The 72,089-nt window shown below is 39.0% G+C and overlaps 1 long non-coding RNA gene across 1 annotated transcript; it reads left to right on the forward strand.

Moving 5' to 3' along the window:
• Positions 1–3,715: 3,715 nt before the first annotated feature.
• On the forward strand, positions 3,716–30,233 carry LOC117244592. The gene is made up of 3 exons (XR_004497986.1): positions 3,716–3,739; positions 28,684–28,758; positions 29,798–30,233. It is a non-coding gene; the product is annotated as an uncharacterized LOC117244592 (long non-coding RNA).
• Positions 30,234–72,089: the final 41,856 nt, after the last annotated feature.

A 72,089-nucleotide genomic window follows, 5' to 3' on the forward strand; every position in this document is an offset into this window, starting at 1 on the left:
TTTTCAATACCTTTAACTACTACTTTTAAATTTCTTACCAAACTTTTTAACACAATCATTTGTATCTTTCTCCTTTCATTAATCTGTTGCTCTTTCTGCCTTAATTTTTTCTTTTAATGACTCTTATCCCAACTTCTTAACAGTATTTCATCCATAGATTTGATGGCTTCTCATGTCAGCTTAATATTTTGTAGTCCCTCAGGGCCACCAGTCATTGGCTTGCCATTTTTGACATTGCTAATTGTTATACCTCATTTTATTGCTCTGTCCTTCTATTATCCTTTCCCGATACTTTGCTCAAAGTGCTATATAAATGACTAAAGTACAGTGTTACGGGCCAACTGTAAAGTAAATTAATGGACAATCTTGCTGTGAGGCCAAATCCTGGGATCCTAAAGAACTATGCTGCAGAAAGCCAGCTGAAATTTGAGCTGTGGTGTCTCTCAGCACCACCACTATCAGAATTTCTCACTGTTAATCCCCAGTATTTTAATTTTTTTAAATTTTTTTTTTTTTTTGCATATGAGCATGTTTATTTCCCTAAAAACACAGGAGGTGGCACGAATTTTGCATCTTTATAGGAGCTGTGGGTATTCTAATGACATTTTCCCAGTGTTTGAAGGCTGTTAGAGCAGAGGTTGCAAAGTGAGGAGAGGATGCAGCTTGAATGGACACAGGGCAGGCAGTAGATGGTGCACATCTCTGGCAGATTGGGCTTCTACCCAAGCCTAAAACAGTTCTCTGATTTTTGCAAAACCCATGTAATCAGTAAAGTGAGAATTTTTCACATGGCTGAAACTTTGGACAGCTTTTAGGAGAAGCAAAATGTACCTTGTTAGTTTGATGTAGGAATGTGTGAGCCTTTAATTAGAGACTCTCTAATAGGAGCAGCAGCAGACTTCCCCTCGTGCAAATGCTGTGGAGGAAACTCATTCTCCTGAGTTTGATGAGTGTGCTTTTTTTTTTTTTTCTTATTACATTTTGCCTTTAAAGAGGGAATAAGTGTGTTTATTAAGGTGGTTGTATTTACCCTCAATGCAATGCATCAAACATATATTTATTTGTAAGAAGTCTGCTTTAGCAGAGAGTGTGCTTGTAGGAGAGCAGACGTATTGATTAGACAGGGTCTGAGGCACTTTACTGTCATTACAGTCGGAGCAGATTTGATGTGGTGGACTCTGTGTCTATAAGCACTGTGCTATGCATGCATATCTTGCCCACTGCATGTTTAATGGTTGCTGTTGGAAGTGATTTTTTGCTTTTGCATGGCATTGGTATTGGTTGGGTGGTGGTGTTTCCTCTTCCTCTTCATTTGTTCTGTCAATGGTAATAATTAACCAGCTCTGATTTCACTTTTATTTATGTAGTGATCTCTCAAGTATCATAAATGGGGTCTCAGTATCTGTACTTTTGCATGGAGTGATGCTCCTGGAAACTCTGAAATTTATTGCAAACAGCTTTTAAAAACAAAAAAGAAAAAAGAAAAAGGAATCTTTCAGTAAAGGTATTCCAAAAACATTTAGGAAATAAGGGTTCAGAAGTCTGGACATCAGCACATGACTTGAGGGATTTTAGTAATTATTTTGTCTGTGATGTTGCACATATATAAAGACCTGTCTACAATCTGTGTATGTTGCAGCTTTCACAGATTATAGTGAGAGTAGCATTCAGCACACTCATCTTGTTTTTTTAACTTTTGTTTATATTTTTGAGAAATGCGAAAGAAACTTCTTTTCCATGAAAAATGAAATATTTTCTGTATGGCAAGCACAGATCTGCTGGTTCCTAACAAACTTGATGTTTCTGCTGCACAGTGTGAGGGCTTTCTTTGTTTTGTCTGTTTGTTTTTATTTCTTCCTTTGCGTGTTTTTTGTGTTTGTTTGTGTTCATTTGGGTTTCTTTGTTTTTCGTTTTGTTTTCATTTGGGTTTTCATTGTTTGTTTTCAGAGTTTGTTTTTTTTTTGACAATAAAGTTTACATTCTTCTCTTTGGAAACCAGGAGCTCTTGAGTTCATTTTTGGGAGACTTCTGCTTCCTTTCCCTTCTTGCCCTGAACACAGCATGAGCAGCAATGTCAAAAACTGTTACTCATGAGCATGAGAAGAAATGAGTTGGAGAGGTGGGGAAATCAGAAATATAACACTGATTTCCACAGGTAGGAAACTTATTTCTCCTTCCTTACTGATCTTCAGAAATGGAGGCTATGTCTCTTGTCTTCAAGAACCCTCACCTCATTTTTGAGAGAAATCTGGGTGATTTTGAGCTGTGTGGTGTCCTATCACAGTGCAGTTAAATTCTTGTCAGCAGTCTTAGGGGAAAGTTTGTAGACAGCAACAGCAAAAAGGCTCTACAAAGCCTGAAAAGAAGAGTTTTGGACAGCTTTCTCTAAATCAGAAAATGAAGAGGAGGCTTGAAATTTAAATTGTTTCCTTTTCAGTCCTTTATTTGCAAGATGTGTGTGGATTTCCGTCCCAAGAAGGTACCTGTGTCACTTTCTTCCCTTGGCATGCCTGGAAAATTGGGTGCAAAGGTTCTGTGCTATCTTTCCAGCCAGGTAAGTGCCAATACTTGAACAGCTGCAACTTTGCAACTTCTGTAGCAGAACGGAGGCTTCCTGCATAATCAAGGCTGATCATAGAATCAGGGTTGCTCTTCTGGAAAAGTTTCTGCTGTAGAAAGATAAACACATTTGTTTTGTTCTTCAGGGAGTGGAAAATAAGTGTTTTTGAAGTCAAGAACATTTTAATTAACAGAAAAAGTAGACTTACACTAGACATATTAATATGAGTGGATGTTTTTTCTCTACCCCAATTATTTCCTGCAAGCATTTAGCTGAGGAACCTAAATTCTTTGGTATAAATTTCAGATTGTAATGGTGGGTGCAGCCTCCTCACTGCCTAGTTTTCAAACACTTCAATGAAAGAAATGTGAAAGAGGCATTGGAAAATAAAGCAATGATAAAAACAAGAGTCTGGGGAAAAGTAAACCCTGCCTTGTCATTTTAATAACCAGTGCCACATATTGAAGCAGTGGAAGTGGATGCAACTGCCCAGTAAGCACAAGGACAGACTCAAGACTTGCTTTTTCCCTTCTGAAATTAATTCTTTAACCATGTAAAATTGCCTGCCTTGGACTGAATGTTACTCTAAACCAAACTCTGACTATTTCAGTGTGTCTGGGGAATGTAGTAATTGGAAGCAGATTGTAATGATTGCAAATAGCTATTCCCAGCATTTGTATCCTTGTTGTATTCTGGATCTTCACAATACTAAAAAAGCTAGTTAATCAAGAAATGGCATGCAAGAGACTGGACAACAGAAAGTGGTCTTAGCCTTGATACATCTTTTTGGTAAATACATTGCTTATTCTTTTCTTCTTTCTCCTGCTGTGGAAATTGTATTTATTCAAAGCGATAATACTCCTGCTTTGTTGATCTGGAGCACCAGGGTAATGCCAGGCAATTGTGCCACTCCCATGGTGAAGAGAGCAGGCACAGCTGCTTCCTTCAAGCAGGTGTGGCCATTTCCTTGGAAGATACAGGGAATTGGGGAATTCTGTCTGCCAGCTTTCTCACCAGAACCCTTCACCATTCCTTAAATGATTTTATAGCCGCATTCCTCAATTTAGCCAACCTGCCGTGGGCAGAGGGACCAGAACAAATGGAAAAGGCTGTTCCATATACTACAATCTTTCCTAAACTGAAATATCCTTAAGGACTTTGTCCTTGCTTCACAGGCAGGTCAGTACCCATGACTGTGGGGGATTTTTGGTAGCAAAATTCCAAGTTGTGGATGTGTCTGAGCACAAGGGGGTGTGTGGAAACCCAGTCCTGGGAGGTACCTCAGCTCAGACTGTTACTGTGCTTACACACATAGTTAACCTAGTAAAATTGAGACTGCTTACACATGGATTTACTCCAGTAACATGCCTTCAAATCCAATTTGCTTGTTTGCTCTTTCTGTGCCTGGCAGGACTGGGAGCCCTCCTGCAGCTGCTGTTTTTCTCCCCACTTTCTCCCCCACAGGCTGGTGGTGATTTGCCCAGGATGGAGTTGCTGTTGAAACCTTTGACTAGTCTCTTTACTGCTAGTTTCTCCCACTTTACCTCACCAAATGTACCACCAGGACTGCTATTTTCCCCTTTGGGTGGAAAACCTTGTTTTTGGGGCCTGGCAGGTGCTTCTCAGGCTGCCTGAGGGGTCTGCCATGCTCTGGAAGGTTCTGTGGAGACACACAAGCTTGGGGAGGGCACCTTGGGCACAGCATGTGGCTGACAGCACTTCTTCAAAAGGCTGGAAGTGTTGGGAACAGCCTGGGTTTGGAGGGAAAGGCGTGATCTGAGGAAGCAAGGATTAGGTTTTGAGGCCCCCGTGCCATTGTGGGAGCAGGGTCTGATGGCAGTGGGGCTGCCTGTTAGCAGGGATGGAGTGAGGGCACAGGCTGGGCACTGAGCAGTGCCAGAAGGGAAAGAGATCTGTCTGGCAACAAAAATCTCTGCTCCCTGGCTATGGGATGCTGGTGATGGGGTGTGCTTGGTGATCCCAGGAAAGGGGAGAAATCCCCTGAGCACAGTCCCACAGCAGTGCTGCGATTTCAACTCCAGCTCACTCAATCAGGCTAATACTTTGTCACTAGATGGCCTATCCTTGCCATTTCTTATATTAAGTTTTTCCTTGTGGATTTTTCTAAAATGTTAAGCTTCTTGCCTTTTCCTTTTCTCTTTTACTATAGTGTTTTTTGAACTGCAGCCATGGAACTGCTTCTCTGCCTTGGGCCTCGGGTAAATGGCAGCAAGTGCCGCACTGTAGGTCAGGGAGCAGGCAAGGGAAAGGCTTTCTCCTGGCAGAATTGTATTTTATTCCATGGGGAGACAACATTTCTTTGCAAAACACTCCTCTGACTTTAAAATAATACATAATAACTATAAAATTACCAAATGTCAGGTAAACAAAAAGTTATTAAGAATGACCTTATTAGTTCTATCTGCAATTCGCAGAGCGAGGTAATTGTCAAGCCTCACTGTTATTAGGTTGAAATAATAGTTTGGGGACCATCAACATTAAAATTTCATTATGATGGGACAAAAAGGCTCATGTATAATCAATAGTAAGAATCCATTATTATTGACTTGGAATGAATGAAGCATGAACACATTTGTGCAGATATGAACAGTTTGCAATCTTTTGAATAATAAAGAATTAACACTACACAGATAATGCCATTCTGGGAATTGGACTCAAACTCAAATTGGTACGTGTCTCTTTGTTATAAAGTCAGATCCACCTCCCTGGGTAACTTCCATTAGGCTTTTTCTCAAAATGCTTTCTACAGTTTTGTATTCCTCATCTCTGGTTCATGAGGGAGGTGGGCACACAGGCCAGGCTTGCTTTGGAGCACGCTCTGCTTGCTGTGTTTGGTGATCCTGCTGGGAATAGCTCTGCTTTGGGACACGATGCAGAGGACACAGGTGCCTGGGAGCAGGTTGGAAAGGTGCAGTTGCTTTCTGCCATCATGAGCCTGGCAGGACCATTTCAGTGAGGCAGTGTTGCTGCTTGCCTTGCAAGAACCAGGCTGAAATAGGTGAGGGATGGTGAATGCAGAACAGAGAAGTACAGAGCCGGTGGCGTGTGCTGGGGATGTGGCCAAAGCTGTGGTTGGGATGTATGACATTACCTTGTCTGTGTGCTGAGACAAGATGTTCCCAGCATGTTCTGTTCTGTCTCTGTGGGATATATCACGCTGGCAGTATTGCTGGGCTCTTTTTTTGCACTGATGAGGTGAACCCAAAACGCTCTTCATTATGTGCTAAATCTGCTGCATTTAAATCTTTTTCAAACTGACTTTGAATTTCTATGTACTAAGTGCCTTTGAAAGGTGTTATTTAAGGGTATTGTAACCCTCTTCCATACTAACATCTGCCTCTCAGCGTTGTCTTCTGGCTGTGGTTTACCTGCTCCCTCATGCTGGCTCCCAGCTGCTCTGACATCCAAGGTGCTCCCAATCTCCATTGACTTAGACTGCATTTTTACAGGGAAGAAGGTTTGGATTTCTCCAAACCTGCCTCTGCTATTACAGTGAAGAAGGTCAAATATGTAGTGTTACTTGTGGGTTATGGAGTGTTCTCCAGTGCTCTTACTCCCACATCTTTCGAATTCCCAGTCATGGAGCACTACAAGGAAGATTCTGACCATCTGCTCCAAGTATACAGATGTGCAATCTTAGAAGCACTCCCTACAATTGCTGGTCCAGTCAAAGAGCACTAGGAGCAGAGTCTTCTGGAAACCTGCCTGGTTTTTTCCCTGTGGCTCCATTCTGTAGCATGCCCTATTTCTAATGGAATTGGAAAAGTCACCTGATGCCTTAAAAAGAAGTAAAGGGATCTTGTGGCTGTGGCACTTGACAGGCTCAAGGAGACTTTCTGGGGAATCTGGGAAATATTTCTTTTTTACCTGTGAAATGGAACCAATTATTTTTTTAGTCAGTGGAAAGGGAATTATTATTTATTACTTGCATTGCAATAGCACTAAGGGCTGGTTAGGCTAAATGCCCAGAAATAGAGAAAGTCACTTAATGAATTAAGTGTATTTTTTTTTTCAAAAGCACTCATAATACTTTGGATGGAAGTGGGAATGAGTGGTGTATGGCAGTGGCACCTGCTTTAAGCCATTAAAGTGAGTACAATCATGAGAGAACATGAGTGTTATTTCCTTTCAAATTTACTAACAGTGCATTTCTTCTTGCCAATACTTAACTTTCAGATGCCTTTCAGGGATAAGAAAGGAAAACAACTGGGAGACAAAGGACAGTACAGTGAGGCAGAGGGGAAAATCTGACCTAATCCTGGGAGAGAGTGAGGATTATGCTGGCTCATTTCCAGTGTCCCCTTTTCCAAGGGGGCTAGAAGAGGGGGAAACCCTTGGCCTTTCCAGCAAGGAAGATCCAAAAGTTTTAGAGCATATGGATATATATTCAATTTGGCCTTAATTCCTTAAACCTGTCTGAAATTATGGGCATACCACATGTTTTGTAATTTCTCCCTGTGAGAGCAGAGGTTATGGACAACCTGAGATGTTTCCAGTGAGAAAGATGGAGGGGAAACCTGAAGAATGGAGACACACTGAAGATTTTTTTCCTGCTGGAAGGCATGAGCCTCTTCTTGTTCTTTATTTTTTTCTTTTTGCTTGTTTTTCTGTTGATACATCATGAAAGCCATTGATATTTCCTTTATTTCCCTAAGGAAGAAGAACAAGGGATAAATAGATATGTATTTATATACATATGTATATAAATTTATCAAAAAAAGAGGGAATTTATATTATTTTTTTTGGTGCTGAGTTTAATTTCTGAAAATGTTCTCGAATTTTTACTATTTTTTTTAAAAGTGAGAGATACGTGCAGGGCACATAGAAACATTAAAAAGATTTTACAGAGCACATACCATAAATCAATGAGTAAGTTGTTCAGAACAGCACAACAATGAATATAACGGAGCATATATAAATCTAGGGATAAGGAAACCTTTTTTCTAATCTTGTCAAGTCTCCTGCTGATTTATAAAATAGGTGAGTAGCCAGCAAAATCATCAAAGTGTGCCCAGAAATTATACAGTGGTCTAAAAATACAATACTATTATATTCACAACACAGAGTATTCATCACTGATATGGTTCCATAATTATAATTGTTAAACATGAGTCCTCCATACCAGATCTGATACTTTATTAGAGTGATTGATCACTGCAAAATTTGTCTACAGAGAAAAATCCTATTTTTCTCCAGTGAATTGCATCAACCTATTTTCCTTTTAGTGCTAAAACTAGTTTCAAGTACTCAGTTTCAAGGCTGACTTCTTAGCATAACTAAGTTTTCATTTAAGTTAAAAATTTAAAGACCAAGTCTTTCAAAACTTTTTCAGACCTAAAACTATGAAGTACTATTGGCTATAAACTTATGGATCTTGTCTTCTGCTTCTTTTGGATCTGCTTCCCTGCTATGCTGCTTGGATCCCTTTTGGCTTCTATGTGTTTGTTTTCCATTTGTATGTAAAAGTTTTTCTGATACCATACATTTAATATCTGGGAAGGACTCAACATATTTGAATTCTCTTCTTGGGAAAACCATTTAAGTTCTGCCTTTCTTGCAATCTGTTCCTGAAACTTTGAGGCAACTGGTAAAGATGCAGTGCTTTCCATAATGAGTAATATTTCAAATCAAAGCATTTTCTTACGATCATAATTGTTTTTAAGTAATATTTATAAGGGGAAAATGCAGTGCAATTTACAGTAGTTTAAACCAACCATGAGAATGCTTCATGTTCATAAACTGCATTTCACTTTAAACTGCTATGGATACCCAAGAGGCCATGAATTTGCATACATGCATTTTAAACTGCATTTTCTTTCCTTTTTTTATTTTGTGTGTGTGTGCATGGTGACTTTTTCCTTGCTGAATTGCTGCCTCTTGTCTCTTTTTTATTGCTGCAGGATACCTGCCACAAAATAATTGCAGGTATGGGTAATGTCCAGTTTTATTCCTCCACCACCTTACCAGTTGGAGAACACATAATACTGCTGGAAGAGACATAAACAGAAATGTTGGTTCTGTTAAGGCATGAGCATGTGTAAACTCAATAGAAGCCATTTTTGTGTGACCTCCCCACTAATGCAGCCCTTTGGATTAGAGAGGATTTCTTCTCCTTAGCAATAAAATAACCTACTCAGAGAACTGTTGGTACTGCTATTTCTGCTTCTGGATAGAAGTCAGAATAATGACAGAAAGTGTAAGTTGTTACTTTTAGGTGGTTTGCTTTGAATGGGGTGAGAGAAATAACTTTACCAATTTCATGCAGCCCAGCAGCCTTCATATTCAAAACAAATAATGACCTTCTCTTTCTCCCAGGCTGTGTCCAAACCCAGACAAAACCAATTGGCTTGTACAGCTGGCACTTTTAAGGATAGTTCACATCAACTGACTCTTGTCATTAAAAGGAGATGGGGCAATGAAATCTATTCAGTCTTAGTCTGTGGAAATGGTTCTAAAGGTTTTGTAGTCACTCCAGTGAAGTTGGCACATTTGATGTCTATCAAAAGAAGAGGTGTGAGCCATTGAGAAATGAGTCTCGTCTTTGAAACAAATCTGTTAATTTTTTTTTTTTTAATTTAAGTGCAAAAAGCATCTTAAAAGATTTAACTTCAGTTTCTTTGTCACTTTTATAGCTCCAAAATGCTAGACAAGTGTTCCTGAACTTCAGTAAAACTCTGTGAATGTTACTGAATTTTGAGTGGTGGAAGGAAGATTCTGATGAGACATACTTCTGCTCACATCAGCTTCCAAAAGTTTTGGTCCTCATTTAAACCTGCTCCAGTCTTTGATCTGGCAGATGGACTGGAAGTCTCTTGGCATCTGATATTAAAGTTTTTTTTGATTTCTGCCACTGTAAAAATTTTCTGAGACTATCTTACTTGGCTGCTTTTCCTTCTGCTTTTGGAGAGAGCAGGTTATTGAGAGACCTTGACTTTAGTTAGGACCTGGACTTGAAAACCATGTGGGATGGAGGGAGTGGAAATTTTAAAGCTGAGCTTTCCAGAGCATTTTGATTGCTGAGAATATTGTTGGCCAAATCTTTTTTGTTGTTGTTGTTTTTTTTTACAGGCTTTTCTTACCTAAAATGTATATAATTCTGTAGTAAATCCTTAGAATAGTGCAGTCTCACAAACATTTCAATTTTTACATCTTTTAGTTACAATTCAATGAAAAATGATTTTGTCTGTCACAGGTAACTACTTTCCCTGTGATGTTTGAACTTCCATTATGACACTCATTAAATCATGTAATGTGGAGAGTTCTTTGTAATTACATTTTGACAAATACACATTTCATGTTCATGACATTATACAAAATAACTTGCCTTTAACTCTTCAGTTTCTGCCTTGTTTTCATTTCACTGCAGTAGGGTTTTACTGTTCCTGAACAGCTTTCTTTTCATAGAATGTGTGTAAAAAAAGAGTGCAGTTTTATAACTTACATGTTCATATTTGTCATATATACAGATCAGTCTTTGTGGTTTCATTAAAACAGTCAGGAAAAGCATGAATAGGTGCAATTTTGCCATATAATAGTTTTAGTTTGTGTCCAATTTTAATTTTTTTTATAGAATTGTAATGGGGGATTGATTAGACTTGATAGTCTCAGAGGTATTTTGCAGCCTAAAGATTCTATGATCAGAACCTCCTCTTTGCATATCAATTCCATTCAAGCAAACCAGTGTGAGTGGAGTTTGTGTGTTCCAAGCAGGAAAGATTGCCACTGACTGAGATAGGTGACACATGGAATCAGCTGAAGCTTACCTGGTGTTTGCCCATCTCTGGAGAGTGCTTGTGTTCTGTATTTAATCCTTGGAGAATTAAAAGGAGTTCATTCACCAGATGAGCACAAAGCTAGATAAAACCCCGTATGAGCAGAATCCCTTAAATCCTTAAAAAAGGAGAAGTGAAATAGTGTAAGTTGCCTCTAGTATTCAGTGTTGTTTCCAAGCATTTTCTGCTCACCCAGATCTATTGAACTGTTCTCTAACTGGTGGGGATTCACATAATGTTTCTCCCCCATTCATTTAGCAGGTAAATATTGTTGTTGCTTCTCAGCTTCTAGGTTTTTAAGGCTGTCCCTTGGCTTGTGCTGATTGCCTTCCACTCTGCAGATCACTCACAAATGATGCCTGATACCTCTGTGCTGACAATGTATGAGAAATTCTTGTGTTCAATACTCTGTGTTTGAAACCTTTGTTCCCAGAGAACCAAGTGTTTCCCTCAGCTCTGTCCATTAACAGTAGACCACATTGTATCATATTTATTTCAAAGACCACGGGAATATTGTTATCCAAACTAGCAAAATTGGAATACGTTCCATCCAAAGAGATTTTCCTCTCTGCATTCAAGGCATCAAAATTTTTCTTCCATCAAAACATAACAATTGTAATGAATGATATCATAATACTGAGAACTGCTTAAGAGCTTCCACTTTAAAACTGTAATGGGCCATGCCGACAGAAGAGGAAAAAAAGGCTAAAAGCATAAATTGAAGATAATCAATGTGAATAGACCTTACCCATTGTGCAGTTTGAATAGGATAAGCACATATTATCTGGCATAATTGGTTCATGTGATTTTCTAATTGAAGAGAAGAAGTAATTAGAGCCTAATTGAAGCAAAGTAACACAATGTCTGTCAGCGTTTCGCCTTCTACCACACATTATATTATTACCTGTCATCTTTTACTTTAGTGGGAGTGAAAAAACGAGGAAAAAAACACCAATATGAAGCCTTTGGAGTTTACCTATCCAAAGCAAAAGTAGACACTAGAGAGAAAGCAAAATAAGGCTGACATTAACTGGGTGTTTCTAAACTAGGAGTGTTCAGTTTGCCCAATTAAGAAATTAATTGCATTTGATAAAATGATATTATAAATCCAGTCCTATTAAATATTAGAAAAAGACTATTTAGAACTGGTTTCATTTGATTCAGGGCTCTGTACTTCTGCTTTACATTTCTAAGTGAAGAACTTTGCAGTGACAAATAAAATGGTTGCTATTTTTAGCAAAATGGTGGAAAACATCATTGCAGCCCTTTCTGCTTTTTTTTTTTTTTTTTTTTATGGACTACATTATTTCAAAACTGTCTAGCATGAGAAGACCAATTGCTCTCAGTGCAGAAAACAGAATGTACTCAAGAAGATGTTTGGGAGATGCTTTGAATAAAAGAGAGAAGAATTTGCAAGTTTTCTCTGTCTTGGGAACAAAAATATGCTTTAAATATTTTCAATTCCCTGAAGAGAGAAAAGAGCCTGGATGATGAATCAGTTTTTATCACTCTACACCCATGAATTCAGGTGTAACTTGAAAACAAGTTTCTTGAGACAATATGCAGTAATTCTTATTAATGAAAGGTGATATCTTAATGGAATAAGAGGTTACAATACGTAAAGAAGGAATAATATTTTTGATAAAGAAGTCGTAACTAATCTCCACTCCCCTTGTTGCTATCATGTATTTAGTGTTGAGTCACTGCCAGTGGAGCAGTGTGGTGCAAATTGGAGATCAATCACCTTCATATGGCAAAGCCTCTCAGGTTTCTTGCTGGCCGCCCTGACTTTAGTTATTAACCTGTAATGTTGGTCACAGATCTGAAAACTTTTTGGTGGAAGCAGTGAGAACAGCACTGTGAGACAAACCAGCTAACCATGATTAGAACAAAGCAGCCAGTTCACAGGCAGCAAGTTCAGGAGGGCTCACCTGGGCAGCTTTATAGAGTCTAGAACAACTGCAGACCAGAAAGGCAGAGGGATTTTAAAAGGATTTTTAAAATTTTGTCTTTGAGGGGCCTAAATTGACTACATTGAGTAGAAGCGAGTTTTGCTTTTTGTCCTGATGCTGTTTGAGATTTCAAATAATACATTTCACAGTAGAAACATGTTACTTGTGAAATCCATGCTAATCCACCTGCCTTGGTGCTGGGTAGGTTTGTAATGCCCATTAGAAAATTAAATTTTATTGAGGCAAGTGGGAGATAGAGGAGGCAAATCTGAGAGGCAAAAATGGGTGAAGGTGTGCAGCCTTATGCTTAACTTGAGAATATATGGTTGAGAATGGGATGGTTTTGCCTGGAACTAGGCAGACAATTAAACCAACAGTTCATCCAAAAAAATTAAAGTTCTCAATTTTTTTTGTTGTTGTTCCTTAAAAATATTGAAAATGCCTCTGTTTTGTGATGAAACCTGAGGCAATTCCTAGTTCTGCTCATGCCCTTAAAGAAATAATTTTGATGGAAAGACTTTGTGTGGAGTATCTTTTTTATTTGTTCTCAGTGGTCACAGCTTGCTGGGCAGCTGCCTAATATATCCTGGAAAGGCTAGAAAAATGGGGCCCATAGACATTGTCCTCAGTTTGGTGCTTTCTGTAGGGGATTCTGGCATTAAAACCAAGATATTGTGGGCAATGAAGGAGAATAATAGTCTGATGATGAGTAAAACCCAGAGCTGCATAAATTGATTATACCTGAAGCTTTGCCTGCCAGATTCCTAAGGCCAAGGAAGATGTGTTCATTTGGGAAAGCTGACATAACATTCTTCCCTTGTGTTTGAATTTGGCTCACTTCCCACAAGAGGAAAGATTTAAGTTAGGCTCTCTAAATTCTTGGAGAAACTTTGAGTTTAAATTTGGAACTAAAACTTCAAGAGATTTGTGGCCCGTCATGTTCCTTTCACCACATAGCATCCAGAGCCTTCCATCATTGCCATCAGGGTTACCTTTTAGCTTTTCACACATATTCACTTTCCCATTTTCTGATGTGACACTGTGGGTAGAATCTGTTACCCTCCCATCTGCTGTTGACCACCAGTGGGGCCAGGCTCATTCCTGAATGTCATTTACTGTTCTGAAATACATGATTAACAGCGAGGCTGTAAAAATGCTTTGCTACATTATGTTGCTTTTTTTATGGAGGTGAGAAAGAATTACATTTTTTAAATAAAACAGTTCATATGAAAGTAGATATTAAAATAGTAATGTCTCCAGATGCTGGCAGTGTCAGAGATGCATCCATTCAATTTATCAGTCCTTTAACATGAGGGCATTTTTTTCTCTCCTGAGTTGAGTAAAGGTGGTGCATTTTGTCTGCATGGAATAAAAATTGAATGTAATGACATGCTTTGCACAAGCTGATGAACACAAAGGAATTAAATCTGTCACCTGGCTGGGTGGAAATTCCCAGTGTGGGAAGCTCCAGCACTGAGCCAAGCACCTGACTCTTGCATCACCTCCTGTTTGCTCTGACGGAAGGCATATGTTAGCAGGTGAGTGTAGGACATGGGCTTCCCAACCTGGCCAGCAAACACATCTTGCCAGATAATTGCTAATATCAATTAGCCTCTTCTGCCTGCCTGCCCCCTCTGTGCAGGGCACAGAACCTCCCTAGGGACTGAGGTGCTGCAGCAATCTCCCTGACAAGCAGTATGGGGAGGTGAGCAGGGATGAGCTCTGCAGGCTCACTGCTCACCCTCAGCTTGTATTAAGCCCGTGTCTTCCCTTCTGTTGATTAAATTAGTTTGATTAAGCCTAGCACATATGACTGCACGCTGCAGTCATACATCCTGGCTGATTGCAATGCCAATATGTGTATAGTTAAATTCCCTTTTGCTTTACTTAAGCAGTGTGAAACTTTGACTGAGTTCTATCTTTAATAGCTCCGCAATTTATGTTCATTGACAACGGATGCAAAGCAGAATGAAATTCAGATAGTAGTGAGCAGCCTCTCTCAATCTCTGTGCTTAATTAAATGGTTCTTCTCAGGAACACTAAATATGAAAATCTCGTTAGTACAGGAGATGAGGCTACCAATGTATTATGTAGGCTGTGCACACTGCGAGCGAGGTTCTGATCTTTGTGTACAGTCTTCTTTTTGTTTGACAATGCATGTCAATAAGTTTTTACCACCAGTGCCTTCAGTTCTCCTTGAGGTATGCTGTACTGATGTTGGAATGTGTGCTTGCTTTAAATGCATCTCTGCACTGCTGGCCTCAAGCCTGAGTGGAAAAGTGTAAAGATCAAACGGGTATCATCTGAACATTTTTCATCTAATTCTTGCAAAGCCTGAAACTCCATTGTTGAAGACATTAATGTGGAAAGAGTAATCTCCAGCAAAGTCAAAGGCCAAGCTGTTTTTATTTTTCAATACAATGAGCCTCATTCATTTGGAAATTGATGGAAAAATTAAATTAAGCATTTGCATGCACTGTAGATTGATGGAGGTCATGTTTCCAGCTTGCTTTACAATTATTTACATTGCAGACATCCTCACAAAGCAGATAAATACTGTAGGTAATAATGCTTAGGGCAGATGTGACAAGGAGAGTTATTTGAATGTATCCATGATATTTAAGATGTAGTTTTTGATTTTAAAAATGCCAAGAACCAAACCTGGGCCTTAGGAGCAGCCTTTTGCCCCTACAGATTGTCTTTTCTTGCAGCTGTTTCTTATGCCTAGGGAAGGCTGGAGGTATTTTGTGCTTACTCAATTACAAGATGTATAGTTTGACCCCATTTTTTTGTTAATAATTTAAAGAGGAGAGAGTGACAGAACCTAATAACAATGATTGGATTATAAAGATCTTCTTTATGAGTCTTTCCCATCTCTCTCTCCCAGTGCAAAAATTAAGAGGAATCAAATAAAATTACCAGGAAACAAACTGTCTGAAAAGACAAATGAAAAATAGAGTTTCTTTGCATCTCTGAAGTTGTGTGTGTTGTGTGTGGAGAAAACTTGCAAACATATGTCCTGATTTTCTCTGATTGAGTACTCACCTTGTAAGGCTTGAGAAGTACAGATTCTGATAGTAATGCATATTGTTTGTCATGATGAAATAAGTGTAATAATTCTAAATATTTGGGTTTTTTGAGGCTTGGGTTAGACCTCTAGGAGTAGAATTTCAGCCCAGCCTCTAATATGCCACCACAAATTATACTGAGGTACAGTCATATATTTAGCCATCTGTATGTGATAGACTTGTGCTAGTAAACAACTGCACATGCAAAAAAAAAATGAAAACCAATATTTGAAAATCAGGCTCTATCTTATTCTGCAGTAAGGTTCCATTTGCATTTTATATTGTGGTACAGTAGCAAGTTAAAATATGTACAATACAACAATTGCTTGAAAAAAAAATCTGTTTTACTTAAGGTACCATTGTTGAAGAATGATAAAATAGTGAAGTGAGGGAGAAAGAGGAAAGAGACTCAGTGAGAAAACTACTCAGCGCAAAACAGAATTCAAAGTAAATGTTTTTACCTGTGTAGACATGTTTAATGTGTTAAAAACAACTGGGAGGAAAATGTTTAGGAGTGATAAACCAAAGCTGAAAACATGTGCTACAGCATTTTTTTCAGCAGTCCTGCCTGGAGAAGGAAAAGTGGGAAAAAAAAGCCTTGAAAACATCAGAGCTCTATATAGCTGCAGAACATAAGGCAAATGGATGCAGGCAGGCATTGCATGAATAGGGCAGGAGAAAGATTCAGAGATGTTTGTATGTAAGATTCAGGTTGGAACTAATCTAGAATCCTACTGTGCAGGAAAACTATTAGGAGAGATGCTTAAAATGGTGAAAAAACCCTCCCAGAATGTTATTATTAACAAATGTTCTCAAGTAAGATTAATTTCTAGTATTTGTATACCTTTGTTTAATTTTGGTTTCCTGACACAAGGACTTCTTGTGTTTTGGCTTTGAAGACTTTTCTTATCCTAATCTATTACTCATTTATGTACAGACTACAATCACAGTTTACATCTTAACCTCTTGCTCAGGTGAAGATTCAGCTGTACATTAGTGATCATGTAGTATCTTCCAAATTTTCTTTATTCTTGAGCCTCTTCTCATTTCTAATTTATTAATAGTGCTTTTGGACTGTGGATATTAAAACTAAAGCCTGTATTCCAATACTAATTACCTTCATGCCAAACTCAGGGAAATAAAAGTTTTTTATTCCTTCTTGCTGTTTGCTCCTTTCAAGCATTTTAGGACCAGATTCTTGGCAGTGGTGTTGTGTAGGATCCATACTTGGCTGGTGATGACGATGGCACTGAAGGTCTAGTCACACCTTGTGTCCCACAGTCTGCACATATACACACTGTTCCCAGATAAATTCCTTTAATGGTGACATAAGTATGCTCAGTGGAAGCAGATTGTTCGGATTCTCTGCAGCTCCAGGAGGAGTAGGGTAAAGATTTTGGGGGGTAAAGGTTTCAGAGGGTAAAGATTTCAGCTCTAAATAATACAAAGTAAGGTGATGGAGACCTTAAGCTTAAACAGCTGAGAGTTTTCTGTGCACGAAGGTGATGATACATTGCCTCTGTGTCAGTGACTGCCTAATTACCATGCATAGTTACTGTTAATGACTCTGCTTCTGCTCCATTTCAGGCCAATTTGGCCGTACAGTGGTGCCTCAGAACACCACGAGGGAACTTTCAAACACCACCCCACCAGCAAACACCTCTGAGCTGCCATTTCTGCTACAAGTGAAGGAAGCAAAGGTTGTTTAAGAAATAAATAACACAACCTTGTAGGTAATGTTACAAAAACTGATTTTGGCTCCGTGCACTTCCAAGAATTTCCTGGTTTGTCTTTCAAGACAGAAGCAGACACTTCTTGCGAATGTGTTTCCCTTCCTTGTTTTTTGTGAGGTGGAGCCTTAGCTTTAAAATGCAAAATTAGGATGGTAAACTCTGTCCCAAACTTCATACAAATGAGAGGCTTTAGTAAGAATCTTATTGGTTCTTTTGGAATGTCTCACACTGCGACTGCTGTTGTTAATGTAACTTGTCTCCTGTACACCCTGCTTTAAATCTTTAAAGAGAGAGGCTAAAGACTTTCCCAAAAGGTCAGGTGTTTTCTGCAGTGATGGACTGCAGAAATAAACTGCAGAAGACTGCAGAGTCATGAATAGGTGTGATCAAATGCATTTGGACTGCTTTGTGGCAGCTTCATCTGGTTTCCTCCCTGTGTGTGATAGTCTTCCAGCCCCACAGAGGGCCATGTGTTCAGCTGGTGGGTATAAAACACTGAGTAGCATGCACTGAAAGCAGCTGGAGGTGTGAACTCCTTGGTACTTAGCTCCCGCCTTTTGTCAGATTTGACTTTAATAGTAACTCAAATAAAGAATGCAAATCTATTGCCTTTGTTGTCTCTGGATATGAAGTCTCGTTGCAGAACTCTCCTGCAAGCAGAGTTACCTTACACCCTTCTTGCCCTGAATTATGCTGGAAGGTATAATCTTTCAAAGAAAATAGGACAGGAAATGGACAGAATCTTTTCCCAAGCTCTTTATTCTTGATATGAGGTTGCATTAACAGCACTTTGGGACTGCATTTAAAAGTGTGACAGTTTTCATGAGTAAATAGAAAGCTGGACAGAATTGTCTGTGAACTGACTTTCACTTTCTGTTATTTTATTATATAATTTAAGCTACATGATGAAAGGCAGCGTATTTTATTTACTATTTCATATTTGGCAGTGGCTCAGAACAAATGCAGCACAATTTGAAAATACATTTTAATGGGTTTGTTATTTTCAGAAAGTGACAGAACTTGCATCTCAGAAGTTCAGCCTCTGCATTAATGGATACCTTTTTAGAAACAGGGAGATCTTTGTATGATGTTTCAAAAACCCTAAAAGGGCCAGGGGGACTGATAACACATATAGAGGGTATGCTCATAAGTATATAACTATGCAGTTACAAAATGAACAAAGTCAAAGAGCACATATTTGTAATCATAAATTCTAAAAAGCCAAGGAAAAAAATTGGTTTAGATATATGTGAATGAAGAATCAAAGTTGCTGCATCTGGATTTATAGCATTTTGTTTAATTGCTCCCAACATGCTGAGAAAGCTAGAATAAAACAAGAATACTATTGCTAGTGTTCTTGGGCCTTTTCCAGACACAAGTCTAGGCAGCACTGATCTTTAGTTTCCTTTAGAGAAATATAACCCTGGAGTCAATTACTCAGGATTTAGATTTAAACTAATGCAGAAGAGAACAAAATGTGTCCCCAAATGTGAGCCAAATGATACTTAAAAATACTCTAAATTTGGTAAAACCATGGTGTCTTTTGTCTCCTGCATTATTAGCATTACAATCATAGGGTTTTTTCATATGTTATATGCTATTGGAAATTTATGGCTGGATCTGGCTTTAATTTATTGCTATTTAACTTACCTATATCTACAGGTGGCTTGAAATCTGGCCATTCTGTGTTGTGTTGTTTTTACTTCAGTAGCTGTTTTTCTTTTCTTTCTTTTTTTTTTTTTTTTTTAATGGACTGAAAGATAAAAATTCCAGTTTCCCGCTTAGCACTTTTAAGTCTCAAATTCCCTTTCTCTGTTTCTCTGGTACTGACTGGAGTTTTTCAAATCATTCTCCTCTCTGTCTTGATCACTTTGTTACCTTGAAATACAGAAGAACCAGTGATCTTTTTTCCCTTTGACTCGTATGTGAAGGCTCTGGGGACAGCAGAGGAAATTATGCTGGCAGCTTAATACAGATCCATCAGTAAGACTCGGTATTGATAGTATGCATGGAATGAGTCTATTAAAAAGTCAAAGAATAGCATTTATGAAAATACAGCATTTACAGCAATATTTTGCCTTAGCATCAACCAAGAAATATATTCATGTAGAGCGACATAATATTCAGTGGAGTGGAAAATAGTTTATGTAAAATTGTCCTGACTATGAAATTGTATCAATACGCAGGGAAAAAGGAGATTTTTCTAAAGGTAAGAAGCAAGCTGTTCTGTTGCTTCATGTAAAGGCTTTTACATGTGATAAAAATTACTTTAGACAGCTAAGCAAAAAAGCTAATTCACAGGAATTACCAAAGAAAACAAGTCATAGGCACTGTGAAGAGAGGTTGCATTAAGGTCAGGACCTCATAAATGATCATGACAGAAAATCGTATGCTCTTTTTGTCTGACCTGCATGAAATATCCATGTCTGCCCTAACTCATAAATGATATTAGGTCTGCAGTCTGACTCAGTCATAAACCAGTCTCTGATAATCCTCTGATGGATGGCAATGATTCCCAGTGATGAGAAATTGATGGTCTGGTGTTTTGGGTACTCCTCGTGCAGATGATCTCTTCCCACGGAAACAAGGGAGTGCAACAAGGCAAAACTCTTCAGCAAATGGGTTTGATTCCTGCCCAAATCTTTCAGCTGCTGGGGATGTGTGGGAGGCCAGAGATGTCTTTCAAGGCTGAGTTCTCGCTGTTCTCCCCAGTGCCATTGGAGATGTGGCTCTGAGGTTCTCGTCAGCTGCTGCCATTGGTCTTCAAGAACGTAAAAAGGAAGATATAGAGTAGTTAATGCAGCCTCGGGCTTAAGCTGTGTGGTTGTCAGCTCTATTCACTTGCTTTTTCCATTTTGACTGGGCCTAGAGCCAGATCCCCAGACTTTCATCTCTAAAGACATGGTGCTGGAAGGGCATGGATGCAAGTGTAAAGGATTATGCACTCAATTACTTGCAGCCAGATGGTTTCTGTGAACCACAAAATCCCTTCCAAAAGGAGGGAGGGAAAGGTGGGTGTGGTGGTTTTTTAAAATATCTTTTAATATCAATGATCATTGCTTTATATCTGTAATTTTTAATACAGTGGTCTCCAAAGAGAGTTTTACTTTAAAAAAACCCAGACAAGCAAAACCTAAAATCATACCTGTACCTTTCTAGTTGTTAAGATTCTGTGGTCTACTGCAAAAGCTACAACTTTCAGGAAGTTCTGAGTTCCAGAATTATGCAGTTTGCATGCCCTGTTATTACTTGGCCTTTGCCATGGATAGTTTAGAGTAGATAATTTTACTTGGAAATGCTGGTTAGCTTAGTGTGGAGCCAGCTTTCCAAAGTTTAGGACAAAACCCTGTGATTTTATACAAAATACATTGTTAATTTATTTCTGGGTTTGAAAACAAACCCAAAAAGTTCTTTGAACTTGAAACCTGTAGAAACTGCTTTTCCCTGCTGTATCAGCCATATAGACAGGAGTGTTTTCTACTGATGACTTGTCTGTGTTCTCAATCTTTCTTTGTTGCATGAACATTTACGTGTGTTATTATGTAGCTTTGTAAGGTATTCGACCCATGAATTCTTTGGGTTACACAAGCACAGAGTCCAAACTATCCCTCAGTAGAGTTAATTTTGCAATGTTCTGATTATCTCAGAAGGTTATATAAACTCCAGAAATATCTCTCATGTTGGCATTTTCTCTAATTGACCAATATGCAGGAAATCAGAGGTGCTCAGTCTGAGTTATCTGTGTATATTGAAAATCTACAGTGGCTGTCTTTCATTTCAGTGTTTTTCTCTAAACTTTGCAGTTTCTTCTGCTGGCTAAAAGAGGAGAAGTACCTGTACAAACACCAAATACCTGGGCTAAATGTGAGAAAGGCTTGAGGGATCAGCAGTGAGTCTTGCTAAAATGGTGGATGTGCTCCATGGAGATGACAAATCCTAACTTAATTTTTGGTAGAGAAATAGATTGCTCAGGGAAACTCTAAAGTTTTTTATTCTGGATTCTGCAACATTGATACAGGAATGTTACCCTCCATGAGCTGATCTCTGGGTGCATTTAATAACAGGACTTAGAGGTGGCTGTCTCATTACACTGCAGTGATTTTCTGTTCTGATAGTGGGCAGAACACCTGGACATAATCTCTGTTTGAAACTGTGCACTGCAGCTATCAGGACTGGATGGTTCAGCAGCCAGCTCATTGTTTTAATTTGAGACAATATCATTATTTAAAACAGAGCTTTATTATACTGCTTTAACTACTGCACACCAAGTATTTAGATCCTAGAAATCTTTTGTAAAAATGTAATAATTCTTTACTGGCAGCTTAAGCAAAGGGATGGGGAAGTGGACTCATTGTCTGTGCCCATATGGCACCAACTTTCATGTTATAAGAAGTACTATTGTAACTTAAAATTTGCCTCCAGTGAATGCACATTCTTTGCTCCTGGATATGTCTGTATAGTGCAAAGTAATTTTTTTTTTCTTAAACATTGAATAGGTTTTTATATATATAATTTCCTTCAGCTCACATATTTTGTGGATTTGATATTATTACATTAATGTGACCTTTGTTGTACCTAACAGTGCAGAGAAAATGCAAAATTCTCTTCCCACTTATCCTCATCAATTTGGTCAACAGAGACCAATGGCTGGGTTATATAGAAGCAACCTAGATTGTTTTTTCCTTCAAAGATCTCAAGTCAAAGGCAGTTTTAGTTAGACAGGTGTGCCAGTCAGTAGAGAAATGGATTTTTTTTTCTTCTTTTTCCTTTTTTTTTTTTTGTTTTTAGAGGTTTTTAATAGGTTAAGGGGGAAACAAAATTGCTTGGTTTGTTAGAGGGAGATGAGAGGGAACAGGTGAAAATATGGACATGGCAGTTGTTTTGTTTTTCTTGGACAATAAGAGTAAGAGGCCTGCTTACAACCTCAAAAATGAAATGATGGGACTAGGCTGAAGTATTTAGAGTGAGCTTGATACAGCCATCCTTGGGAGCAGGACAAATGATATTGCAGGAATAAAGGTGTCTCCACAAATTGATTACATAAAATTTTCTGTAGAAGGGAAGGTGGGGAATGGAATCAGATCAATAACATAGTTAAGATCTGACTCTTCAGAGTTGATCAGCACTCTGAATTTTTACCAGTCCCATGGAAACCACGTCCTTCATCTGGTAGCTGGGGCACTTCAGAACATTTTCGTGCTCTCTTTTATTTACAAACCCACAGACTACAAGGAGACTACATGACTGCAAGGAGCCTGTTTGGTGATGAGTAACCAAGGCTTTGAAAGAGTATGGAGAATTATGAAACAACCAGGAGAAAAAATTCTTCATACAGAAAAATTGGTATTTGCAGGATGTATAAAAAGTTGTCCCCAGAGAAAAGCTAAGACTGATTCACTCTCACTTTAACCTTCTGTGCTGAACACAGAAAAGCTTAAGGTACAAACAGATTGGGAATTAATTGGAGTAATTAACGTTTTGCGATTGCAATGACTTCTAATCAATACTTTATGCAAATAGCTGTATTGATGTGCTGAAAAATGGGTGCTAGTTGTATTTGGATGGGAAAAAAAAATACAACCCACTTTAAAGTTCTAATGAAATTCAAACCTTACAGCTCAGGTAAAGTCCTGACCACATCTTTTTCAAGGTAAAAGAAAGATCCTTTTGTGACCTATTTAATTAAAATTTCTCTGATACAGCTGCTGACTAAACTCCATGAAATGAGGTGGCTGGAGGATGGAGCACATCCTCCTGCTGACTGTTCCCTCTGTTAAAACACTGTTTTATCATGTTAACAAAGCAAAACAAAAACTGTCCTGATCCGTCCTGATCTGAGCTCACCACAGTGAAACCTCTTCCTGTGGTAGGTGTAGTCTGGGGGACTTGGTTCAGATGCCAAAGAAGTGAATGGGATATCAAGAAGCTTTTCAAGGCCAGGAGGAAATGGATAGAAGCCTTTTTTAAGACAAATGAATGGAATCTGATTTCTTTCTCTGTCTCTAGAAACCACCTTTGAATTGTTCCCCAATTTTTTTCCTTCTTGAAGTTGTATTTAGAATGGGTAGTTTAGTGATCACAAAGGTTAAATAGGAGCTGCCAGTGCTTCCAGACTCCAGCCTTCAACTTTGTGGTAAACAACATCTTTAACACATCTTATTTGCCAGTGGTTCCATTTCTTTCCTCTTTTGAGCATGAATTTGGGATTGGGAGGCATAAAAATGCAGTCACTGCTTAAGTCAAACACTTCCCAAATATCTATTTATATAAATGATGGAATTAAAAAGAAAAATCTTTGAGCCTTTGTGTTCAGAAGTAGCAGGAGTGCCTTTGAAATTGTGGTTTGTAAAGCTTCAGACATAAGGAGGCCCGAAATGTTGTGGAGTTAGTTCTTGACAATAAGAAATCGTCATGCTTCTATGGATGAACTTCATGATCTTAAGGGTTTTTTCAATCTAAATGATTCTAAGAAATACATTTTAGTTCTTCAGTTTGGATGTTAATTGATGTCTTCTCACAGGAGACAGGGGGCCATCAGTGACAGGCATTCCTCAATGCAGTTTGAGGACTGTGACAGGTCAGCATTGAGAGATCTTGGAAAATGCTATGTTGGGATGGCTCTATAATTGTCTTTTGTGATGAGGCTGCACTTGACCAACAGAGAAGAAAACTGTGACAAAGTAAATGAGCAAGCATTTTACATATACAGTGTTGGTCTTGTTTTTAGAGATGGAACAAAAATGTGTTTTGTTTTGGTTTTTATATTCTCAAAGGAAAAGTCACGCTACTGTTAGGAACACTCAGAGTGCTGCTGGAGTTTGTCAATAATGCTATGCTGGTTTTGTAAAACTTGCAAGCCTTTTGGCGAGTCATAAGGAAGCATTAAACTTTTCAAGAGAGCCTGATAAGCAAATTCCCTCAGTCCTCAAAGAGGAGGCAGTTCATGCCAGGTATTGGCCAAAAATAGCTGTTGGGATTTCACACAGTAAGCATGTGTCTCATCAGCATTCTGCAGCACTGCCAAAGTTTGCTACAGCATGAAGGAGAAAGAAACAAAGAAACATAAGGAGAAGGGGGGGAAAGGAAGCTAATGAGAAGAAAAATTGCTTTTTAGCTGTTCATTGCAACTATTTTGGTTTCCCAGTGAACCTGAACAGCATCTTAGGTGATAATGTGGGGAAGCTAGCAATTTTGGCACCTGAGCAGGACATATTTGCAGTTTGGGCACTCTGGAAAGAGCTACTTAAAGTATTTGCTGAACAGTGACAGAATGGAGTTTCTGTACTTTCCCAACGTGTTGCTGAACTGGAACCTTAGTGAACTGGGACTCCAGTAGTGAAAGTGCCCCAAAAATTGTGGGTTTTCACCTCCGAGTGCCGTGGGTCATGCTCCCTTATTAAATGAAGGGTTCAGACTTCAAACGTGCATGAAAATCTATTTAACTGCTCTGAGAGTATAGAACACCTTGAAGTGGATGTAAATGCCACAAGGCCTTCTTAAATGACAGTCAAACAAGAGGTAATTCTGTTTGTATTATTTGGTGGGGTTCTTTTAGCACTGGACAGCATAAAGTGTAGTTGCTTAAGGGAGATGTTCAAAGGAAATTTGAGAAGACTCCTGCTTGGGTTGGCCTTCATGTGATAATTGCTTCCACTGAGTCATTTAGAGTAGCAGACAGCTACTCCTCCTCTGAAGAGCTCCCCTCTCCTTTGCAGCTGACAGTGCTCTCCCCGGTTTGCTGGGGCTGACAGAAAGACTGCTGAAGTCAAGGTGTTAAACTCCAGTCATCAGGAAGATGCCAAGGTGTGTGTCACACCTCTTGAAGATGTAAAGCTGAGAGGTTCAGAAAGTCACTTTGCAGGACATGGGCTGCCATTCCCTTTTTCCAAAGGAAGCAATCCCTGAGAGTTGTTCTCTGTGTAGCTACAGCTTTCTCTGCACACCTGCTCTCTCACACTTCATGTTCTACCAATACATTTTGAATTAAGAGGTTGGAGGCACAGTGGTCTGAAAATATTGATAGCTATTTCAAAAACAATCATTTCCAGTGCCCTACCACACACTGAGACCAGTCTGCCATGCAGTCCTCATCACATAATGAAGAGTCTTTATGACCTCTAGGAGAAACTTGTTTGGTACATGACCTAAAAGAAAATGAAACAAATGTTTGGGAACATTATTTGACCTCAAGTTTCCAGAACTGCTTGTCTGCAGGCCGTGGAAGTATTGTGCTGCTTATTGCAGGAAGAATAAATTAATTTTCTGGCTCTCCTGTGTTGTGAAGGTCCTTTACAGCTACAGCTATGATGTTTGCTATCACACTGTGTCCTTGAGCGATGGTAATACAAGTTCTAAAGTTTTGTATGCACTTATGGTTTAAGGAGGATCTGACTGAAAGCAAGATTTACAGGCTCCAAAGCATGTATGCAAAAATTCAGTTGCTCAAGGGGCTCTTCTGCTTTGTCCTCAGCACAGCATAAATTGTCAGGAAAGATGGGATCCAACTGAAGGCTCTAATGTTTCAGCTTTGTTGAAAGGGAAAGTACAAAAAGCTAAAAAACCTTTTCTGGGGATGGCTTTGATATTGGCTAAGGAAGTGGAGACTGCTCTGTATCTACCTGAATTCTACTTCTGAAAAAGATGAAATGAAATATTTCTACCCTTTGTACCGGTAAAAGACACAAAACTAAAATCTAGGGAGTCTCTATATGCTTCAGGAATATTCTTTAGTCCATTTACCAGCTTATCCTCTTATTCGTTTTCAGACTTGCTTTGTATTTGGCTGAAAAAAAAAAAAAAAAAGTGGCTTAAAATCAAAATACTTTAAATACTCTGCCTCAGTAACTTGCTGTGTGTGTGTTGTGTGCTACTTCCCTTCCAGAGGACTATGGCCACATGAAGGCAGGCTGGAGTTTCTGCTGGGTTGTGTCATGAAATGTCTTTACTTTCTGTAACACTTTTGACCACTGGAAAGTGACTTTTTTTTCTGTCATGCCTTCTGCTTTATCTTTAACGTGAAAACATGTAGAAAGTATTCTGAAGGCTGGGAGTGGGGCTTCTAAGCGTTTTTGGTACTTTTAATGTCTCTAAAACAATGTTGCTAGGCTCCTATTTATTCATACAATGCTTATCTGTGCTGTCATGAGAGCCACTCAAGAAATAATAGCCATATTAATGGCATCAACACCTTTCCAAATCAATTAATCCCCTTCAATTCTCTTGGGAGAAGGCAAAAAGGAGGGATAGAACAACAAACTCAGAAATCGACCTTTGAAAATAATTATCTTGAGACCATAATAGGAGAGAAACCTGACAAACTGTTCAAACAAAGAGTATTTTGTAGCTTCTAGAGAGGTGCCAGGCTGGGACATGGTGCTTATGGGGCAGCAACTGGGATTATGAGTGGACATTTAGCAGACAGAGAAGAGGGTTTCTTGTGTCCTGGCACGGGGCTTACAGAAGCAAATCAAAGCAGTTGGCCAGAACAAGGAGTTTTAGAGAAATTGCATGTTTGTTTTCTGTGAACATTTGTTTCACTGGGCTGCAGAGAGGAACCACCAGGCATTGCAATGGAGACAAACATGAAGGAGAAGCAACATTTGGGAGACCTAAAAGCTGATCTCCCTTCTAGATTCCTCATAGCTTGTAACCACACAAATCCTTCCTTCTACTCTTCTGTGCTTTGACCTTAAAAGTCATGAAACCTCCACAGTTCACTTTATGCTGTAGGTTCTTTCATTTGTCTTTAGTTGGGCTCTGGGAAATAATTATGATTAAATCACTTTTACTCTACAGCAAACCTCTGTCTCCATTTATCTCTAAGAACTCGTCTTTGCACCTGTCTTCCAACAGTGCAGCTGGACTGAGTGCATTTTTCCTTTCCTCTCTTCTGATGGGTGAGGGTGAGAACAGACATTTGGCTGAGCTGGTCCAACCCTCGGTGGGAATCCTGCTGCTGCACAGGATTCCCCTCCCACTTCTACACTTTTGTTGCCTCTCTTGTGTCAGCCTGATGTTTAAAAAATCTCAGACCTTGTCCTCTCTCCTCAGCAAGAGTAGTCACTGCATCTTTTAAGAGGTTTCAGTGGCCTGAAAAAGAGATATTTAAGAAGGCTTGGGTTTTTTTGCTCCTTATGTGGTATAAAATGAGGCAGTTATGGCAAAATTTAGGACTTTATAAATATTTGGTCATGTAATGAAGATGTTACTTTGTGGACATGATTTTCTGAACCTGAGGGAATTTCAAGCTCTCAGGGGCTGATTGTTCCCAAGGGAAAGTCTTTGGGAACTTTTCTTTCTCAAGGTCTGTTGTGTAAAAACAAGGTTTTGGTTTCCCAAAACAAGACACAGATGTTCTGAGAGTGTTTTTGTCTTGTCCCACCAATGGGATGAGGGAGGTGTTGCTCTTTTTATGAGTCAGGATAACCTGCATCAGAACACCTTATAAAAAAGGTTGAAAACCCCTGAATAAAGGCTTTTGCCTCCTGAAAACCTCTAGCTGCTTGTGTTATCAGGAACCCTCGCTCCATACTTCATGTCCTCTAGCGACATCACTCTGTTCCATTAGCTAAAGGTGTGTGGGACAGTTGCCTTCATGATGCTCAACGTCCCCTAGCAAAATATGCTTTGAAACGTAGAAGTTTATTCAAAATTTCTGAGTGATTGTGGCCATTACTTGCTTTACTGCTTTAGTGGCAGTTAAAGTCTTGAAATAGCTTTAAAAACAATAACAACAAACGTGAGGTTTTTCTTTTTCCTTAAGTGTTTAGTAAATTATTGTGTGTTTTTCTTTTTGTAACAAATATGTGAACAGATCAAAGACGATTAAATACTGAGGTTTGCTTCAGAGAAAAAGAATATTAATATGGTGGACTGTTTTAGAAATGGATATCTTCTGATTGATAATGAAATCAGACAATGCAAATCAAGTGAAAAAGAATTAGAGCTGATGCCTGGCAGACTAGTTGTTTACAAGATTCTTCTCTGTGCTCTAATGTGTGGAGTATTTTTGCCAAGACTTACTAAATGATGAAATGATACTGCAATTAGGATTAAGACTGGCAGGGACATTCGTTAAAATTCTGCTATTTCTTCTCCAAAACATAATCAATTAAAAAAAAGGCCTTTGAAAATAATGAGAACAAATGAGAAGTCAGGAAGTAGCCAAGTAATCACTTGGCTGGTTCTGTTTAGAGAAACCGGAAAATTCTTCCCAGTCATAATTAAAAATTAAATTACACAAATTACGTCCTCTGTCCTGCAAGTTCATGGGGTGGATGTGTCTGAAAGAGAGAAATAGCTGTAAAACTGCCTACTTCTCTGCAGGAGAGAAGCCAATAAAGGTCAGGTTTGACCTTCTCTATAACCAAAATCAACATGTTCTGAACAAAATTATTAAAAACTGCATTTACTGCTCTAACTATTTGCTATCACCAAGTGAGACCCTTAGAGCTAGCTGACGATTCTAAAACTAATCACAGACCCAATTATATGCTTATAAATATTATTATCAAATTATTGATTTGCATAGCCTGAGCACACAAAACATCAACCTGAATTAATGTCTTGTTGTTCCAGGGATGGTATGAGTAGAATGAAAAAGGCAGACCCAAGTAAATACTACAGTCTGAAAAGGGAAATGTGATACCCCAGGTAAGTAGAGCAAAACTCTGAAAGAAACCAGGTGGCTGAAGAGAACATAGGTGAGTTGTTAGATTTGGTTTGGTGTTTGGGTTTTTTTCTGTGTGATTGAATACTGAGGCTGAGGGTCCCACTGGCACATCATTCCCTGCTTTTCCAGATCACACAGCTTCACTTAAGGACTGAGCAGCCTGGCTGTCAGTAATCAACTTTTGAGAAGTCCTCATAAGCTCTTCTGAGAAAAACAGACCCTCAGTTTTCTATAAAACCTATAAATTTTAGTAATTAGTCCAGAATTTGAAGTTAAGTTCTGGAAAGAAAACAAACAAGCGAGCCCCCACCCCTTGCCCTGCAATTCTCATCCTTGACACAAAAAATTGAAGATTCAAATAACTTTTGGAAACTTGACTTGAACCAAATTGCTTATTGTAAAAATGGGAGTTTAGAGCATTTTAAAATGAGACTTCTAAAAGCTCTTTAATTTAATGGCTACTAAACTTCTATGCAACGCTTTTGAGGCTAGGACAACTGGCAACAAGATGGATTATTCCATTGACACAGTATAATAGCAATTAAATGTATAGTGAAAGCCTTTACAAGATTCTGCCAAAATTACTGAAATGATATTGAGCCCAACTCGTGACCAGTGTAACTCCATCTGTGTCAGTGTTCCTGCTCCACCTAAGCACAGAGATGATGAGTCATAAGGAAAAGTGTATTTTCAAGGGAAGAGAGGGAAAAAGGGTAATTGTAGTACAAATACGAAGCAAGTTTCTAAAATTGTGTTTGACAAAAGACAGTGTTCTTTGATATTTTCCCAGCTGGTTAAAATTTAACTAGTTTCAGGAGAGAGCGTACAGAGTTTGGTCAGAACTAGTGTAGGGAGGGGAAGCTTTTCATAAAGAATTGCTAACAAATGGGATTCAACACTCAAGAGGCTCAGATGGCCTATTAATTCTGGTCCTGGCTTTCTTCCAAAACAACTGTGCTTCTCTTAATTCATGGCTAATTTCTATCAGAGATACCAAGAGACCATTTCTTTTTTCGACAGGAAGCATCCGCATTGCTTAAATGGATTCGTGCGAGGGGCTTTAGCGAGCAGACATTGATTGGCTTCTCTCTGGGGCCCGCTGCAGGCCCGACGGGTTCTGCTTTGACACAGGCAGCAAATGAAATACGACCTCCTGTAAACGGGCCTGAGCTTCTGGGCCTTTGTGGAATCCGGGAGCTAAGGACCTTTTCAATCCCTTTTAATTAATGAAGTGATTTGACTTGACTGAGATTACACTTGCAATAATGAATTAAAAAGTAATAAAAAGAAATCTCTTAACAAATATGCAACAGGGAATGGGGACCAAATTCAGTGAGCATCTGATCCCCACTGCATATCTCATTTCTGTGTGCATTCAGATCGATAGTTTTAAAAGGGAGGCTCTTATTTTCCAAGCACTGGCATCTGCATGCTTCATTTTTTTCAAGTGCTTTTGTACAGAAGATTAAAATTATGATGATCTCATATGCCTGGGTGATTATTTTAGTCCTTTCTTATCTCTATTGTGCTATCTCTATCTCTGTTCCTCAAGATTCTTGACACCTTATCCCAGTCACCTCTGTGCTGTACTTTTCTCCTGTGGTATGGCAAGTTTTTAGCTGCACTTTAGTCCAGACCAGGTCACTGTATATATTTTGAAATGGGAATGCAGTCACCCAATGTCACTTCTGATGGGCACATAGTGAGTGTGAATCTGTGCCCAGCCCAACTTAAATTATTCCCCTCTGTATTGTCTGAAATCACAGTTGCATTTCCCCCCAACCCTTTCATTGTACTATAAAGTGACATGCTGTAGAAATGATCCTAAATTTTCTTGGAGAACATCACATTCTGACTCTGATGGGTATGTTATAATTTTGGAGCTATAACTCACTGTCACTTGCTTTTTTTTTCCAGTCTGTTTTGAGTTCAGGTGTGATTTAAGTCAGTGCAAGTCTAGAAAAGCTCCACAGTAATAGTGTGGGGCCATCCTGATCTGAGAACTGTGGCTTAGGCTTCTCCCTGATGTCATGTTTCAAGGTGTATGAAGTGTCTTTCCTACCAGCTGAGAGGGTGTTTCGTTTAAACACCTGATTGAAACACTCAAATCAAAGCAGTTGCTGAAATGGAAGGAAAATATAGGTTGATGGAATAAATGGATCAAAGCCTCTGTATTCTTGGTTGAACTTGTAATATCTAGGGGCTTTCAAGCATGCCAAATGTATTTAAGTGCATAGATGAGGTTAGCTAATAAAAATCATGGGGAAAACTTCACTCCAAGAGTTACAATGGTATATTTGTGTTGTGTGTTTATTCATGGACACACACAAAATACTGTGAGAACAACGCAGGGACCTTGGAGCCTTCCACTCACAGGATTTCCACCGTGAGGGAATTGCAAAGCCACCATAGTAATCAATCTACTTTATTACATTATAGGATGTGCTTGAAGTTCAGTAAACTCAGTTTTTAATCACAACCAGTTTTCTTCCTCTGCTACAGCATAGATTTATTCCATTTTAATTCTTCTTCTGTATATTGTCTATGGGAACCACTCTATTTTTTTCTGCTGTAAAAAAGAAATGCCATCAATATAATGTTAAAGTAGAAAACTTAAAATTGTCAGATTTCTAAAAATTGCTTCATCATTTGAAAGACTAGAGCTAAATAGGGGTACAGATGTCAAAAAGGCCTTCTGTATCATCCACTGGGAGCTCATTAAAAAGCAGTTACACTTAGATACTATTAGATTTTTAGGATGAGAAGGATCTTGACATGTAGAAGAAGAGGATTTAGAGTGGTAAACACTGAGCAGTAATGTAGCAATTGGTTAAATAATAGAGCAAATTTCCTTTACAACTTTTCAGCATTTACAGCTTGGTTAAGGTGCCAAATTTGTAAGAAATGTCTACTTACTTGCTAATGTAGGGGGAGAATCCACAGAGAGGTGGTTATCATCTACTTTAATCTGTTATCTATTACTTAAAAATAAGTGACCTGAAATTAAACCCCCTGCTCTCTGGAGAAGTTTTCTTGCAGATTTAAGTTTGGAACTACAATAGCTTTAAATGAATGTGTAGACTTTTATATTAATTGGAAATTAGAAGTCATCAGTGAATGAACAAACAGCTGTTTTTATTAAATGTGATTGTTCTGGCCAGGGGTACCCACCTGATACTCTGAAAGAACCACTCACGGCTCATGAAGAGTTAAACCTACCAGATGCGGGGTTCTTCACCGCATTTTCCTTTGAAACTTCTTCCTGCTACTTTTAATCCCACACTACTCATTTGGCGAGTACACTTTGGGAAGATTTAGTGACTCTCTTATTTTCACCATTATTCTACAGCAGCAGCTGCAGCTCGGAACTTGAGTTACTGCGGAGAGCGTGCGGCAAACGCGGCTGCGGTGGGGCTGGCAGCAGGGCCGGGATGGATCCCGCTCCTCCGGGATGCTCCGGTCCCTCGGGCTGAGCGGGGCCGAGCCGGAACCCGCACCCAAAGTCCCGTGGATCCGCACCCGAGGGCGAGATGGTGATCCCCAGCGGGTCCGGGGCCGTGCGGGGTCCGGGGCCGAGCGGTGGTGGCGCGGCAGCAGGTGGCAGCAGCACACCGGGGATGCGGGACCGAGCCGGGGATGCGGGACCGAGCCGGGGATGCGGGATAGAGCCGGGGATGCGGGATAGAGCCGGGGATGCGGGACAGAGCCGGGAATGCGGGATAGAGCCGGGGATGCGGGACAGAGCCGGGGATGCGGGACAGCGCTGGGGATGCGGGACAGAGCCGGGGATGCGGGATAGAGCCGGGGATGCGGGACAGAGCCGGGGATGCGGGACAGAGCCGGGGATGCGGGACAGAGCCGGGGATGCGGGGCCACCCACGGAGGGAGCAGCAAACTGGGCTCAGACCCCCGAAGGGAAGTTTGATCTTGGATGCCAGGCTTCCCCTCAGAGAGATGGCCTTATGAGGGTGGTTGGAGTGGTCTTGGTGGTGTGGGAAGGGAAGGCAAAGTAATGTATTGATGTCTCAACTTAGAAATGTCCAAGTCTGATAGCTTTATTAAGCTTCTGCTTATAGCTGTATGGTGTGTGACTAAAAGATGAAAATCACCTAGGAGGTATCTCTGAGGAGGTGGCTGGAGCACAGGAGGATGGAAGTTGGCCATAGGTTACAGATATAAACATGTGCATGCACACCTTCACTTGCATGTGATGGTGGTACCTCAGTTTAGTTATCTTAACACCCCGGCACCATGAGCTCACTGTAAAGTAGATATGTGCTCATTTTCTGTAGGTAGATCTGCTGGATTTGGCTTTCAGAAATAGTTTGAATTAACTGGAAAGTATCCTCAAGAAGATCTCAGGAAGGGAGGGGAAAGAAAGAAGAGATGTATTTATTTGGCAAAATGTAAAGAGGTCACTGTGGTTGGCTGCCCACCAGAGAAAGCAGTGATAGCAGGAACTTTTCCTAAACTTTGAATAGAATCGAGTGGAAAATAGAGGAATGATACTGAGGAAGGTATGTGAGTGAGACTATATTCAAACACCTTATCAATAGCAAGACAGTCTAGATATGTGGAAACGACTGTTTAAAATAATGCAGAAGGAAAGATCCAGGAGCATCACAATGGATGAGTAAAAATCTATTTTCTTTTCCAAAAATTGGCAGCAGTGGGAGGAAGAGGGCTGTGAGGCAGGAACAAAACTTTATGGAATGGTAAAAACTTTAGTGTAATGGAAAGAAAGATTATATGGAACAGAGAGTTGAAGGATTATGCTGAGAATGAGAAAGGGCCAAGAGACGACTGAGATCTCTTTCAGGAGAGCTGGAAAAGCCACAGAAAGAATTTGAGAGGGCAACCCTCAAATTTAAAGTATATTCCATCCTCATCAGTACATTAGCAGGTGAATTGCTGAGCTCAGAGAAGCTGGCAGAGTCTGGCATTTGGAAATTAACTTCCTAGTTGGAAATATGTGCGTATTATTTTTTAATGTGGAAACTTGGGGCTCTGTGACCCATTTACCTCCAGTCTCCCTTAAATCAACTCTTTGGGTGTCACTGGTTTGATATTGTATCTGAGATTTATTGGTGAGATTTGTGCTGTGCTGCCATACTCCAGTTCCAATGTGTTCCCTGGCAGTACTCATTTCTATGATCCCTCCAAAGTCCTATGAGGAGGTGATGACAATATTTCATAAGTTTCCCTCTGTGGATCCGATAGTGCTTTATGAAAGCCGTCAGCATCCTGATTCTCCCTGTGTAAACAGAGGCTCCGTGCCAAGGATTAGAGGGAGACATGAAAGACGGGTCCATTTAGTCACTCTGCAGCATGATGGTCTGCATGTGCATGATTTCTGCATGTGCAGAAATCCCTCCTGGAAAATTTCTGGCTTGGAGTTTGCCAGAAGGTGCACCCAAGGAAAGATGTCCGTGCTGTCCCCAGGCTGTGCTCCCCTTCCCTGATGGAGACAGCTCGCTGGGCTGTGCAGCTGGGATCTGGCACACCCATCTTTGTGATGCCTGTGGATTCAGATAATGCATGTTTGCTTTGATTGGAAAATGAAAAATAAAATAGAAATTCAGAAAAGCATAATTTCAGAATATAGTATATCATCCTAAATGCACTACTAGGTCACAGTGTTTAACGCAGCACTTACCTGTGGCAGTATTTACATTATGTTGCATCTTCCCTGCCTTGTGCCATGTGATCCTCTCAGCACATTGCCCTCTAGTATTGTCTAAATAAATACAGGACGAGTCAGCTATAGAAATTGAGTTATTTTTACTATTTTCATGTAATAACTGTGAGCCCTGCAGGCCTAGTGCTGGCAAAATACCACAGATTTGTCATTGGGAAGCAGAAATTTCTGTATAATTTCCCAAATAGAATTTTGGTCCCCTCTGCTGTACTGAATTTGTTATTGTTGCATGTTTTTCCTGGTGTTTCTAATGAGCTGTTAATGAGCTGCTAACTATGTATGTAAATTAAATGGGGTTAGACACTGAAAGGTTATCAGGAAATAAAGTGCCATATGATACTTCAAAAAGATATAAAATAAATTAGTGTATTTAATTTTGCTGGCACAAAGCTGATATTTAATAACCTATGGCCTCAATTCCTCTAAATGATGTTAATTTAAAACATTTTCAATCTGTACCCCGAGTGACATAGCAAACAAGTTCTTTCATTCCCCCTTTGTCAGAAGATGTATCTGTAGTGTAGGTGTGGGTTCCTCTGTGCCCCAACTGAATGATCAAGTTATTAAAGATAATTTGAGACCAGTGAAGCTTAATGTAAATATTTTTGTTATGATTTAATACAGCAGGTTAAGGATGTGGCCGTGGTGAATGCTTTGGCTGTGGTGATCTTTTGAAAATTATGATACTGGCAGCTCATCTGTCTTGCTTGTCACTTGTGGTTGTATTTTAGCATCCCAATAACAAAGTGTTGTGGAGCAGGCTTTTCACAACAAAAGGTGCTGTGGTGAAGCCCTTTTTGCTGAAGGCCTCACCACCTTGCAAAGAAGGGACAGCACAGCCTTTCCTTTAGTGTCACAGCAGAAAGATCTTGAAAAGCAGGTGAGGCACAACTCTGGAGTTCCACCAATGAAACCAAGAAATCCCCTGTAAATATTAATATTTCCATTAGATGTACTGGTATCATAGGACAAGGAGAGGATCTGCTCCTTGTGTCTGACTGGGCAGGCATTAATTAGTCTGAAAACCCATGCTTTAATTCAATGTTCACCTGAACCTTGTAGATATGCAAAGCAACCAGGCATCAGCTCTGGGTTGTGATGCCCTGAGTGTGGTAGCTACAAAAAAACTCCAGGCTAATTTTTAGTTTGGGTAATTAGGAAGCTGAGAAACAGTGCCAGAGTGAAAAATCTAGGGTTCTGCATCACAAAACGTAATTTAGTCATTTGTTTGACAAGTGTAGTTTAGCTTAAATAATGTAGAATAATACTTCAGAGTATGCTAGCAAATGTTCTGCAGTATGTATTGTGAAATTAATGAGGTTGTGGTAATAGGAGATCTCACTACCACACTTTGCCATTACATGTTTGCTGAAAAGTAGGACAGGGCACAATTCTTCATGGTGGCTGACTCCTGAAGAAGTCTGGTTACTCTGTTAGGAATCTGCATTATCCTGCCAGACTTCAGCCTAAATGGGTATTTGCTCCCTCATGTTGAGTACTACAATTATGTTCAAAATGTTGAAATCTGGCTTTTCTTTCTCATTATTTGAATGTTTACATTTTTTGCAGAATATTATGCTTAGATTAGTACCAGCATTTAAATTGTCTTGGAAACGAAAGAATTGGTAGACTAAAGGAAAAGCATATATAACCATTCTGGTTTTGTTTTTCATAATTTCCCAGAGTAGCTGCAGGAATTTCACCATCTTTTACTGCCATACCTAGCTCAGAAAGATGGGCTTGTTCTGAATTTCAGTCAACTTAGAGATCTGGGATAAGATCCTTAACTGTACTAAAATACTTACATGCAACTATCCATTGTGTCACTGTGTGACACTGGAAAAAAAGGCAATTTTTTTTTTTTTTTTGTACTGAGCCATCCTTGCTGCTTGCAGAAATTAAGATGTATAATTTATGTTCATTTCCCAGAAGATTGACAATTTTGTCCTAAAAGCCTGTAGGGACTTTAATACTCCAGAGTCAGCACTCCAAAGACTAGTAACATAAAGCAGCACTCCACTGCAGACAAACTAATCCTCCAACAATGTTTCATTCAATCAAAAAATGTTGCAGATTGGAGGTGTTATTGCAAGCCTGTGTTTTCAAGAGATTATTGTGAATGAACCGTATTTTCCCCTGAATAGTAACAGCAAAACAGCCTACCCATCTAAATGTATCCCATGATAATTTTGCCCTAAATGAGCAAAGATTGGGAAACAAGCAATTTTTTGCTTCAACCTTTCTCCCTTTGAGTATGCAAACAAAAGCTGTTTTGAGAAAAATTAATATTTGTGGTTTAAATTCCCAAAGAGAAATTTATTTTGCATTATGTGGCACCTTTTTTATCTTTGAATAAATATGAAAAAAAATTACCGAGAAATTTTGTAATAACACATTTGAATTAATTTTGCCAAATGTATGTCTAGATACTTTCTCCATGTCTGTGGTTTGTTTTGCAGGATCAATGACTGATGGAACCAGTACATGCAGTTTTCTACAAATTTTGCATTTACAAAATGTGCTGCTTTGGACAAAATCTTGCTTCTGAAGTCATGACTTTAGTGGAGTTCCCATATCCCATTTTTCAGATGCTCAGCTATCTGCTTTTGTGTCTGAAAGCGTTCATGTGTGTCCTGATGATAGAACTGAATATTTAAAACCCAAGATCTGTCTGCAGAAAGAGAGATTATGGCTAAAGCCTCCATGGCTGAGGCAACAGGTCAATTCCCAAATTTACCATTCCCTTCATTAAAGGTTTGGGTCTGATCCCAAGGGGCTCTCAAAGGGTGTGAGTGGCACAGCCTTGTGCCAGTCTTAGGACAGCTTGAAAGTTCCTTAATTCCTCCCCCAAAAAAACATTGGTGAAATGCACATAGATAAATGATGGTTATCTCTGATAAGATAAAGATATCTATCTTTAAAATTGCTGTTTTAATTTTTTTTTTTTTAATTTAATTGCTGTTAATTTTTTTAATTGCTGTTGCCATTTTTTTTCACAGCAAAACTCAAGTCCCTGCAAATTATTGTCAGATGTGGAGGGGCTCTGTTTGTGTCCCCCTTTTTCAGGCCTGTTTGGGGAAAAATGGGCCTGTTCAGGCCTGCCATGGTGAATAGCCAGATGTTGGACTGGGTAGCTGTCACCTGGGTGCTTTTCCACTGTCCCATAGATCATTCCTAAAAGAAAAATCCCAACAAGGTAATGAAACCTGCTGAACTGTTAATCCAAAATCAGGGACGTGTTAGTGCCCTGTGAAATCCACATTGCCAAATAATCTAACGACACAGTGGCTGCTTCAGTTATGGGCTGCTCTTTATTTCTTTTTATTTTGTGTCTTCTTAGCAATTAAATGTTTTGGTTTTAAGGCTCAGAGCCTAGCTTCACAGAGCAGAGGTGAAATTTCAGCCTAGATTAAGAAGGTTTTTGCTGTGAGGTGCCGTCAAGTACTGCAACAGTACAAATGAACACTTACAGCTTATCAAACAGGGAACAACTCCACTGATGCCCACAATCCCACCTGGCATTTTATATGGCTGAGGCTGAAGATCAGGGGATAAAGGTGTGATCATAATGAAAACAGTGTGGGTAGGGAAGTGCTGGTGATGGAATGTTTGTACTGGTAGTTGTTTTATCAAGAAAAAAAAAATGAAAAGGGGGGAGAAGGAAGAAAGGGAAAAAATAGTGTATCAGGAGGAGATGTGTGTATTTATGAACCAAAGCCTTCTTTCCATAAAGTGAGGGGGGAAAGGGTCTTCTAGCCAATGGAGGTCATTCCATGCAGACCTCTAAAGGAAAGAGGATTTTTGAACAAAAGAAGGGGGGAGTCTGTTTCTTACACTTTAATGATTTTTTTGCTTCTCATAGATAGGAACTGGAACTCCACACTATTAGCCACAAATGGCATTTTGAAATGACTTTTTTTTTTTTTTTTTGGGCAAACCCAAAAGACATTGCTAAGATTTACATTTTCAAATATATGCTGACCTTTTTTTCCTCTTTCTTTTAGTTCATTTGTCATCAGTATGTAATTGAATCAATATATTTCCTGATCAACCCAAAGATTGAATAAGGTCATGGGAAGCCATGTGTGGACATTAAAAATCATTATTTTACTCAAAATGAGCAGAGATGGCATAGACCATTCAGAGTTCCAAATGAAATTCTATTAGATTCTATTACACTTTTACAATTATAGAGACGTTCCAATATTACAAGGGGAAATGAAGTCATAATAAAAAAGCCCAGAGGTGTATTACAAAGAAATGGGCATACTATTTTTCTAGTTAAAAACTTGATGAAAGGAGCTCTGCTACTTTTCAGTTGCAGAGATGTGACCTTGTTCTTAAAGAAAAAAAAAGGCAAAAAAAAAAAAAAATACAAAAAAAATACCAGGAGCCAGTTTTCTTCTAACCATTTACATTTCTTGTTTCACAGTGTGTTTCTGAGGAGGACAAGATGTTTAATCTGATTTCAAATGTAAAAATATTTATAGGCAGATGCAATGAGATAGGTCTGATATATTTAAACACAAATAATTTTAGTGGCTGATACTGGAAAAATAGTTTTGGGGAACTGCTTGCCTGTTTATGGAAACTGGAAAGATAGCAGCTTTTGGCATGCAAGTGACATGAATCTGATAATTTTATATCCTTTCCCTAACTGTTCCTCTTTACTTCATCTCCCCACCCTCATTAAAGAGTTTGGTAAAGCTGAAAATCTTGGATTTGTGGCAAACTTCAAGAATTTTTTGGGAAACTCAGAACTGACAGGGAGCCATTCCTGTATCCTGGGAATGCAGTAGTGCAGCTGAGCATAAAGTTACTGCAGAGTTCTAAAGGCATGGTCATTGCATGATCAAGGAGTGTCTCATCTTGGCATTCCATGGAGAAGAGTGAAGGTCATGGAATTTGGACTCCATTCCAGGTCTGCAGGAACAGGGGAGAGTTTTTTTAAGATTCAAGCAGCCAGTTCTGTACTTAAATATAGTGGCCTAGGTGATAAAGAGTTTCTCTACCACTGCATCCAAAGGAAAAAGGCCAAGTATTGAAACTGTTCAGAGACAAGTTAATTGAAAAATGAAGCAATGAGATGTTGCCTGAGGCACACAAGGAATAGAGGAAAATGGTGCAACATATTCCAATCTCTTACCTACATAACAAAAAGTTACTGAGGAAATACAAAACTGAGGAATGCAGAAACAGATCAAGCATAAAGGTGGAGTCCTACTCCTTCTGTAAGGTTTCTGGAGGTCTGCTAAGAAAACCTGGGTTGTGCTGGGAAACGCTCTTTGGTGCCTATGTGGATGTGTTTACATACAGGATTCTAGACTGACACAGGCTGCAAAGGTATCTCAGTTTCCATGGGGGTATGAGGAAGGAAACAGGGTCTTCCACACAACTTTTCTAGTCTGTAAGCCAGATAGAAACTTTGAAGGCATCTAATAAACCCTAGAATAATGCCTGTAACCCACCACAATAAATTATAGTCATTTTCAGAAACGAACATTTCAGTGGAGCATGTGAAGGGGGTCAGATAAGAAGCAAAATCTCTTCTTTCCATGGTTTGGGACACTAGCAGAGATGGTCTGGAAGAATTCCTAGTAATAAGGTCACCACTTGTTTCCTTTTTGCATGATTAAAGGCAGAAACTGTGTTTCAAGACAGAAAGAGGTACTTGAAGAGCCCCCTGGTAATGCCAATGGTTGGATCCATTGCTCCAATGGGTTGGAGCATTAATTTTCCCTAGTGTTTCCAATGTTACCTTTGATGATATTCCTTCAGTACCTGAGCTTGTCATCTAGGTCCCTCCAGGTACTTTTCAGACAGTTTACACAGACAAGTCAACAAACTGTGGATGTATTTCCAAAGGTGAGTGAGCTGTGCTGCTGGATGAGTACTTTCTGTGCACATCTATGATTCAGCCTTCATTTAAAATCATTGCATAAGTGGAATGAGTTTGTAATTTCAGGGCATGGGTGGCAAGTTTACTCTTGGCTTTCTTGGAAGCTACCAAGAAGTCTGTTTAAACGTGCAGTGAAGGATAAGCTCTCCAATTTGTTCCACTGGTGTCATTAGGGCTTTTTTCCAGACACTGCTTATGGGTGCTTTAGAGGAAATATCATGGAATCATAGAATGGTTTGGGCCGGAAAGGGACCTTAGAGAACATCTACTTCCAACCCCACTGCCATGGGCTGGGACAACTTCCACTACACCAGGCTGCTCAGAGCCCCATCCAACCTGGCCTTGAGCACTTCCAGGGATGGGGCATCCACAAATTCTCAAGGCACCTTCTTTCAATGCCTCACCACCCCACAGTAAAGAATTTCTTCTGTATATCTAACCTTAACCTACTCTCTCAGTCTGAAGCCCTTCCCCTTGTCCTGTCACTACATGTTCCTGTAAAAATTCCCTCTCCAGCTTTCTAGTAAGTTCTCTCCAGGTACTGGAAGGCCACAGTTAAAACCTTTTCTTTTCCAGGCTGGACAAACCCAGTTCTCTCAGCCCTTCCTCATAGGAGAGGTGCTCCAGTAGCCAGTGTCTTGGTTCTAGATAGCAATCCTGCATTGCTATTTTGACCTCTTAAAGTGCAAATCTGTTTTTTTTTTTGTTTGTTTGTGTTTTTTGTGGGGTTTTTTGTTTGTTTTGGTTTTTTGTTTTTGTTTTTCCTGTGCAATGGATGGTGATCCTTTTTTTCACTGAGGGAAGAGACTTCCTAACAGGTTGGTGGATTTTGGCACCTCTTCAGGACTTGTGCAACCTCCCAACTTTCAATCAAATAGTTGCAGAACACCTTCTAGCAGTAGGCATGTCTACTGAATATGGGGCAAATGAATACCAGTCTAGATTCTTTCATGTCTCTTCTGGAAGTGGTAATCCTGAAAATATATCTTTACTTGTCTTCTTAAAGGCTCTTGCTGGGATAAACGTATTTTGAACTTGCATATACCTTACAAGGTCCTGTGAAAGGAGTTAGTACAGAATGCAATTAGGAGGAATAAAAATCTCTTAAAGGGTTGTGTAATCTGTACTAAATCAGGCTGAAGTCACCTCCAAATCAAGAGACTGATCTTGAATCTCGAGCACAGATTTCTACCTGCTACCTTGAGGTTGTGCAGTGAGATTTGTTTTAGGCCCGTTGTGTAATGAAAATATGTGCAAGTGTCCTAGCAGCTTTTAAATGAGTAAGTAATAATTGATGAAACAGTCAATTGCTGGAATGACCTCCCCACAGCCTCCCAGCAGTTACTGAGACATTAAAGTGACAGAGATGGGATCAAGCTAGCAAATGGGAATGTGCATTGCTGTCTTCTCTGGATGATTTCCAGCCACTGCAACTATTTTGAGCCCAGAATATTGTGCAAGGATTTTGAAAGCAAATGCCTAATGAAAAACTGAATTTAAATGTCATGACTCTTTAGTGGGATTTTTCTCCTATAAACACTTACAGTTTTGCCATTATTCTTACCTTCTCTGTTTGTTTGTCAGTGTGTTTTTTCTATGTGGATAAAATGGAAAAAACAGCAAGAGAAATTAGAGAAGTAAGATGTATCTATTTCTTTTAAGCCAAAATCTTTGTCCAGCTCTATTTATTATTCATTCTTTCCAAATGTTAACCACAATAATTCATTTTGGCAGACACCTTGCAAGAAAATAGGTGACTATTTTGCACCAGCTTCACAGAAGCTGACTGATTTGAAGGGCAAACTTTGCTTTCCTGTCTTGTACTGCATAGTACCTGCCCTCCTTCGTGAGGAGAGCTATTTGAGTTTGACCTTAAATGATTTGTTGAAAGCCAGAAAAGCAGTCAGTGTTAGAGTGGAGGAATTTTGGCTTCTAATCCAGAGTTCAAATGACAAAACCATATATCTGATAAAATGAACCTTAAACCTGTGATACTGCATACCATACAGCACATTTAAAATGCATTTACTTCCCCACCCCAGGAGCTTCAATAGCTCCAAAATAACTTTTAAAAATAAATTGTTTATTGAAAGATTAAGGGCATTTTATTGACTTTGCAGTTATGGCCAATTTCACTGCATTTTTGTGGCAGTATCTAGTCACAGATAGTCTCTTTGCTACGTGTGATGGTTTTATTATGTGAAAGAAGTCTACCTACTGTTTATCCATCCCTTGCTCTCATCCTCACAGTCTCCCAAGTTCCCCCAATGCTTTGTATGTCAAACTATCTCTCTGTCTCAATTCAAATCCCTCCTTAAGAGATGACTTCTGTGCAGATTTCCTATAATGATTCCCCCAAGATATCCATACTGATTTGAGACAGGACTTTCATCTACTGTGGCATGTGTGGTTGATGACACAATTTCTGAACCTAATACTTCTGTGCTCAGAAGAGTTTTGAAAAAATCTTTAAGAAAAAAATCAAACACTCTTTTTCTTTCTTTCGCTTGTCTTTTTATTTTTTTTCACCATGCCTCTGTAAGGAAAATAAAAGCTCATTTTAAAAGCAAGGTAAATGAACAGATCAGATTCTAAATATGCAGAATAAATATTAATTAGCTCACAAAGAGTTTAAACATGAGTATCTTCATTAAAATCCTGTAGCATCCTCCACATCTGAGTGCATGCAGAACTCCAGTGAAAGTAAACTTTTGCACTTTGGTGACTCTTGCAGCCTTTCTGTGCTTTCCTTTCCTGTGTGTCAGCTGAGCATGGAGTTGGGGTGCTTTTGCAGCCACTCTCTCCACTATGAGGAACAGAGGGAGTCTGCCCCTTGTGGGAGGTTCCCAACCAGGGAGTTTATTATATTCATCTTTTTAAAGTTAGAGTTTATTTTTATGCAGAGTGGTGCCAATTCCACCTTTACAGCTGATCCTTTGCCCAAACATTAAATTAAAATACTGCTTTCCTTTCTTACTTCTAACTTAGCTGATTGATTTCTTTCCCTCCTCTACTAACTTTTGTATTATCACAGATGGATTTTTTTAAAAAAAAAATAAAAATAATATGGGCTGATCCCTTTTTGTGGACATGGATGCACAATAAGTTGTGCAAATAAGGGGTGCATTGTGTGGTGGCTGCACACATGACTGTATTGGACAGCCTTCTAAAGCACCTGTGCGCTGCTAATCTCTGCAAATGAGACAGAATTAGCTGACCTCTGCTCTGCTCTGACAATTTCTGTGCTCAAGGAACTTCCTGGTAATGTTCTACATCAAGTCACAGAAAATGAGGTGGGGGGGGAATATTTGGAAATGTTTTTATTCAGTAGTTTCTAAATTGACTTGTGTCAGGTTTTTTGTAGTTGTTGGGGTTTTTTTTTTTGTTTTGTTTTTGGTTTTATTTTTAAATGTTTATTACACTTGGAGGAAGGAAAATTGACCAATAATAGCCGTGATGCAAATGGCACTTTCTCCTAACAGAGACTGGAAGTATATTAAATCCCCAGGAGCCAAATAAACTCTAAGGAGTTCTGTAAAATGACACATTGTTGCAAGGGATTTTGTGACTTATGACCGCTGTGCAAGTATGAACCAGCACACACACATAAAAATAGATTTTGTGGAATTGTGGTAATTCTTAATCATAAGCCTAAAATGCTTACAGTATTTCAGCCCACTCTTGTTGAATTTTTTTCACTCTAGTCTGTCCTGTGGCTCGTGCTCTGCTTAATGTGCTTTACATTGGTGGAGTCATGGCTTTTTAATTTCAGTCCAAGAGAAGTTAGCTTTTGGAAGTTGGTCTGAAAACATGCAAATAGAAAGAGTCTTCCAAAAAAAGAGACACCCCTTCCCCCTGTGTTTGTTTTGGATCCTGTGAACTGGAACCTCTGAGATAATAGGTGTATCATGGATATAGATCTACAATCCATGACCTTACTACAAGTGATAAATTAATATTTGCAAACCTAATTGCCTCACTAATGTGCACCCACACCTGTCCTAACTTACTACTTCCATTTTTCAATCTGCCAGCAAGAGCAGCTGATCACCATTCTCTACTTAAATAAATCCACATCTAGTGGGCAGAGTGAAGAACAATATCCTACTCACAAACATTAAAAAGAGGTGCCAGGTGACACATAGATAGAAATAGCTCTGAAAAAAATATGGTTTAACCTAAAAGCTTTGACCAGAAAGCTGTTTAACTCACAAGCCTCACAGATGTACCACCTTGAAACAAATGGGTTGGCAGCAGGATAAATGAGAGGAGAGTCTGGTCACTTGTGTCAAAATACCCAGGACCTCTTTTGTCTTGGGTGCTGGTCTCATTCCTCTGTGACCCCAGCACTTCTCACCCTTCTCTCTAGCACACTGTCTCACTCAGCCACAGCCTCTCCAGTTCCTACCTCTGTCTTACCAGGACCAGCTCCCATTGTCAGTCAGCAGGCACCTGACCAAGTGGAATTGGAAACAATAAATGCTCCTCTGTCATTTAGCAGGGCACATGGTGCAGGATCTGGTCTTGTTGGATTTCCTGAGTAAAGCTGAATGAAATCACTGTGTAACCTTTTGGTGATCCTCCAAGTTTTGCAGTAGTCACATCTCTGGCTTTTGTTCTCAACATGATCTGTAGTATTGTGGTTGGAAGGGAACAAATATTTTTCTCACTGCTTCTTCCCCTGGATTCTGGAAATCCAAAATACATTTCAGTTCTTTTGCATATGATCTAACTAGTCCTCTATGCAATGTTTGTTTTCTCTGATCATCTTAACTTTCTAAACCAAAACTTGTTTGCACTTGTTTCTCCAAGGTATTTTATTCTCCTAAGTGTCCAGTATGCATATTGGTCCCAGTGCACAGGTGTTTGGAACAAACTGATAAATGGGAATATATTGATTAGGAAACTCAGCTCTAATTTCTCAAATGTCACTGAATAAGAGATCACTCTCATCTGAAGCAGGATTGTCTAGTTTGAATACTTCTTGGGTTCTTCTGGAATCCCATCCTTCTGTTTCAGAAATTATTAGTAGATTGTTAATAAAAGAGCAGGGTAGAATCTCTGCAGTGTCTTCAGGCTCCCTTCTCAAAACTAAACCTGAAGTACTTAAAAAACAAACAAATAAATATAACCAGACAACCCTTCTCCCTTTTCCTGTTCCCTCCCACCACATTCCCTCCCTCCCCACCAGAAAAGGAAAGGAAATCATAAACCCCACAAAACTACCCTCTGCATTATTTCAGCCTCATGCTACCGTTCTTAAAAATTAAATACCCTTAGAAAGTCATAGCAGATAAGAAATTAGAATTTGTTTGGAAATCAAGTGCAGGGTCATAGTGAAGAGGGTAGGGAATTGAATGAGAATTTCCATAAAGAAAGTGAATATACTTCCAGAGGCATATAATGGGCTGATTTAAAATCTGGTGTTGACAAAGAGAATAAGATGTGGAAAGTCAGAGCAAGATAGTTAGAATCCAGTGTGTAAAAGCCACAGGTGATTCTTAATAGGCAGTAAATTAGCAGAAGTATAGATATTGCCATTTTTTTGGTAATAGCAACACTCTCAGTTTTTTAGCAAGTTTTAAACTTAAAAAATTAACTGAAGAGCGATGCAAAGAATAGGAAGGTAATTGTGAATTAGGAGCCAAATTATGCCAGGCACAATTGAATAAGTTCTGACTTTTCTTACTGACAGACATGTATATTAATAGTTGGCACTTATTGAACCAAATATGAATATTCATCTTCATTTATATTTCAAGGCCTTTCATTCCTCAAGGACCACAGTGCTTTTGACCAATTTTCATCCACATTACTAAAATGACAGCTTTCACTCCTGGGCCCTGACAGAGGTCTGCAGAATTCATTGGAGGTCCTGGGAGGAGGGAACCAGCTCCCGCTCCCAGCTGTCCACAAACACTCATTAAGAGAGGCAAATATCCAGCAGAATCTCTGTGAGAATTTTTAATCACGCAAAGGCTCTGCTAATTAGGTAGCTGATGGGGCATAGAGAGCACAAGGACGAATTCTTTAAACAAAGGACTAGAAACTTTAAGAGCTTTAATTACTTGGGCACAGAGTTCATTTCAGAACTTGGGAGCAAATTATTCTAATAACAATAAGACCAAGTAGTGGGCCATATTAGTGAGAATTGTGTGGAAAGGTTCAATCTTCTGGGGCTGTCACAGCTGTGATTGGAGTGTATTGGAAACTGAGGGGGCTATGAAGGTATTAATAATAAACTTTATTGTGAACTGGATTTGATGCAGAAGATTTCCTATGCTCTTCTTGTCTGCTTTGTCAGGGAGTGTTGCACTGTGTCCTACACCTCAAAATGCTGGCTTAGCTCAAGGGGTGGATACTTTTACACAAATTAAGAACAATGCCTATTTTCAAAACAAAATCCCCCTTTCTGTTTAGTGCACCAGACTGTCTCCAAAACCTAACAAATGGAAATGTGTTGCTTTCTTGTAGGCTAGAAGAAAATCCATTTCACTGGCTGAAAATTATGGGTTTGGGGTTTTTTTGCTTGTTTTCTAAGTGCGTAAATAACATGGCTGGGTTGTATGGTTTCTCCCAGGACACAGTTCAGGCTAAAACAATTTCCAGGATCCCTTTCTCCTAGGTGAAATAAGTAAAAGAGACAGAAATTGCCAAGGCAAAGGAAGACGCAGAAGTTTGAGGGATTCAAATTAGGAAATTGTGCTCTCCTACTAGTTAAGGACAGAATATAGAAAATACTCTGTTTTCTTTCCCTTGGCAAGTGGAAAACAGCTGATGTGCTACTCTTGTTATTGCTGCTGAGAAACCTTAGCAAGCTTGTCTGTAATTGAGCACAAGGGGCACATCCTGCCTGCATGCTGGATGAGAAGCTGATTTTCCATGCACAATATTTGGTGTGATGGGGTAGGAAGGAAAGGAGATATTTGCTGTTTTCAGCCTTGGACATTGACAGTCTGGTACCTGTGTAGATTAGAAATCTTCTGTGAAGATACATATTGAATGTTCTTCATTTTTTTATGGAAGGGTGGTGACTTGTCTGGGGTCACTCTCTGACAAGGAGAAAGCTGATAACTTTTAAAATGTGTTTATATATATTTTGAGAAAACTCTGTTCTAAGGAAAGGGTTGTTTTCCAGTAGATTTAGTGCAAAACAAGGATTATTCATATGTTAAACACTAATGGAAACTTTAGTATCCAAGAACAAGTTGTCTATCTAAGAGGCTGCTCACTGCTGCTGGGGATTTGGGTTTGAATATGTCAGCTGAACATGGGTAAAGAGACAGGTGAAAATGTAAGTTGTGATAATTGAGGTCTGAGTATTCTCAGTGAGTAAGTGATGGACTGGTGTTCAGAGTTGCAGAAACAAATTGGAGAAGAAAGGAAAAAAAGATATATCTGCACAGAGAATTGGTCTGAGTTAAAGCTTCACCATCAGTTTTGAAACTTGAACAAATATTCTGCTTATGTTTGCTATTGAGCTTGCTGCATGCTTTATCCACTGCAGAGGAAAGGCACTGCTAAAGAAAAACCACTACAATCTGTGGCTATAGACAGGCTTTCAGTTTGTGTGGACCTTCCCCACATGAATAACCAGAGGTCTGAGTGCAGTGATCATAGAGCTGAGTCGTTCCATTAGGAAGTCATTCTGCCCACTGTGGTCTCTCAGCCATTTGTGAGAGCAGCCAGACTAACAAAATGTGGTACTGACAGAAGAGCTTTTTCTTTTCATTGTTGCTTTTTGGTTTTCTTTTATTTCCCAGGAGAGCAGGTTAAGCTGACATGCAGGAGTAATTCTGCCACCTTAGATCCTAATATTTCTGACAGCAGTAAGAACAGAATAAACAAATAGGTAGGGGAGCAAATATGAACAGGAGAAGGGGAGAGAAAAGACCCATATAGTATCTGCTTTTAAAACAATCCTTTTGTAATTTTGAAAATCATTTAAGCTTCAGGTACACTGTGCTGCCATTCCCTCTCTGGATCCTTTGGAGGAGTGGGAATAGTATATCTTGATGCTCATTTCATGTACTGCTCTGTTTTTCTGGTTGTTGCTCTTACTCACTTGCACATCTGGCCTTGGATATGCAGCACACCAACAGTAATATCACCAGTTTGATTGCACTGCATTGATTTAAACAAAAAAAAAAACCACAAAAAAACCTAAACCAAAACTTTATAAAGCCCAGAGTCCAAGAACATAGCTGAAAGTAACTGGGTTTCTTTTGCATAAAAATATATTTAATCTACTTTTATTAATAAGTACTGTTATAAATGTTATTTTACTATTTTACTCTTAAAAAATTATATAGAGCAAGGCTTTCACAATTAAATTTAACTTTTTTTTTTTTTTTTTTTGAAATATTATTTGTGGGAAAAGTGCATGGCCCTGCTGCATCAGCTTAGCTGTTATGACTCAGATGAAAACTGAAGCTCCAGTTTTTCAGCAGCTCTTTCATATGTCAGATCTCATTACAATTTCTTCTTCTTTTGTAGGAGTAAACTGTGTCTTTTTCTTCTTTTTTAATTGTAGATATTAATTGCCCATTTTGTGTGTTCTGAAACTGCTCTCTCAACTTGGACAGAGATCCTGAGCACAAGGAAAATGCGTAAGACAAAAAGACGTACAAAGAAGTTTTATCAGCACTGCACCAAAGTTTTAAGTAGGTCTATTTTAGACAGATTGTCAATATCAAGACTCCAAAATATGAACATTTTTGCACAGAAAGATAGCTGTCTATGCACATTTGTCAACCATTATGTTCTGTTTTCTATTGGAAAAAGAATCATTCATCATGTTGCAGTCACTGTCCAGTGCAAAGCTGATCAAGAGGCATAACCATTAATTCATATCTGTCCATAGATGTCAACTCTAAAGATGTATGCAGCTTGTATGAAAATAATAAAAATTATTCAAGTAGTTGAATACAAGAGTCTTTAGAACCACCCTCACGTCCTTTTGAGGGATTTTACCCTGTAATGGGAATGTGAAGGAGCTTGACTTTAGAGTTGATACTTGACAAAAATAATCTTGGAACTGCAGAAACTGCAAATGGCTCTTGAGTGTGGTTTCTTATCTAGAAAGGGAAATAGAAGAGAGAGAGATTTCTACTGATAATGTATTTTGATAGGTTTATGTCAAGAGAAGCTCTGAGAAACTTTTATGATGCAAAAATATTGGAATTCCTAATACAGGCAGAAGAGCTGCTTTCATATTCATATCCTTACCCAAAGAAAAGAAAAGGAGTCTTTCCCTTATCTTTCAGCAGTTAAGAGTTAGATTCTTTTCAGGAAAAAAATGTTGAAATTAGGAATATCAGCAAGGCCATTGTTTGATGGCAACACTGGTATAGATCAGCAGGTTTCTATGGATAAGGCAGACCTAATAGATCCCATACTGATTACATGGTTAAGATGCTGATTGAGAAGAACTTTCACCCTAACTGATGGGATAGTCCTATTCTTCTCCTCAGTAGGATTTCCCCCTCTCCATTTGAAGCTATGACTGGGCCTTTGACAAATGCTCAATTTGGAGTACTCAGGCTTAAAATGGAGACTTTTAAAAATCTTTAATTGGGGCTAAGCGCTGGTTCGTCATGCAGCCCATTGTTTTGAACAAGGAGGCTGGACTAAAGAGTTAACTGCTTCCAATTGTAAATGCATCAGTGGCAGGCACATTACAAAGCTCTATACAATCCTGTGGAGTAAATGGTGGACAGCTCATCACAATTAGGCATGGTCATAATGAAGAGCCAGAAGAGAGAACAGGGGGCATGGGGAAAAACAGACCTTTTACAAATGTTTTATATGAAGAGAAATTATAGCTAAAAGGGATAGTTAATTAGTTTAAAGAATAGGTGGTAATGCCTTCTTTTTGCAGAAAAAAAAAAAAAGCATGGAAAATGGGTGAGTTTCTAGCTGCTGATCTGGAAAAGGAGAAAACAATTCAAAGCAATACTGTAGGTGGGTGTTTCAGAAGAGGCTGTGGTGGGAAGTGTGTGATCTGAGTAGTTTGCTCTTAGCAGAGACAGTAGGCACCGCCGTGTTTGAGAGACCCTGCATGGAGCCTTGTTTTCACTGGTGTGCAATTGTGTTATTGCAGGTGCTTGCAGAGACAGAGATGCTCGTGGTTTGCTCCCCAGCTTTGCTGGCCTCTGAGGAAGGCAAGACCCACCTGGCTTCAGCTGAGAAGGATGCAGGGAAGAGCAAGGATACAGCCAGCCTTGTGCTCTGGCCTTTTTGCAGCTTTCTGGCTAACCAGTCACCTGTAAAAGCAATTTGCATTCTGAAATTCGTTGTTTGGGGAAGAAACGAAGCATGGCAGCAATCTGCAGCAGATTGCTAAAGAGCAGTGTAGGTGTAAGCTCAAGTGTTGTGCTGCCTGTGAGACACAGGCTGTGGGACACTACCAGGAGGGAGAGCTTTTTCCAGCATCATTGAATTTTTGTGTACCAGTCCCACGGTGTGTGTGGTGGGTAAGATGGGTCTGTGTGTCATTAATAGAAACACAACACACTCCACACAGAATTTCTGCTGTTTGGATAGGTATGAAGTGCAGTCATTTCCCATAAAACTGATTGAGTTTGGTGCTGCTGGGATCTATGCTTTGGTTGTGTATTTCTGTGTTACACCACAGGTTCTGAGAACTCCAGGATAAGTGCAATTTTTGTTGCTTATTCTGGGATTTTGGAACCACAGTCATCACTCCCAATTAAAATTGTGGAACTGGTGTTGGTGTTAGCACTGTCTGTGTCTGCCACATGGCACAAAATAGGTTATGTTATAGTAGGGAATGGGATAAGGTTATTGTTCTTCAACTGTTTCTGCCTGTAGTAGCACGTGTAGCATCCTTTATGCTCACAAAAAGGAAACTTATTTGTAGTAAGAGCCTGATTCTCTATTAGTAAGTGGGTGATTTTGTGGGACTGCTTTGGTCTCTTTTGTCCCAGGGAAAGAAAAACTGGTATTGCAGTTGTCTTTAATCCATCACCTGAGTTCTCTTGGAATTTTCCTGCTTCTACAATATCCACCAGTCTCCAAGGATGAGTAATATCCAACTGCACATGCCAGTAGCTGTGGTATTGCTTCGACAATCCATAGATTCTATTGTGGTTTGTGTGGTCAAAGTGGAGACACGCAAGATAGAATTTTAAAATGCTAGTTTTCCTGCTGTAGAAATCAGTAGTAAGACTTGTGAAGGAACAAAGTTGGGCCTGTTTTTGGCACTTCAAAAAGCTTCCTGTAAAATATTTGATTCTTTTTATCAATTGTACATATTTGCTTGTCATGGCTTCATAGAGAAAGCTGTAGCAAAAAGATTGTCTTTCATCACTGTTCTCTGCAGACCCAAAATCAATATTTCTGTGACTCCCCTTTTCTTTAAATCATCTCTGATAAGGTCTGCTTTAGCATTTGAATATGTGCAAATAAGATGGATTCGTGCCCCCAATTACATTTGTCTTGTACCTGAACAAACAGTATGATTAGAAATTTAAAGGATAAAACCTGTACCAGTGCCTTCATCAGGAGTTATGTAAATATAAGCCCTTTAAAAATTACATTTCATTGGTACCAATTGATGCAGAAAAGAAACCAAAACCACAGAAGGCTCTGCTGAATGATCACAAATGCAGGAGTGTATAATTGTAAGTAGTGTACAGATTAGGCTCTTCAGGTCTCTCCAAACACTTCTTAAAAGTTTTTTGGGTTTTTTTTTTGAGTGAGAAGACGACAAATTTGTATCATATATTTTAAGAATGAAGAAAAGAAACATCTTCTGTGTTCGTGTTTGTTTAGTGTTAGGATGTAGGCTGTGGGATATTGAAAGGGAAAATAGAGAATAGAGGATGCTGCTAGAAGGATAACAGGCACTCAGCATTATTCTGAAAGGAATTTGTGTCCTGAAAATACTATTATGCAGATAAAATGTTGGAAGAAGGGCCTGTGTGAAAACCTTGAAAGAATTGCTAGGGTTCTGTGTCACATTAATGCACATAAAAACCTGGGGTACAATAGGAAGTTGGAAGAAAATTTATTTTTCCACTCAACTTCTAAAAGTAAGTTGCTTTCATTGCTTGCATATCTATGCTTATGTGGAGACTAGAATTCCAGTAAATTATTCCATTTTCTCTGTAGAAAGCTATCCTCAACTTGTAAAAAAATCTCCGTAACTCTGGTCTTTAGGTGGGTAGTGAGCCTGTACCACATCAGTCCATTCCTGTCATTTTACAGAAATACCCCTCTTGGAATACTTCATCTCTGCAGTTTGATGTAACAGAAAGAAAGCTCTTTCATACACTACCCAGGAGCTGGGTCAGAGAACTAAACATCTTTAGAAAATTGTTTCTGTGAGATTTTATTTTATTTAACTGTTTAGCTAAGCAGGGAGAAAAAGTTGGAGGTGATCCAAGCCCAAGAATATGTAACATAAATTGCCAAGGCATATGAAGAACATATTTGAAAAGAGAGAGCAAGAGATGGGCACAAATAATGAAAAATTCCAACATTTTAAAAGATCATACTGACAAGGAAAGGTAGCAATTGATGGAGGCCAGGCCTATAATACTTGCAGTTTTAGCAAAGTTTTGCTGTCAGTCTGTGAAGTATAAATGAGGTATTTTGTAAAGACCCTCAGCCAGTCATCTGGTAGAATCCCAGTGCAAAGAAGAATGGATCAGGACAAGACCATGAGGTCTGTGCATAATAAAGTCTCTGCAGAATTGTATCTCAGCAGTGGGCAATTGCAAAGCAGAAATCTCTTCTTTGCAAAGGTTTTGGTTCTTCTGGAGGGTTGTCTGAGTGAACACAGCAGCCTGAGCACCCTGCCTCTGTTTGGATGGTTAGCTTGTTCTCATTCTTGTTGGTATCAGACTGTAAATCAAGCTTTTTCCTGGGCTGCCATTTACAGAAACAGTAATATTAATTTTAAGCTTCAATGTCTGCAAATGCTTGCTAGCATTTAAATGCTAGCATTTAGCTAGAAAATGTTCTTTGTGAACAGGTATTTTTGTCAAATCAAAACCTACCAAAAGTCCCTTAACTGTAAGATTTATTAATAATTGGAAATTTGTTATTTAATCTAGAGTTTAAATGTAGTTACATATGCCAACTTAATGCCACAAAATAGCCTAAGAATATTCTTAGGCAGTATGTCAGCTAAATTTTATTGCAGTTCCATTAGTATTACCATTAAGCAGCTGACTAAAGGTCATAATGAATACTTACTATTTTATATCACCCAGGAGGTACTAAGTACAGCTGGAGTCTATTTCACTACTTGAACACATATAATAGTCGACAAATTGTCGATCAGTGGATATGTCCATCTTATCAAAGTGCTTTTTCTGCCCAAGTATGGAGCAATTCTTCTGGTGTGCATTGCGTAATAGATGGTGGAGGGTCTTTTTTAAAAAAGGGCAGTTCTTATTAAATGGCTGGTTGTTGCAGTCTTATTTTAAGTACTGCCTATAATTCTGTGCTTGCACTGACATTTCAGAAATGCAGTCAGGGCTTACATGACTCCTGCTAACCAGTTTAACAAGTGGGGTAACAACTACTGAGATTTCTGGTGTTCAAGATGATGAAAATTATTCTGTAGGTTTCATTTTGTTGATGCTTTGTTTGTACTTTCATACTTTTCTGACCATATAATTCCTCCTACCGATGCCAAGTTCTGCCGGAACAGCAAGAAGATTATGCCCTTATTGTAATTTTTTTCAGCAGCTGTTGCAAAATAAGTCTTGGCTCTTAACAGTTCTGTGCATTTAGAATGGATTTTTTTAGAACAGTCAGTGGGAAAAAAAAAAGTCATCAAAATAGATGGCTTGATTAATGGGGTGATTTGATCTTACTTAACTCTGCATGATAAATATCATGTGTGTGAGCAGCATGGACTTGGGATCCTTTTTAACTGTTGTTATCTATCTGATATTGTTCAATGATTTTATTTGCAATAGGAAAGCCCTGGCTTTAAGTAGAAGTACTTAGTATTTTCAATTATTGCTTTCTCCTGTTTCAAGTGGATTTTATGAGTACACAGAGCTACACTGGACAAAGGGACAAGTTCTTTATGAAATATGAAAAAATATTCCACAATCATCTTGGTCCTATTTCTTTTCACTACAGAAAGTCTATGAAACTTCAGACTGCATTCAATTTCACATTCATTTTGGCAGCAATAGTACTGTAAAACTGCTCATTTCCTACAGGGCTCTTGCAATATGTATTTTAGCACACACATTCAGAGATGACTGACTTTTGATCTAAAATGATCTAAAAATACTTTATTATCAAAAATTGCATGTGTGTATGTGAATGAAAGAGAAAGGTTAGCCCTCAGCTGCTCTTGGCTTAGATGTCTTTTGACATTATCTTGTTCAAAAGAGAATAATTTACACTCAAATATGATTATATTAACAAGCAAAAATAGGTTCCTCATCTAAAAGTTTATGCTTTAAAGTCCTCAGGTGAGTGAATTTATTTCCTTTTCTTCATAAACACGAATTTTCTTCTTTTCAGCAGCAAGTCTTTCCCCTTTAGTCCATTAGCACTAGGCAATCTCTTACTGTTAGTAGCAAACTGCAAGACAAGAAAGGGTTAATTTTTTATGGCAAAATGCCTTGTTTGCCTTATCAGCCTGAGTAATTAGATAATTCAGCAGCCACAGTTCAGTGAGACTTGATGTTCAAATGTTGCTCTTCTCCACACCTCACCCTGGCTGAAGCTGGGGATGTAACTGAGGCCACAAAAGAAATGGCACATCTCAGGAATGTCCCAAATCTCATGGTTCTCACCAAAGTATGAGCTGGCCAGGTGGGCATAGCAGAGCTGCAAGCTGAAAATTTGTCTTGCCATAAAAGGGACCAAACAGATGTGTCTTTGACTTCCTAGTCAGAATATCTCCATCTGATGAGAACAGTGAAGCCGCATTGAGATTCAATGGAAATTGAAAAATGCAGCCAGAAAAATGGGAATGAAAATTGAGAGATATTTTAAGAGTATCAGGGACTTAAAAACCCGAAAGTTCTGTACTGTAACAGAAAGAAATAGAAGCCACACTTGTAATAAGTGGCTTTTATGCTCTCTATACACTCACACGTCAGTTGACATCTCTGTAAAGTTCTTTCAGACTAGCAGTAATAGAATATAAAAATTTGAAAGAGAAGAAATTATGATTCCTGCTGACAGAATCAAGGACTGTGGCTTTTGCAGCATGTTCAGGGTAAAAAGTAATCCACAAATATCCACAAACCCAAAGAATTGTGTAGATCATTGATTGGATGGAAATTTTCAAATTCTTAGTGCAGAAAAAAGATATATCCCAGATATGATTAAATAAGCACTTAACTTGCATTGGGACAGAAACATGGTGGTGTGTCCAAATACTGTGTAAGTGCAATGAACAACTTTAAAATCCATTAATTGCTTAGCCAAAGAAGGTCTTTAAAAAATAAACATTTTGGGTTTAGTTCAAGCAGGCTTAGGTGACCTCAGTGCAAGAGTCCTAAAAGACTTCACTGAGATAATTTCTGATCAACCTCTTTATTTTTATTAAAAAGTGATTTTTTTGCATGTTTGAAAACCTAAGTCATAAAATTGTGCTAGTGCTACAGAACTGCGAGCAGAATGGGTTTGATTTGTATAAATTAGTCAGCTCGCTATTGATTGCAGGTAAATGAATGGAAATGTTGATTGTGAATTCAATAAAGAATTACAGAATGGAAGCTTAGTTCATGGCTGTCACATAGTTTTGTGATGAAAACACTTTGTGAAACAAACTTTCAGTTTCCTCATGTGGTTATAGGTCTAATGAATAGCACTGTCTAGACAGAGAGGCTATTTAGGCTTCAAAAAACTCTTGATGGAATTAAGAGGAGCAGCAGCACCGTCACAGCAGTATCTAAAAAACCAAATTGACTCTGGCCTCACTGGCAGATCCCAGGGAGGAGTTTTCAGTGAAGAGTGCTTACTCTGGGGGATGTTTCCAATGGCATCCTGCTAGGATTGATTCTGCCAGTGTTTGGTGTCGTCTTCACTGACAGGACACCAAGCTACAACACCTTGGCCAAGAACAATTTTGGACTAAGATTAGTGGAAAATTATGAGGGAGGGCATCCTCATGTTTTTATCCCTTTGTGTCACATAGACTCTACCTTCTTGGAATAAATGTATTTTGACACACTCAGGTGTAAGGCTGTACAGAGGAGACAAGTGTCAGCAGAAGTGACAACTGCATCCTGTGAAAGAGTCACTGACTTAAAAGGTTTTGAGGTCACAGTGCAAGAGTGATGAACGGGAGCTCTCAGAGAAGTGTGCTTAGAAAGGCCAGTGGGATTCCTGGATGTGGCAGTAGTGGGCTGGAAAGTGATTTTTATCTCCAACAACTGAGTAACTGTTTCCCAATCAATACCCTGCTAACTGTTCTCTTACAGACCCTTTGTATTACCTGGGGAGGCCGCTTGTCTTTGTCATTGTCATTCATGCTTCTTTAGCTCAATGTTATAGGCAGAATGTTATGAAGCAGAAGAACAGGTACAGAAGCAATTTCTCGGATAAAAGCCCCAAAGTACAGAACTTTTTCACCTGAGATGGTCTGTGGCCAAGGCTCTAAAGGAAGACTTGTGTGTCCTGGAGCTGTTACTGGTTCCACACAGCTTTTCTGACTTGGAACTGGTTTTGACACGATCTGTGGTGAGAAAGTTGTGATCCTTACTCTTGAAATGCATTTCCTCTGGGGCATCATAGAAATCATGGTCTGATTTAATGGTTTGGAGTCATGTCCATCTTCAGAGTAGGGCCAGTGCCTCTTACTAGCCCTGGAGGCAATCTGAGGGTGAACACAGTAATTCTCAGTGTGAGGACACTGCAGCAGTGAGCCCCTTGGGGAGAGCTTTGGAGTAAATGAGACAAACACCTTGTGTAGGGGGATATAAAGGAATCTGCTCAGACAAATGTCTTCCTCACTAATGCTGTGCAGAAATATCAGCCAGTCTTACTGAAACCTGACTGCAAGTTTGTTTTAAAACTATTTTTAAATGTTTAAGACTTAATTTTTAAATGTGTTGGCATTTGTGTGTTTGTAGAAGTGCTTCAGTTCCATTTAAGCACTGGGTATCCATTTACATTCAAGAATGGATCACTCTTTTATTAAAGATATACTCCAAGGCCCTAACACACTGCCTCCAAGTAGCAGTTCTACGTTCATGTATTCTTTATCACTTCTAAAACATTTAGCTCAGTGTAAAACATTTAAGTTCCTTGCTGTCTGTAAGTACTGTGGTAGACATGCACATGGCCAGAGAAGACAAAGATTAACTGTTTATTCACATATTAATTAATGTTTTAAAATTCAGCAAGTCATTTTAAATGACATAGATACGAAGACATCTTCATACAGAAGGATTTTTGGACTAAATATAACTTACTGGAAGACAGTAAGCCTAAATATGTGGGAAGACCAGAATAATGCTCCAGCTGGTCAAAATATGCTATTTGTTTGTCTTAAAAATTGTTTATTGACAAAAATTTTAATGCTTTTCTTGCTTTTAGGTAGCCAGAATCTTATTAACATTTTTTCCAAATTCTTTGCAAGGGGTAGTAGCTCAGTTATCCGATAGCTAACTGACAATAATTAGCCTATTATGATGATTAATGCTTATTCAGGACATTTAATTTGCATGCTATAAGCATGGTGAGACAGCTAATTTGAAGTTATGCCAAATACAGTATTTAGTTTTTATATACAGCATTTGTTTGCCTTTCCAAATATAAAATAATTGACAAGAATAATCATAGTTGAGGATGTTAGGTCAGCAAGTTTTCATTTCTCCTTTTAATAACAATGATGTGTTACTTAGTGAACCAATTAGCAAGGTAAACTTTACTTGCATTAAAAAATGCATAAGGCTAAGGAAGAATTTCTAAATTGTAGTTAATGGAATGTCAACAAAGATGCATATTCTGTCATTTTTGCCCAGGTGAGAACCATCTGTCCCAGACAGATAGCATTTCTCCAACTTCTCACAAGGAAGAAGGATAAAAGGTCATTTTTATGCGCCTTGTAATCAGGATTGACTTTATGAAAGTCAATTAAGATACTAGGCCTTAGCCATAGTTTCAAAGAAATAGATAGAGAAAGAATAAATGTCTTTAATCATGGTTACTAGAAGCCTTCACTTTTTTTCCTCAGGAAATGCCTATGTATTCATGTGGAACTTGTATCTTCTTCAGGATATTTGGAGGGGCAAATTTTCCTTGCTGCTTCTGACTGCTCTTCGACCCAGACAGCAGAGCACACTTCAAAATGTGATGCTCTTTCCCAAAAGCTGCAGTGTCTCTGGATTTGAAGTTTAAGTCTCCTTAAGTATGCTTCAGAAGAAAAAGCCAAAGGGGGAATTACATTGAGGCTTGTAGGAGAAAAGGACCGTCTGCAGTAGTGTCTGGAAAGTGATCTGGTGCCTTTGGAAGATAAGGGGAAAGACACATTTCTCTATGGGAAGTGTTGGGGTTTCCTTCTAAGTCTTCCTTGGGTTTCTGCCTTTGAAACATCAGGCATTGCAAATTTCCTCCATGGGCATCATATGAAAGTAGATAGAGCATCTATGTTCTTGTACCAGTCCAACCAGTCATCTCTGCTTAATAAATATTTCTGCTTGTTTTCTGCAAAAGGCTGTTCTTTCCAGCTAAGCAAAACGCTGGACTGTGGGTCACTGATAAGAAATAAAAGAATCTATCTTTTGTGAAGTGCCCAAATGTTTATTTTTTATTTTTTAAATTTTTTATCATCTCTCAACCTCAAATTTGAAATACCTGGGATATGTCACAGGATATTTATGTTTGTTCATGCCATTGTTTCCTCAAACTGCTGAGAAAGCAAAGTGTCTGGATGCTTTCTCACTCTGAGGTATAAGAGGGGGAAGAGACAATTGTTCTCCTAGAGGTGATGACAAGACCCCAAGTCTCTGTCATTTGCCCAGGGTCCTTTTAACCTTCTGTTATTTGGAAGAAGCTGGCAGTCTATATTAATCTGTGTGAAAAATAGCAGACCTATTTCTGTCCAGTTGACCTCCCCTAGCCTGAAACGACCACAAGCCAGTCAGGCAGGTTATACCCAGCTCTTCCTCCAGCACTCCCACTTTCCTGCAGGAGCACAGTCACAGCATTTACTGCACTCCTGCAATTATTAAATTCATTAAAGTAGAGCAGAGCAGCTATGCCTGCATGTGGTAAACTAAGGAAGCCCAGGCATGGACTTGTGTGCATCCCCAGGGCTTCAGGGCCCTCAGGGTTTTTGCTGGCCATGCCCTTGGTGATGCCCAGCTGTGGGGTGGGGGTTGCCCCTTTAATGAGCAGGATGAATGAGGGCTGCTCCCATGGTGGGGCTGGGAAGAATTTGGCCCACAGACAGGAGCCATGCCACACCACTTAGGGCTTTGTCCCCTTTTTTGTTTACAATTACAGCCACAGAAAATGAGAAACTGTTCACAGTTTCTCTGTAAGAATATAGGGAATCACTGGCTATCCACCACCTACTTAGATCCTCTTTATTTTATTTTTCTATTACATCTCCCAGTACTTCGTTGCCATCTTTGTAACTTAGAGGAGTGCAGGGACCAATTTAAAATCTATTGAAAGAGCCTTTGGCTTTCTGTGGAGGCTCCTGGATCAGGGCCAGGGGGTATAAACTGCTAGTGGCAAGTTTACAACAGTGCTCCCTTTGTGGGTGCCACTGCTGGGGCTTACTGAGGTGGCTGAACACTTTAACAAAAGTGATTTTGCAGATTAACCCTGTGACAAGCTGTGTGTTCTCAGTGGGAACCCTTCCAAATTTTAAAAAACAATTATAATTCTCTGTCCATGAATGCCGGACTATCACATTCTGCCAACACAGGGAAGCTTCAGAGAGGATTTTTTGGGCTATGCTGAATCTCCCTCTGTCTTTGTACTCTAACTAATCTAATCAAAGAATAATTTGCTGCTTGCTTTATTATCCCCATATTCAAACACACACAATGTGGTATTTTGTGAGCTTGCTTCTGAAATAGATTCTAGCAAGGTTAAAAAAACATTAGCTTCCTTGCACTGCATATATACCCACTTAGTACTACACTAGTCATGCTTTAAGAATACCTCTGATCTGCTATTGCCAGGGAAAATGAACAGTAAACTGAAAGGAAAAGTGGTGCATTGCACTTCAGTCTCAATCCTACTCTTTCAGTCTTGGATTTATTCAGATAGAGAGTAATATAAATACGTTAGTCGGTAATTTGGTTTTTACTCATTCACAGGCAAAAAGAATAATTTCCCTAGTTTGATAAAAACTGTTCTGATGGAAATGCAAATCTTCAGAAGAAGTTCTGACATGGTTTAAATTGTCCATTGCATATTTTTGATCACTTACATGAATTCAAGGACTACCCCACTTGAAGCAAAGCTCTCTGTTAAGCCAAAGAATGGAGCACGTTCCTGGGTGAGCAGCTGCCTAAGAAAAGTGTAGCATTAAATTTTACCTGTGTTGGTAGTTGGAAAGCAAAGAGGTTGCATTACTAATGGATAAATCAAACTGATGAACTATTGCAACAAATTCTTTTTGTTTTTTGATTGAAACAGCTCTTAGTTGAAAGGTGTTGAGGCTCAGAAAGTAGGTTCACAGTAGGTTTTCTAATGAAGGATTATTCTCTTTTGTTACATATGGGATCATTTGTAGTTAGGTTTCATTTTTGCTGTTGAAAACTTAGCTTAACCTGTCCTTGTGAAGCTTGGAAGTGCTTGATATATTTGTGCAGCCTTGAATTCACCATGCACAAACAAAAAAAATCCAACCATGTGGAAGCTGCAGTGATGATTTCCTGGCAACCAGTGGCTTGTGGCTTGCAACACATTTCTATTCTATTTCAGTTGTGATTTGCTACATTCTGCTCTTTTTTTTTTATACATAACATGTAAAGGTCCCTTGTTGTTGGTGTATCATTGATACAATTCTCCTGCAACCAAAAACAAAGAAGGCAGTGGTGCTTTTAACAGAGGGTGCCTGATTGATAAGCTAGTTGCAGCCAAACCTGCTCTGGCTAATTGTCTTTCAAACGCCCTCATTAATCAAACAGAGGAGTAACTCTGACAGGAGGGCTGTCACTGTTTTCATGATTTCCTACCACTCACCTCACAGTGTGAGACCTGGCTGGGTACCCAAATCATGGCCTTTAAAGCAGTTTTAGTGCCTGCTCACTGCAGAGCACACCTGGCTTTGGTGGGATGGGGGCCTGCCCAACTCTGAGGCATGATCTATCCCAGGAGACCAATTTAGCAGTTATTTAATGATTCATAGCTTGATGTCTGGAAATGAGTGCTCCACACGATAACATACATAAACAAATTTAATTAGTTTTTGCCTTTTTTGCATAAGTAGCCACCAGTGTATTAAAGCTGCAAACAAAACAGGTAGGCTGCCTGCAAAGTCATTGAAGCTGGTTAACAGCAGATCTTTGCAAAAGGCTATGGTGCTTTCTTTCATCTGCTGATAGTCACTGATGCCTCTTTGGTCAGGTCTTGAAGCTGCTGGGTTTGATTATTAAGAATAAGGGAAGCAGCTATCTCAACTAGCTTTTACCTAGATGTTGGAATTAAACATATCTACAGCAAAACCTGGCAGTCTCTCATCTACTGCCCTTCAAGGCTGCAGAACGTAATGTTTTTTTGGAAACTGTTTTAAAAGGATGTGCTTCATATATTTCCTGTTTTGCAATCTATTAGAAATATTATTTAGTAAGCATCAACCTGAGTTATTGTTCTGAGATAGGGATTTTTATGTATTTGCATTTTTATTAAACATACATGAAAACATTGCAAAATTATTTCTAGTTGTTCACGCTACAAAATAGGGCAAAATACTTAGTGCTTAAGAAAGCAAATTGAAAGCTTAAGGGACAGATTTTTTTTTTAACCTTCTTTTGCAACATTGCATAATTAACACTGGTGATGTATGAAGTGTATGGGAGTTTGTTTCTCTGCTGTTAAGTGTTTCATATTCTCTGTGGAGCAGAATTCTAGAATTGATAGTCCAGAATAATATCTTGTCATTCTCCTAAGCAATGTAAGTGAATATATTTTGCATGAAAAAAAATGCTGTATTTTGCATATATTCATATTAAGTGAAATTCTTACTTTAATAACATTTCAGGGCTGAAAATTATTCAGTGAAACACATTACAAATATTTTATACTGGAGGGTTTCTTTGAACTCCAGACAGCAGAGCAATATAGCTTGTCTTTTCTTCTTCCTCTGGGAACAGCTTCCACCCACCAAGTGGAATTTTTACTCCTATGAGAGGTGCCTTTTTCTTTAATAGGGCAGTTTGATCATAAATTTTTGCAGATCTTGGTTTTAGATTACAAACTGTCTAAACCAGACACCTTGTTTTCCTGAGCACACAGAGGAAAATCTTAGCATGGAACATATTGGTTCCAGGAATCCTGCAGTCATCACTTTACAAATGTGCTTGATCTCAGACTTGAGCAAGGGGGGACCAAGCCATGATTTAAGATGATATTCTGCTATCCAAAAGTGAAATTCTGTCTCCAGCAAGTTCAGTGGAAACTTCATTATTGGTCTCAGTGGGGCCAAATTTTATTTTTGTTGAGGTATTGCGAATTGCTTTGAAAGCAATTTAGACTGGGAAAGAAGGTGGGGACAGGGGACAAATTGCTTTTGACCTTTTTCTTTTAGAAATTTAACAGAGACCATTGGCTCATTTCTGCCAGTACCTCCCAACACCTATCAGAAAATGTATTTTCTCTGAGTCACTATTAATTTTATATCATGGTGTTTTATTTTATCATGAGAGACAGGGTTCCAAATGGTGTGATTTATAGGACATGTATACCTAGGTAGATACTGCCTCCTGTTTTCTCTTCTCTATAACCCAAAACAAAGAGCCTTAAAGGGATATATTAAAATCTAAGTACCTGCTCCTAAAATTTGACTGACTTTAACAAAACCAGTAGCATGTAGGTAAACATCTCTAAAGGCCTAGGATGATTGATTTTATGAACTCATTCAATGCCTGTAGGTTGTGCTCTGTGGACACTCATAAGGATTTCTGATTAGTGTCATCATGCCCTCTATAAATCTATTTTCTTGGGAGTCTATAGCCTGGTAATAAAAACTTGTCCTGCAGTGAAAGGTCTTGGCATAATGGCAGAATTATTACTATTTTTACTGCATTTGAAAAGCAATTCTTGCACCTTGTCCCCATCCTCTTGAAACAGTCTTTTTTTTTTCTTTCTTTCTTTCTTTCTGTGTAAAATGCAACCCCAATGCATTTGTTTGGTGATTTAATTAGGTAATATTAATGTGTATACACTTCTTTTTGTACATAGATTGTTGTGGACTGTGCAGGTCCAGCCTTGATGCTGTTATCTGCTTGTGTTGACCCTTGGCAGATATAGTCCATAGGGCTCTCACTTGGGAAAATCTGTCAGCTTTTGCCTGTGTTCCTGTTGTCTCTTTCAGATTTGGACTCCCCAGATCAGGATGGCTCTTTAAGATGCACTGAGGAATCAAACCTTGCGTTTAAGTGTCTTTCCAAGAGCTATGAGATGTCACACTGTTTTAAGACTTCAGGGTTCTTCAGCTGTGACCAGGAGCTCTTTCAGGCTTGGTCACCTGAAGTTTTGTATATGTTGCACATGGCCCATAGGTCTGTTAAAAAGCACAGATAATTATTTGACAGGATCCACAAAACAGACAATATGACACCCAACTTCTTTTGAGCCTGGCCAGTGCCTGCTGCTCAGAGTTAGTACAGGTACCACCTTGACAATTGCTGCTGTGTACTGCTGGACAGTGCTGCCTTCTGTGTAACAGGTGATGTTTTTGCTATCCAGGTAAATGAAGAGTTATTTTTATTCTGACTGGCCTCCTAGCGGCAGTGATTCCCCTCTGCAGCCAGCTCAGCAAAACATTTGCATGGGAAATAAATTCAGTGATTTATGTTTTAGGTCTGCCTGTAGAATATCCAGTGTGTCTGTTGTTGAGAAAGATGCTCTGCTACTCCCTTTTGAGATCAGGAATGGACTTTAGCTAAACCTATGCTTTATTTATTTGTGGAACTGGTATAAATCATAAAAAAAAAATTTGCAAAAAAAGTTGCAATATGCTTGCCTAAAAAACCTGCTGAATGTAGCATCTGATTGCAGGTAGTTAAGAGCAAGAGTGTCTAAAAAGTGCTAAAATTCAGGGAGTGGGCAGGAATTGGTAGATGCCAATTCCTGTGTGAGATCTGGAGGCAGCACTATTCCCAGCTTGGCCAGGCTGGGGCTTGGATTCTGCCTTTGCATGAGCAGGAGAGGAGAATCTGCCACGGGGCAGCTGCAGGAAGATCAGTAATCAGATCCCTAATAACTCCAGTGGCTGCTGCAGGCACACTTCTGAGCAGATAGATTGCACTGGAGCAACACAGTGCAGAGTGATATTGTGGGTTAGGCAGACTGAAATAACGGGATGGAGTTGAATGAAACCGATTAATTTTTTGATGGCTTTAGCTGGTCGTGTGCCAGAACTTATTTTCTTTTATCTAGCGATAATAGTTGTGATATATTAAGAATAAACAAGATTATAAGGGAGTTTTCATTAGTAGTAAAAAGGCTGTTTCATCTTGCTTTTCCTCTTGTTTTTCTCATGTATAATTTTAGCTATAACTTCAACAGTTTATTAGCTACAGCTTCTTCAAAAAAAACAAGCAAAAAACACCCAAAACATACAAAACCAAGGTGGTAATATAATATTATAGGACAATTTTGGTTTTTTGTGTTGCAGAAATGATGCTGCTCATTAAGATCTGGTGAGAAAGAGGTGGGAATACGTCAGTGGAGAAAGACATATGGTAAGAATTTGTGATTAAAAGAAAAACATACAGGACTGTCATCCAAGTTAAATGCTGATGGATCATGGATCAGTCTTTATCTGAGGGCTCATTTAGCCCTTAGGTATGGAGTAAATCTGTGAGTGCAGGGCTAATGGTGATTATTGCTCTGATGGATCATCTGCTCAAAAATAACAATTGAAAGGACCTTCCAGAATCTGCAACATCACCTTATCCCATGGGAAAAATGCATAAATGAGAAGAGCTCCATTATGAAATGGAGATGTATGGAGCAGTTTTTCTCTCCTTCATTATTTTCCAGTACTTCATTTGTTGTTACGAAGTCCTAGCACTAAAAACTGGAATTTTGTATCAAACTTCAGCACACAAATGTGGTTACTGGTGAAAGATGCTGATTGGATTTTGGTTTGTAAGAACAAAAGTATTTGGGCAGATGGTGCTTTACTGATGGATTCAGAACAGCTATCTGGTGTAAGTCAGCTCTGAATAGGACATAAGAAACCCAAGAGTTACTTCTTCAGCAAAGTCAAACTAATTTTTGGCTTTTAATTGTTTTTATTTTGTGAACTTTCCATCTTGAATCCATGATTAAAACAAAGGTCTTGTTGTGAATCATGAAAGTAGACTGAAATATAACCCAGGAGTTTGGTGTGAAAATTTTCATTTCAAGGAACAGATACATAACACTGCTAATTTGTCAGAGATGCTGGGTTTCAGCTCTGAAAGTTGTAGGTGAAATTCAGATGTCTTCACTAAGATATCAGAAATGTTGATATCAAAGGCTGGGGAAGTCACCCTAGATTGACTTTACAGTCAATTGAGGAAAAATGGACACCTTCAGAGAGTGATTCATCTGGGCCTAAAATAGGCAGGTCAGACAACTTTCCCCTGGAGATGCCTGCTTCTCTCCACTGACTGGAGGAAAGCCTGCAGAGACAAACCCAGGATTAAATGTGTAACCTTTCAGTGTCTAAAGCTAGGTTAGATGAATCTCTCCGTGTGGGAACAAGGACAGGCTCTGCCAGCTGTGCTAGTGGTGAGGAACAGCTCCAGTGGGATTGCTTCTGCAGGGAATTGAGAAGGTCTGGCTAAGAAATTCTTGGGGTCCTCAAGACAAATGATCTCAATGATGATTTTTGAGGGATGTTTACCTTTTAGTTTCATTGCTAGTAGGTAGTTTCATTTGAATTTTGTAAAAAAGAATAAAAAAAAAAATGGAAATCCTGGGGTTTGTTTGTTTCTTTATTTTCCACTGTGGAATCCAAAAAACAAATTTTGTATTTTATTCTGTTGAGTGGTAAAAGTTGCTGTGGGATTTTTTTCAAAAGCCAATGGCTGTCTATTATTTGTTGTCCCATTTGCCTTCCCCATTTGTAGTGTTGCAGTGTAGATAATAGTGGCTATCCTGTTAATCCAGTAAACATAGAGGAACTGGGTAGACTTTTTTTAAAGGCTGACAAGGTATGCTAGCTTTGGAGAATGTGAGATTGAAGATACAGCTAAATTTGTAATCAAAATCCTTGCCTGTTTAAAAAATACAATTTAAAAAAAAAATGAGGAGGATATGGGAATGAATGGTGGTGCTGTTTTATACATTTGCTGTTAACAGAGTTAACAGGAAATGTTAATCAAATGGATATAATATTATGAAAATATTTAGAGAAAAATTGGTTTGGGGTAGTTTACAAATTAGAAAAACAAGGTTGCTCAGAAGACCCTTGCTTAAAAGGGAATTGCCCTGAGCACTGGGTTATACTGTTATAGAATATGTTCAACCTTTTAGGTCATAGGAATCTTTTCATGCTGAACTCCTGTAAATACAAAGCAGTTTGAACTTAACAGGAGCACAAGGGCTTTTTTTTGCTTCTTCCAGAAATCCCCAGAAGTGGGAGGATGGAAAAAGTCCCAATAGTATTTATGACTTTTATTTTCTGTTGTTCAGAGAACCTGCCAAACATATAATAATTAGAACTTTGTGCTTGAGGTCATAGTGGTTCAGCGAATTTATACCTGAGCTGATGTTTTCAGTTACAGAGTGTTCTGAATTTTCTGACAGTCATAGATGGGGTAAAGTGGCTCAATAGTACAACACACTTGTAACCTGCTGTTATTTGTTTTTTATTGGGGTTTTTTCATGTCCTGACAAATGCTAAAAGTAGGACATAGATTGTTCCAGATCTTGAATGTACCAAGTGACTAAAAAAAAAATCCAAGGAATAGAGGAAGGAAGCTTAAACTTTTACAACTTCTTACATCTTCTCTTGCTCATATGTCTGCAAACAAAGTTCTTTCTTATTTAAATATTTCCCAATGTAACCAACCACATCAAATGCTCCATATGAGTTTAGCTGCTTCTAATTTACCAGGAAAACAAGAGGAAAGTGCATAGAAGGCAGGCTGCATTCTTTGAACTGAAATTGTGCTCTGCCTTCATTAATAGTGCTAAGATCTCTAAACAGACATCAGTGAACCTTTGTAAATTTAAATTTAGCCTAGCATGTTGCATAATACTCTGTATTTCTCTTCACAACTCAGAAGTGAGGTAGTTCTGAGCACATGCTGGCAGTGGTGTGCATATTGCTAATCAATCTTGTGTGTACAACTTAGGGGCTGCTTCACCTACATTTACTTTTCATTTAGCCCTTTTCAATTACCCATTCAAAAATCTTTGAAGACTGTTCCTCAGACTTGTAATCTCTCTTCAGTGAAAATGAGTGGAGCCACAAAGAGAACTAGAATAGAATTCATTCTCTTCTGTGTAAAAGAGAATGGATAAAAGCTTGACTTTAATACAGGTATGTGATAACACTGCTGTTATGAGGCACCTTTTGACCACGTGGCAAATGAGCTGAAGTAAATCTGCTCCTTATCATGCAAGGCCTTCCTAATTAATGGGGGAAATCCTTCATCAGAGAAAGATGAAGAAAACTGGCTAGAACTGAGTACACTAAAGCTGGGAAAGGGCCAATTTCCCTGTTCTTCTGTGGTTGCTACCATTTGCAATCTGGAGGCAGGTAAAGCTGTTGAAATAGGAACACTGCTTTGAATGCCAGTGAAATTGAGGGAGTGGGATAATTCTTTCAGAAGTAGAGAAAAGAATTTTGCCTTCACTAAAAATCAGGGATTGTCTTTCCCATATTGGGATGGCTGGAAAGTAATTTTATTGATCTATTTTGGACCCAAATCACTTGGAGTGTAACTTATTTACTTGAAAAATATTTATATGGAAGCACATAGTGGAGCCTCTTAGCTACATTGGTTTTCATCACAGTGGCAGGCCTTCTCCCAGGACTGCCATGATCTGAAAATAGTCTGTATTTTGAGTTTTACAGAATATCTTCCTGAGTTCAATTTCAGAATAATTGCAGTGCTGTTATACTTTGAAAATAATAACTGTTTGCGTGGGGTTTAAGAGGTGTTTCAGGGCCTGACATCCAGTGAAATTTCTCAGGTTGTCAAAAGGATGTTTTGAGTAACTCTTTTAGAAGTTCAGTTAGTGGAAGGGCATGATAATTTTTGCCATTGCAGGACTGATGACATGATTAGCCCATTCAAAATCTGTATCACTAGGCAGGTATTTCTTTGCTATGGACCCTCCAGACTTAGAATATTCAGCATTTTGAGAAAACACTCATCACTGTTGGATTTACCAGAAAGTTCCACCTTTTTTTTGGGTGTTATCCCAATGTTCTGGTGATAGAAGGATTGGAAAAAATTCTGTGTTTCTTCAGTGACTGGATGTGATTTTTTTTTTTTTCCCCATAAATTTCCCATGAAATTCTTTCCTTGCTCAAGTGGATTTATCTCTATAGCAAAGGACATGCTTAAGTAAAAGTATTTTGGGTGTAGATACAGAATGCTCAGATCTGACGAGGTTAGCCTGAAAAAAACTGGATATGGTGTGGCTGTTGGCCTAATTACCCTTTCCTTGTGGAGTTCAAATATTGCCCTAACAGACAGTGACTCGAGCAAACACAATGGAGATTTTCTTGAAGAAATGAGACAAGAAGTGAAATGGGGGGGTCATGTAGCTGTCTGTGTTGGTTGTTCTAGTGAAGGCAGTATTCAAATGATGGTAGGCTTCTTCCTAAGTCTCATCATTTTCTCTGGGAGTATATTTGATAAGTGTTTTACTTCAGGAGAAAAGAATATTTGTTCCCACTCGGCCTGCTTTGATAGTAGTCATGGAAGTCTTGGAAATACAAGGCCTGACACATCTACCAAATCAAATCCACCAGGTTTGGGTCCAAACCTGGGAGGCTGATGAGGTGAATGTATAAAAACTAATAAATATCACCTTAGTGCATGGGTACTGAGAAAACTCATTCTCTCCGTGCTTAACAAACAACCTCTGTGAAAGATAGAGGTTTTTGTCAGTACACTTGGTTATCTTCAACCAAAGTGGTCTCCAGAACTCATGTTGCCAGCTGTAATGGATTGATGTTTTCTGGACAACAGTCCCTTGTGTGCCTTATAAAAGGAATGAAGAGTGAAGGGTTTCCAGTATTATAAACTTACCAAACATGTTTTACTTGAAACATGACTTGCCTTGATTTTGCTTTCTTTATATCATTCTCCCCATCTCACTGGATTTGTCTTTTTTTTATGGGAAAAATTTTGGATGCAAAGTCGATTTAATGAAACATTTTTCTTGAATGTCATTGTGTACTTTCTGTGTAAGTTTGCTGCTGCAGGGACTGCAAAATTTAGCAGTAAACTGTCATGATCTTAAATACTCAGTAGCTGGGATATAGTAGGAATGTAATTAGAGAAATGGAAATGGGCAAGAAGTATCAATACAGAACAGAAGCAAGGTGTTGGCTGGGAAGAGCAGTAAACCCTTTCAAAATAGAAGTTTTAGTATTTAATGACCTCTAACTGCTGTCTAACTGACAAATATAATCTAGTGCTGGGGAGAGCTCTTGACCACCTCTGCTGTTTGTAATAAGGAAGGATCAATTCCCTCATCCATAAGCACAGTGTGAGTTGTAAAACTTTCAGTGTCATTGGAGAGGCCCTGGCACCTCAGCACCCAGCTGAGCTGGTGGGGTGTAGATAACCTTAGCACTGAGATGGTTCTATGGCCTTTTCTGCAAAGCAGAAAAACTTGCTTAGGTTACATAAGTGATTAAGAATATTTCTAATTTGTGGAGCTGAGGAGTCATGACAGCCATTTGTCTATTTTCTCTGTGTGTGTGGACAGTTTGCTTAGGAGTTTTTCTTTCCTACCTAAAAGTTCTTTGGAGAAGGAAAATAGAATAACAGGCTCCAAAACTATCATAACTATTAGAAAGCATAAGGATCAGAAAACAAACAGACCAGACTTTCACAAAAATACCAAACTTGAGGACTTCAGAAATAATATTCTAGGCTTACTGAAGTCAGCAATAATTTTATCTTTTCAAAATTGACAAACTAGTATGTCATTCAGACTTTGTTTGGAAAATTAATTTTTGATTTTTTTTTTTTACTTAAGTGATACCACATTCAGCTGAAGTTGTAAATCACTGCATGCTCTGTGTTTGTCAGTGAAATGCTAAGTGTTCCATTTTGTTCCTAATGGAGCTCTTGTCTGTGTTTGTGTGTAGCCTGCAGTTTTACATCTGTCCCGAGATGGAAGCTGCTTGCTCCGACAAGGTCAGGTTGGGAAGGCGGCCACATTCCCTGAACAAGAAAGCCAGGAGGCCAGAACATGCCATTTCATTAGACAGCTCAGGACTCTCTTATAGAAAAGGAGGGAGAATGAACGCTATGGAATTTAAAATAACTATTTCAGCTTTTCTGTAGCTTGGAAAATGTTGCTCTTGGGCAATATTCTGTTAATGATCGCTATTGGGCCAGATGTTCAGCACACGTAAATGAGTGTATTTCCATTGACTTCAGTGGAACTAGGCCAGCTTACGCCATCTGAGAATCTGTCCCCTCAGTTTTCTTTCTAAACCAATTGTGATTTTGGATAAGGACTTGCAGTATTATCTGTCATAGTTCTGGTTTCCAGCAGAGGAGAAGAAAATTAACATTCTTATTTGCTTCATCAGTGTGAGAACAGATTAAACTGTGACAAAGAGTCAAAGTAATTCAAATAATCAAATTTAAGAATGTGAAATGTAACAGACTTGCTTTGTTTTGCAGTGGGTATTTTGTCAGTCAAAACAAAACTTCATAGTTTTCTAGATGGCTGGCTAGTTCTCCAAGCTTCTGATGCCTCTTAGGCCAGTGGCGTGGAATAAATTGAACACATTAACCTGAAAAAGATCACAAATTTTTGTTCTTTGTTGTTGAGGTTATTTTTTTATTTATTAATAAATTAAGACAGACTCCTGCAGGGGCTCTAAGGAATGGGACAAGCTCTGTGAACAGGGTGCATTCTCCTGCCTTTCTATTCTGCTCCCATTCAGCACTTATAATGGTAATGAAGTCTAATTACAAATGCATGTGACTGCCTGTTGTAATCTGTCAGTGTTTTTCTGAAAAACCTTGTGCCAGTTCAGTATTGGTCATTAGATAATAAGGATTGATAAAACGTAAGGGGCAAAGTGTTAAAAATGCTACTATCGATTAGAACGCACCTTAATAATGAAACCATGGGCCTGGGGACGAAAGCCATGGATCATTTTGACAATTCGGCCTTAGATTGTGGATGAGACAGAGTGGGGACAATTAATCCCTCAGAGCCACAAATCACAAATAAAGTAGTTGCAGCTCATTACAACCTGACCTTGCTAAACGGCCTTGAAAACATAAGTGACCTTCTAGTATTTGAAAAGATTACAAAGCTCTATTGAGAAATATAATTTATTTCTTTTTTTTTTTTTTTTTAATGCTTGGAAACCACAT

The sequence above is a fragment of the Parus major genome, chromosome 5, assembly GCF_001522545.3.
Source record: "Parus major isolate Abel chromosome 5, Parus_major1.1, whole genome shotgun sequence".
In the NCBI taxonomy this organism is placed as follows: domain Eukaryota; kingdom Metazoa; phylum Chordata; class Aves; order Passeriformes; family Paridae; genus Parus; species Parus major.